Raw genomic sequence first — 72089 nt, 5'->3', positions numbered from 1 at the left:
TCAAGGTCAGGCTGGATTGAGCTTTGAGCAACCTGGTCTAGTGGAAGGTGTACTTGTCCATGGCAGGGGAGCTGGAACTAGGTGATCATTTCCAACTGAACCATCCTATGACTATATGATTCTTTATCCTCCTTGGAGAGAGGCTTGCAGGCTTGCAAATGCACTCCACAGCTATGTCTTGAAGGCTACCAGAGTCCTTTTCTTTAACACTCTTTGGCACTGTCATTGCCAACCAAATTTTAGTAGTTTTTTAAAACTAAAGAGAAATTACTAGAATTGACTTATTACAAACACTGCTTTCTAACCAGTCACTGAGCCCCCTCCTCTTTTACCAGTGTATGGGTAAAGAGTTTCTAGGTGTTGAAAACATGTAAACCCCAGTGACTTAGGCTCTCTCCAGAGAAGACAGTCTAATTGTTCCAAAATTAAAACTTACACTGTAAATTGCCAGGGACAGATCCACAATTTATGGAAGCAGATGTGCTTCCATAGGCATCTAGGGGAATTCATGCCAGAGGAGGAACTGGGTCTAGAATTTGATCCGTTTTAAAGAGACTCATAACAAAACAGATCTCAGTTAATGCTTCTGGGCATGAAAAAGCATATACATTTAATTTTAAAAATTCATTTAATTTATTATCATATCAGGTAACATTTTGTGGGGGTGGCTTTTAGTCACATTCATTCTGTTTATTCCAAAGAAACTGGGAGGTCATCTTTGTAAGAGACCTCTACTGGAAAGCATAAATATGCCACAGCAGAAGTCATGATGCCAAAATAGCCCATCCTCTGATTCTCCCCTATGAAATGACAGCTTAGTCATAGCATTTACAGGACTCCCAGAGTGTCCAGGTATTTTGAAGCAAGACGCATCTCTGTCTCTTACTCGAATTTACTGTACAAAAGTAAGTCACAATAGCAAAATCTGCCCCTTCCCACTCCACGTGGCAGCTGTCCTGTTGGGGAGACCAAAGAACTAGCTGGCTCTAAGAGCCTCCCTCATAGCAACCATGAAGTGTACCTGGAAGACACAGCACTCCCCAGCCACACTCGACTGGTCTTAATCACTGCCACCCCAAAGCCACAGTATGGGGACTGTAAGGGACTTCAGCCTTCTGCTGGGGAAGAGACTGGAACAGAAAAGGGTTTCATGACTTTCTTGCCCTCCCACGGATCTGTTCACCCCCACCATGTCACCACAATACCTTACCAGCACAGGACTGATCCTCTCTGGAACCTCCCCCCTCCTGTGCAGTGATAAGAAGCTTCCCTGCTCTTTACTGTCTTATAAATAGAGGATAATGCTTGGCTTTATGAATGTGACTTTGCCTGATTTTTGAGATACTGACACAATGCATATTTGCAAAGACTGTTCCTTCCTCTGGCCATCTGAGTACAGTGTTAGAGAGAATATTTATGTTTGGATATGTGAGATCAAAGACTTAGGCAAACAAAGGCTTCAACAGAAAAATAACAAATAGAAGACACTTGTAAGACCTGAACACAGTTGAAAGCAGAATGAATATGAGGATAAATACAGGTTCCTGTGCAGCTGTATGCTCGAAGGAAGAGATCAGCCATAGACACAACACTCAGGCACAAAGGCAGAGTGCTACAAAGCATTTACAATATTGTGTTTGCCAGGGAGTGTCTGAAATAGGATCTGAACCGAGTACTGGGAAAATCTATGCATAGCTGATCTCAGCCAGCACCAGAAAAGGCAACGAACATTCCTACTGAGGTCTGGAAGGACCTAGAACAAGCCCCAGAGATTGTGTTTTCCCAACCTGTCAGAGCAGAGTTAGCAGCTGTGTTTTGCCAGTCTGCTGGCCAGCACAGCCTTTCCCCTCTGGTACCAGGGGACTGTTACTTTTCAACCTGGTTTTGACTGACAGGCAAGAGATTTCAAAGGACCACTTTTCTGCAAGACAAAAGGGCACGTGGAGTTACTGAGAGATGATGTCAGTGGATTTGCAGCTAATATTTGCATGCTGTTTTTCTCCCATGGTAGCTTACTTCTGTCCCAGCACAGTCTAGTAGCAAAGCAAAGCTGCATTACAATTAAATCACTTAGGGGAGAAATCTCCCCCAGACCCCTGCACAGGTTACGGTGGCCCTCACCAACCTCTCAACATAGACTCTATTGTTTCATTCTTTCTGAAAAAAATAACCTAGAAGTTTGATTCTTACATTTTGTTTCCTGCCAAACCTTCCCATTCATTTGCCCAGAAAAAAAAAAAAAAACAACCAACTAACCAACCAACAACAACAACAAACCCCCAAAAAACTTCTTTCTTTTAGCTCTAAATAAATATTTTGGAAGTACAAGCACTCTAAATCTGTTCTCTGAAATCTCTACTGACATACCTGGTATGGTCTAGAGGACAGCATAATTTGACAATAAATTAGGAAGACATGTAGATAAATGCCTGACTTCATGCACTTTTAAGCTCATAAAGAACAGAGATAGACAATACTACCAGAACTTATGTTGCAAATGGCAGTAACTGTGTTTACAGAGCAAAATGTGGAAATAAAGGGACAAGGCACACACACATGCTGAGAAATGATTGCCGAAACTAATGTTGAACACAGCAAATTAGTCATCTTGAAGTAAGACACACAGAAAAATTAAGACAAGCAGAAAACAGAGGAACTGACATATTTCAGGAATTGTGTATTTTTCCCATGCAGGTCACATACCTAGGAGCTGTGTGCTTTACAGGAATTTGTCCATTTAGTGCCTCGATGCTGATGGTTCTTACCTACACAGTGCCCAAATGTGTGGTGGTTCTGGTTTGCAGCTCATAAAAGCAGTTATTCTGACAGCAACATTTTATTTCTGACCCATTGTGTTTCCATTTTCCCACTGACAACCCCTAAAAATACATCATGTCATTTTTTGAGGGTGAAACTGTAATAGCTCATTCTTTTTATGCATGTTCACTATCTTTTCTTATTGTTTCTCTCAGGGATCTTCTGTTAAATGAAAAATAATATAATACAATCGAACAGATACTATTATATACTTATTACTAAATACTCAAATTTTAAAAATTACAATGATTATACAGTCAAGTGTTAGCTAGACAGCATAGAAACCCTGTAGAATATGTGAGAGAAGTGAGGCTGGTTTACTGCATACACTTATACAGCATGGCCTCCTCAATATTTCATTTGGAAATTTAGGGACATGGGATATGTACCTCCACAATAAAGATGGGTGATGAACATATTGTTCTTCAAAACAGGGCTCAAAACTTTTCTTCCAGAAGCCTCCTACTTCTCAACTGCAGGTAGGACCTGGATCCTACAGGTGTCTATATGCAGGTATTTATCTGGGAGCATGTTGTGTAAGCTCCTGTTGCAGTCAGCTGAAATCTATTTGCTACTGTCAATGGAGTTCCTAAATATAGGTGTCTAGTTGAGATTCCATAAAGAGGCATCTATACAGGCTGGCAGATGTGACAGAGAGTTCGGATAGGACTCAGAGCAAACCAGAACGCTGCAGCAGCAGCAGCAGGATGCTGCAAAGATACCCTTTACTATCTGACTCTTGACTGTGTTTCACCAACTCAGTGAAGCCCAGTGACTCCTGGTTTTGGCTTTATTGTGATCATAATTGCACTTTTCAACATATCGTGTCTTTATTGAGTGACCTGGGCCTGATCCTGACATGCGGGATAATTCTGAAGAAGCTGTACCTGACACTTTCAAAGGGCAATGATACCCTATGATGCACAGCAATGAAAAAAAAAAAAAAAACCCACAGTTCTTTCAGACTAAGGGCTGCTCTAGTACTGGTGGTAATCCCGCTTCCAGAGGGAGGTTACATTGGATAACCAGGAAATCTCTAGGCATCTCTTCCAACTGACATTTCTATGATGCTATGGGCCTGGCTTACTCAGTCCTACACAACAGAGCATCTTCATAATCTCTTCAAGAGATCTGTTCCATTCTTGATTGGAACCTGAAGTCAGTATTTACATTTTTCATAACTTTTTTTTGAGTCTGAATTGGTTCAACAACTACTACCCTGGCCATGGGCTCTGTCTCTACATTTGTAAAGGGTCCAGCATACCCTCTGTGCCACACAAATAACAATGCTTCTAGAGACTGCAGCTGTCCTTCTTCAACTGCATCTAATTATATGGAGGCCTTACATTGAGAAATATATCACCAGCTTAAGGAAAAGCTAAATATTACCTTAAAGCTGATCATGTATTTAAGTGGTTTTCAGAACACAGGCAATCAAAAAAATAGCAGGTATTGATTTTAACCAGACCAAGGCTATTGTTCCGTGAGCAGGAAATTCTTCCTGATTGTGACAATTCATTGTATTTATATAATCTTCTGACAAATTTAAGCTGTTAGGAAGTGTGAAGGTGTGCTGCTACAAATGGAAGGAGATAAGGCTGAGCTTGAGCACGAGGTGCAGTTGTCCCCACTTCTTCACTGTTAGCTCCTTTTCTGCCTTAGCTCAAAATAGTTCTCCCCAAAGAAAACATGAGGGAGAGAGGAGTTGTAAGCAGGCTAAATGGGGGCACTGATGGTTTCTTTCTTTTATTTTGTAGCAGAAAAAGCACTGGTGAGACAAGCCTAGAGCAGCTTGGGCTAAGAGATTTCACAGATTCACCCAGAAACTGCAGGCAGCAGTGGAAAGGGGGAAGGAAGGGTGGATAACACCGGTGCAGTAGGTGTGTTAGTCAGAAAGCACCTCAAGGCTGTCCAGCTTTGGGGGGCTCTGTTGCACAGTGTTATGGTGAGTACTTGTACAATTGGAACAGCTGCATCAGCAGTAATGCAACAAAAAGGCCCAGAAGAGGACATTTATGTGTCATTTATCCTTTTCACCTAAGAAATTATTTCAGAACAGAATTAAATAACTGGATGTAATTGAACAGATATCCAGCTTAATACTTTTGTTTGTAACATTTGATAACTATATATATTTTTTTTTTGGAGAACATGGTGTTGGATTCTCAGTTGACTCATTCATTGTGCAAGTATCCACTAGATTTCCAAACACTGAGATTTATTTCTTTTCATTAAAAGTTCACATTATTATTTATATGGTCAAGAACATAAGTAATGTTGGAAAAAATAAGTATTAAAGTCTAAGAAAAAATATTCAAATCAATAATAACAGAAGAAAAGAAAAATATGTAGTACATATTAAAAATGAAAACAATTGTTATAAATATAATGGCCTTAAATGTTTGCTTTTATGTGACAGATGTTTTTAACAAAATGTCTATGTTGGCAGTTTCGAGCACACTTATGATTTTAATTTGTGTAATATTCCCTTTTAGTATTGATGTCTATTTACAACATCTGTGAAGGGTCTGTAACCTGAATGTGACAGGGAAAAACTAACAGACTGCTATTGGAATCTTTCCACTGGGTCCATGTAACAGACTATTAACAAAAACCTTAAATAGCTATTCTAATCATCAACAGCAATCTTACACAAATTATATCAGACCCAAAGGACCCGATTAACTTTAAAATGCCTTACAGACCTGAAGCATAAATTTTGCTCCTCCTACCTTCTTCTGTACAGTCAAAATCAGATCATATCACAGGCACTGGTTTTAGCTAGGCACACACAAAATCAGTATGCAAGGCAGGCTGCAGACATGCAGGCAGGGTTCCACTTTCATGACAAGGAAAGCACATTTCTGAGTATTAAAATTAAATGTAACCCTTTTTTTTTTTTTCCTGTTGCTGTTCTATAAATCTCCAACTGGAATTCCCATTCTGTAACAACTCTTTCAAACAGCTGGAACTTGGACAACATCCTGGCATTGGGAGGCGTTAATATGTCACTGAAGTGATACCACTGATAGAGGCAGATACAGGATTTCTGCTGGAGAAAAGCCAAGTCTTACCAAGATGGGTTCACATAATAGGAAAGTGTAAATGAGAGAACATGGGTTGGGGTTTTTTGCTATTAATTTCTTAATATTTGCACCAAAATTTGAAACGCTAACTGTTATTGTTATGTCCCAGAGGTCTTTTCCACAGAGTTCTTGCTTGTTCACGCCTTCTGAGTCAGGAGCCAAGATTCCCCCACCTTTTGCCACTTAGGCCCTCTCTTTCCCTCCCCTCCCACACATACCCTTTGTTTGACCCCATCTATACTACAATAACTATTTAATTAACAACAGTTGTTAAATTTGTTTATGGCCTGACCTTGTAACACAGTTTGGCTGGCCAGTTAAGATGGAGCCAAACTGTTTTATATCTCGGTTACAAAAAAAACCTAGGTAGAGACCTAAGCTAAAGAGCTTTTTTTAAATAAAAACTGAAAACCAAAATGCAACAAAAGAAGGTCATTCCATTTGAATCCCCCGTTGGCCTCATCCACCGTGGCTGTCCAAGCTGCATTATAACCAAGACCTTGACAACAGAGCCCAGCAGCCATTGATTGCTAAAGTTTTCTATTTTTCATGCAGTAGAGGAGAAGGGAGAACTCTGAAAGTTTTTATTTAAGGCAAAGCTTTTCATTTAAGGTAAAAAGCTTTCTTCATCTCTAACCCTGTTTTGCTTGGCATTTGAAAGTTGGGTTTAGTTTCTGTCAAGACAGCCCCAGGGTCTCAGACAAATCTGGGTCTCTGCTGAGTACAGCTGCTTCTGTCTGAGCCACTGACATGGTCCCATGGGTAGGAAATGTCTGGTGTTCCCTGCAGTTACTCCTTCTTTCTCTCTCACTAGACGTATTTCACTTCTCTGTTTCTTTCTCTTTTTATCCTCCTTTGCTAAAATCCTCCTTATTTCTTGTGGGTTTATTTACAATTGCTCTTTCCTTTTTCTGCTTTTTGTCCCTCAGAATTTCCACATTAAACCACTTAGGACTTGAGCATAGAAGTCTTAGTTTACAAAAGAAAAAAAAAAAAAAAAAAAAAAAAGTGTTAGCTTTGGTTTACCACTACTCCTAAGTTAAATGTGGAAGTCCTGTGAGGCAGAACTAAGATATCCTCCCCAAGGACTGATACTGTCCTAGATGTGTTTTATGTAATTCACAAATTATATATTGCACAAATAAAGCAAGTGGATTTTTACATATTTCTTAGGCTTCTTCGTTTTCAGAAATATTCAGATAATAGTTTAATACTTCAGTAGTTTTAATACCTCAGTGGAAATACCTCTCCTTGAGTCCAGGATGGTCCCCCAAGCATTCTGCTGCTTAAGCAAAACTGACTTGTAAAATTTTATTTCAACTCTGTGAAGAAAAATGTGACTGCAGTTGGGTCTAGAGCCAGACTATAGAAGGCTTAGAGAGTACTTGCATGGTGGAGAAGAGAAGAAGCAAAGCCTCGCTGCAAGTGAAGGAACTCACCCGCTTGCCTTCTGAAGACAGGTTGGTTTTTGGTGGCAAGGAGAACTGCTCTTCCTTCTGCCAATGTCACTGCTCACAGAAGAAGACTCAGCACTCCTGTGAGTGCTGTCTGTGAAACAAAGCCAGCCCAGGTGATCAGAGATTTATTAGCACTTTTCATGAATGCATACCTTGGCCAAACCAGCACTTAATTAAAAAAAAAAAAAAGCGAGCATGGGCGGACAAATAGACAGGCATTCCATACTGTGAACGTCAAGGTCTTATAGCAGAGTCTTCAGACATTCACTGAAGAAAATTAGGTATTCTTACTCCTAAACAGCTCACTTCTTCTGTTGTGAAATTGAGCTCAAAACAGGCTTCCTGTGAGACCTCATCCACTTCCCAGTCACATTTGTGGTTGAGCTAGCACAGTGGAATGGCCATCAGAGTATCTCCTTGCTCTGGCTTCATCCTAAGAGGACAAGAAGGCACAAACCTTCATTTTATAGTGTGTTTGTTATCCAAATGTGCCAAAGATTTCAGCTTGAAATCAGTCAGATTTTTTGACTACAGGCTCAGCTGATTTCTTCTTTTATTCAAACTGACTTATTTCCAGCTCTGTTACTATCCCTTTGAACCAGCAGTTCTCCAGTTCTTTTGTGCATGTTCCAAAAGAGCTGAAGAGAATTAAATCATAAAATAGTAGAGCTCTGATCCACCTGAGTGTCAAGGAAAAATTAAAAATGTATTTTGGAGAAAGATTAAGGAATCACATCACCCACTGCTCTGGGTACTTTCAGAAGACACAGGTATATTAGAAAAGCTGAGTTCAACTCGTGAATGGCTTTTCTACAGAAGTTTGTGTTCAAGAAGTTTTAGTCTTCTGTTCAACTCACTAACAATGTATGTAGGAGGATCAGTTCCCTTACCTGAAATGAAATCTTGGACTGAACTCTTCTACATTTTTAAATTCAATTGTTTCAGATAGACACAAGATTTGGACTTGTATTCAACTATTAAAAAAAAAAAAGTTCTAATGAAACTAAATGAAAATTTATTCTATTTTTGCAGTATTTTTCTACATTAGCTAGAGCAATATTCAAGCAGATAAACCATTACAATTAAATACACGTGCTTCCTAATTGTTATTACTTTTAGCATAGTTTCCCATAATTCCCACAATGTGGCAATCTGTCTGTCCGCCTCTCCTGACCTCCAAGGACAGTTTCAATCAACATAGAAAAAATAAGGCTCAAATTGGAGTCTTACCTTAGGTTTTTATCTTGACCAAACATTTCAGGAAACTGAAGAATAAGCTCTCCTAAAGGAAAGTTTCCCTCTACAGTCAGTGTAGACAGTTGAATACCTTTGGATCTCTCTGAAGGCAGACCTTGTCTGCAAAAATTAGATGCCTGGTCTCAGACAAGCAGTGATGATCTATTATTGCTTTTGGTAGGGCAGAAACACTGAAACAAGGCTGGCTTTCTTGAATTTAAGCTCAAGTTAGGTCCCTCAGGCAGGCTTGAACCCCTCTCAAGCATCTACAAAACAATGAAGTTTCTCTGGATGACAGAGGTCCTCAGACAACTTGCCCTCAGTGAGACAGAGACACAGTGAGCTCAGTTATGGCAGGGCCAGGGGGCCAACAGCACACCCCAGCCCTGAGTAAGCTGCAGCATGTGATGAGTCTCAGCTGGCTCAAAAAGTGCAGAGGACCTGGGCAGGGGAGCTGGGGTTATGATGAGGGAGGCTGAAGAACAAAGACAGAATTCCATAAGGAACAATTTGTTCCTTTTAGAATTTGTTTGCATTCATTAGTTCTGCTGCTCACAAAACAACTTATTCAAGTATGTCAATTGCTTTTGTTTACTCTCGTAAATGCCAAATGCATTCCAAACTCAGCTGCTGGAGTAATGGGTAAGCCTGTCCTTACCATACCAATAGCTTTTCCAGGACATCAAATGAAAATCCTCTGTTGTAGGAATATATCTTTTGTGGGCGGATTTGCTGATATTGCAATCCAAATGCCTAACTCTTACAGGAACAACCATTGCACTGACTCTTGCTTACATTTTTAATCTTTCTTTGGCCCCATGCCATATCCTAAATAAATGAAACATGCCTGTATTGTTCCATCCAGCAGACAGATGATAAAAGGTCTGTTTAAGACTATGGGCAAGTCAGTCTTCAGCCAGCCACTTCTAAAGATATGGAACAAGTACAGCAGTCTTTAGGTTTAATACAACCCTTTCACATTTTAAATCAATTTACAATCTTTCTTTGTAATCAGTTTGGTTACTTCCCAAATCCAGTACAGGGGATGTTTTACTGCCAGTTCTTCATTTCTGGTATGATGTTCTTGATAAGGGTTATGTCAAAGACAACAATTCTTGATCTGTGCAGAATCTTTGAAACAGCATCTCACACAGGTCCTTTGTTTCAATAACGCTATGCATGGTACATAAACCTTAACAACTTATTCTTCTAATTATCTGCCTTGAAGGTCACAAAATACTGTTAATGATATTCCAAGTAACAAGGACCCTTTGCCTCCTGGAATTCCCCTTGAGAACATACTTGGCTGAAATCAAATTTTATGTATATTAACAATATAATCTTTTTGCAGAGCTCACAAAATAAGACTTACTTGCAGTAGTGAAGACACAACACTTCATAAGCCAATACATAATTCAACTGAGAATACTGATTTTCAGTCTGAATTAAAAGCAACATTAGAGTATAGCTAGTTTCAATATGATTAACACATGCAGCAAGCTAAGAATTCACCAAATACCTAATTACTAGTAAGATTCATTTTGCACATGAATTCAGGAGACTTTTAAAAGATAAATGAAAAACTGTTCTGAAGTGAAAAGTTTTGTATGGTATAGGAGCTGAAACCATTAATTCAGAAACAACTGAAAATCTTAAATTCTTAGATATATCTTCATATTTCCACAGAAAAGAGCCCTTTTTCTTCCTCAAAATTTCTACAGTCAGAAAAAGAAGAACATGGTCAAGGATTCCTGCATGCCTGGCTGTCCATTTGTAGCCATGGCAATCACTTTGCCTGGGCTGGCAGTTCTGGGCAAATGGACACAGTGCATGCATCAGTACCTGCACTCATCTGCAGCTGTTACACAGTATTTCACACATTACAGATGCAGATGTACAGTAAGTTTTCTTCATATGCAGTAAGTTTTGCACCTCCAGAAATGTCAAGCTGACAGTGCACTAACTGGCCATTTCTATGAAATCTTCACTCACAAGTCCTAGAAATGGGTGAGCCTTGCAAGATCTATTTGACTACTGACCTGTCATGCCTGCTTGCAGTAGAGTCCTATTTGGCAAAAATTCTCACTAGGCACATTATGAGCCATACTGAAGCATGGCTGTGTTTAAACCAGTAAATAAATCAACCCAGAGTGCCTTCCACGGACCCAAGGGAAGAAGCATGATGCTGATGCTGTACTTTTTCCACAAAACAGGGTGGCCTTGTGTGGTGAGTTGACCCTGGCTGGGTGCCAGCTGTCCACCAAAGCCACTTTGTCACTCGCCTCCTCAGCTGGGCAGGGGAAAGAAAATATAAGGAAAGGCTTGTGGATAGAGATGAGGGCAGGGAAAGATCACTCTACAATTACTGTCATGGGCAAAACAGACTCAACTTGGGGAAATTAATTTATTGCAAATCAAAACGGAGCAGGGTAATGAGAAATAAACGAGAAATAAACCCAATTCTTAAAACACCCTTCCCTCACCCTCCCTTCTTCCAGGCAGGGCTCAACTTCTCTCACAATTTCTCTCCCTCTTCCCTGCCAGCAGCGAAGGGGGATGGTGAATGGGGGCTGCGGTCAGTTCATCACACATTGTCATCACACATCCTCAGCAGGATGATTCACTCTTTCCCTGCTCCAGCGTAGTGTCCCTCCAACAGGAAACAGTCCTTCACAAACTTCTCCAACGTGAATCCTTTCCACAGGCTGCAGTTCTTCATGAGTTGCTCCTGTGTGGGTCCTTTTCGTGAGGTGCAGTCCTTCAGGAACAGGCTGCTCCAGTGTGAGTCTCCATGGAGTCACAGGTCCTGCCAGGAGCCTGCCCCAGCACAGGCTTCCCGTGGGGTGACAGCCTCCTTTGGGCACATCCACCTGCTCTGGGTGGGGTCCTTCACAGGCTGCAGGTGGATCTCTGCTCCCCCATGGATCCCCATGGGCTGCAGGGGCACAGCTGCCTCTCCATGGTCTGCACCAGGGGCTGCAGGGGAATCTGCTCTGGCGCCTGGAGCACCTCCTGCCCCTCCTTCTCTACTGGCCTTGGTGTCTGTAGGGCTGTTCTTCTCACATAGTCTCACTCCTCTTTCTGTCTGCAATGGTGCAGGTTTTTCCTCCTTCTTAACTCTGTTATTGCAGAAGCACTACCACTGTCACTGCAGGGCTCAGCCTTGGCCAGCGGAGGGTCTGTCCTGGAGCTGGCTGGCATTGGATCTCTCGGACATGGGGGAAGCTTCTGGCAGATTCTCACAAAAGCCACCCCTGTAGTCCCTCCTGGTACCAAAATCTTACCATGGAAATCCAAATCACACTGCTTATATTACTTACTGGGGCAAAGTCGTCTTGTCCCTGGCATTGTGCTAGTGCAGTGTCTGGGAAGTTTACTAGTTGGCACAGGACTAAGCCTGGAGTTGCTACCAATTAGACAATACAGATGGTTTCTGGATGGTGTTTGAGGCCATGCTCTAACCCTGTTTATTTTACTTCTCCTGATATCACTCACAGTTACAGTAAAGAAGTCACAACCAGGAATAATGGAAGAGGCAGGCAAAGCCATCTGTGTTCTGTGGGACTTGGCCACTCCAACAGTGGAAGAACCAACAATTTGTTTTTAATGTTTCTTCATCTGTGAGGGCAGTGTTTGTATTCTGCATTAAATGAGCTTCTTGGACTTAAAACTCAGGTGTCTCAAACTGCTATAGACCTTCCTGTTCTTTCTAAACTCACTCATGCCTGTGCCTTCTGCTTACAGCTCACCCTGCTTTCACCTGTAGGCAAAGTTCGGTTCTCACACAACCACTAAGCAGCCCACACTTCTGGCCCCATGGAGAGATTTCTATGCATAACCACAGACAGGCATAGGCAGATAACCCCTGCTATTATTTGGGTTTTAGAATAACAACAAAACAGTAGTTCCAAATTCACCAGTGAAGATAATTTTCTAATGAATTTGAGTTCTGTAGGTGATTGAATTTTCCTTTGAACTATGGCACAAGCTCAAGTTCTTGTTAGACATCACATAATCCATGCATATGTTAGCCATTTTACAAATGCTATTATTCAAAGCTGGGAAGCCTTCAGGAATATTCACACCTCCACGTGTTGTGGTTTAACCCCAGCTGGCAGCTGAGCACCATTGCAGCTGCTCACTCACTCCCACCCTCCCTGGTCAGGAGGAGGATCGGAAAATCTTCAGCCTCATGGGCTGAGGTAGGAACAGTTTAACAATTCAAACAAAAGAAAATGTATTAATAATACTAATATTAATTATAATAAAATTATATAATATAATATATACCTTCTATATTTATAAATTACATAAAATTATATAATAAAGTTTTTTAATTATAATAAAAACAATAATCATAATGAAAAAGGAAAGGGAGAGAAATAAACCCCCAAAAAGCAAGCAGTGCTCAATACATTTGCTCACCACATGCTGACTGATGCCCAGTCAGTCCCCAAGCAGTGATCAGCCTCTTCTGGCCAGCTCTCCACAGTTTAAATCCTGGCCATGATGTTCTGCTGTATGGAATTTCCCTTTGGCCAGTTTGAGTCAGCTGTCCCGACCACGTTTCCCCCCAGGTTCTTGTGCACCTGCTGGCTGGCAGAGCATGAGAAACTGAAAAGTCCCTGATTCAAAGTAAGCACTATTTAGCAACAACTAAAACATCAGTGTGTTGTCAACATTAACATATATTCTCATACCAACTTCAAAACACATCACTGTACCAGCTACTCAGAAGAAAATAAATCCTATTGCAGCTGAAGGCATGACAACAAGAAAGAATAATTACACGGGAGAAATCTTTGCTGTGATACTTATATTCCACTGCCTTATGGCATTTGAACATCAAAAAACTCATTACTAAGGCATGTAGAATTTGTATTTCTTTATCTCATAACCCTCTTCTTCCCTAGAAGGGTCGCTAATGTAATCTAAGGTACCCTAAAGTATGTGACACATGCACATGCAACTAGAGATGATGACAAAAGACCTATGAGAGGCAGTGCCCTAGTGGACCAGAATTGGGTGGCCAGGTGTTCCCACTCTGCAACCAAATTGACCCTGCAGTCAACAAATGCCATGAATTTTAGAGAGCTGAAGGGTTGTCCAGAGATGGGTATCTGTTTTAGGGGGAGATCAATGTCACCTGAAGGATGTTTCTTTCCTCAGCCTAGGTGTGTGCTCTGATAAAATATGGAGCTGCATCAAAGGTGTCTGAAGTCAGTGACCACTTACTGATGGAGGACTCAGACATGCATACAAATACACAATATGCTCCCCTAAGCCCTACTTCTTTAGGAGACTGGGCTATAACCTTGTTTACTGCAAAGGACAAAGTGATTTCTGCTCAGAGCTGGTTAGAATATTTTTCACCATTGCTTGAGTGCTTTTAAATGAATACTGTTATTTTCCTTAAAATGGACTATTTTCAATAAGAGAAATACTTGCTTAGACGAATGCTGTCATGAACAACTATTTAAAATAACTATTTTTCAGCTTGACAGATTGAACTGGAATTTCAGTTAGAAATTCAAATGATGTTTTATTGGTTTGCAATGCTGGTATGTGTTCTTTCAGGTCAATGCCATCTCTGTGTTTGGCCTCCATATTTTCAATTTGTTTCAATGCCACACATGCTTTGTTTTGAATAAAACCAAACAAAGCAATAATTTGGCCCGTGATGAACTTAGAGCAGTATTTTATACTAGATAACTTAAAATGAATCATAATTATCTTGGTACATCAGCTAAAGTTATATGTATTACTAGGCCTTTTACTGGGATTAAAGGTAACCCTTGCATCCATATATATATAGGTGACCCTTAAATGTGCAGAGCAATGGATTTAAAGCTATGCATGTAAATGTTTGAACCACTGAAGCATAAAATAGATAAACATGGCCCATATTTGTTGAAACAGTGTACAATGAAACATAATCATGTGGAAATATTTTTGTCTTTTAAATGACAACCTTGACTTAAAAATGAATCACACTTCTTTCTATACATTCTTTTGTTTCTAGCTCCGAGCAAAGTTTAAAAGTGCCTTCACTTAAAACTAGTGTGGGGAGGAGGAAGAGGTAAATTCTGCAGCTGAAGGTGGACAGAAGTAGCATTTCTTTGGCAGCAAAAGTAAGTAATTTTTGTTTGGCAAAAAGGGATGCTTGTATTTGCACAGATATTTGGATTATAAGAAGGAGCCCTAGGAGAAATGAATGAACAGACAGCATGCAGGTGAAGTCTGAATGCAAATCAAATGGCTCTGAAATGTGGAAAACAATTGTCCTCAGATTGGATGCAGTCCCATATTGGATGCATTTAACTTTCTGGACTTAATGAGTCATATGGACCCAAATGAGAATACCCATGTGCATGAAATTAAGATGTGAGTATTTAAAATGATATCACCACAGCAGTTCAGATCAGTCTAGTGTTTTAAACTTCAGCATTTTCTTTCAGGGAGACACCACTACAGTTTAAAAGTGTTGGCAAGCCTGAAGATAAGGTATTTAATTCTTAAGCAAATAAGATTTTAGTATCATTAGCTCCTGACAGAAATCCCTAATTAGTTTATCTTTTGCTTATAATGATATAGTATATCCTCTGTTTATAAAGGGGAACAGCTTATATCAAGTGTGCAGGAGTAACAACAGAAAGTTTTAAATATTTTACATGTATAAATTACTGCATTATTTTTATTCCAAAACTGATGTCATTCTAGAGCCTTGTCCAGGCCTATTTGAGAATTTCTGTTTAGGCCATTTCAAAGTATCTGAGAAAAACATTTCTATCTGAAAGTTCCTGGAAAAAGACATTATAGATCCCAAGGCCAATATACATCTAGAGATTGTGGGAGATGCTCATAAATCAAAAGAAATGAACAGCTGAAATGTTCATTCAGCTCAATTAATGGTAGGAGTACTCAGCACCTCTGAAAATTAGCTTACTTACCAGGTGCCTAAATAAGGATGGATTGGTACTTTGAAAAATGTGAGCTTAATAAGTCACTTTTGTAAACATTCAGCAATGTTTGCTACAGTATTTCCATCACCCACTACATTCAGGGAGGAAACAGGAGCTCTGGAACAACTGCAGCTTATGCTTCTAGACTTGATCCTGACACACACTGCATCTGGAGGCTTGCAGACTTGGATTCCTGTCTTTTCCAGAGCTTTGTTAAGCTCAGTGGTATACAACATGCTAAAACCGCTGTTGTTTTCAGGACTAGAAGCCAAATTTTATGGAGAACCCTTTTTCCGCATGGAAGTCTTTCCTTCTAGGAAGGTTTCAAACACAGCAATCAGCTCTGTTCTGCTCATCCTGTGGTATTGTGCAGATTACAGTGGAACTGGCAAGCATCTTTCTCTCTTTGCTAACACAAGTAGTGAGGAGAGTTTTACAAGACCCATCAGTGAGTGTTGCAATCCAGGCATACGCCACAGCAAATTGCAATCACTCTAAGAGCAAGTGATTTCTCTGGGGACTTCAAAACACATGGTGCAATGCGGTCTTTGGCACTTAAACCTTGCCTTACTTCAATCAGTGGAAAAAAAATCAGAAAAATTAAAATAAAACAAATTTAGATTAATGTAATCTCAGTGATGAAGGTATATGCTCAAACTTCAGGAAATTATTTTTTTCAGCCTTACATCAGCTCAGCTGTTTTGCATATGCTGGCCTTGGTTAATTCTGCTCTGTTTTGGGGAATAGATGTTAGTATGTTTTTAATATTTGTTTCATATCTCTGAGATTTACAATTGATATGTATACTTTAATACTTTTGATAACATAATATTTATTCCTAAATCTCTGGGAAGGTGGCCATCCCTCCAGTCTTATGTGGGTAAAGCCAAGTTTATGTACATATATATACACATGCATGAAATATGCATTTTGTGTTGTGGCTATGGCTCCTCAGTGCGATCTGGAGGTAAAGAACCTATTTAGCAGGATCATGTTGTACACTGGGTAGGATGACTGCTGTGAGAGAACTGTGGCTCTGCCCACAACCAGCCTTGTAGGACTGAGGTTCCATTGAATGGCTAAGGCTGGCAGGCACCTCTAGAGAGGGTCTAGTCCAGCCCCCTGCTCAGGGCTGGGCCAGCTACAGCAGCTGCTCAGAGGAACACCCAGCCTGGATTTTAATACCGCCACTGACAGAGATGGCATGGCTGTTCAGGACAACCTGCTCCACTAAAGACACTTCTTACATTTAAATGGAATTTATTTCAGTTTGTGCCCTTTGTGTCAAGCCCTGTCACACTGTGAGAAAGAACTACTACAGTACTGACAAGTCGCGAGAAAGAACAAGGTGTGGCTGGAGATGGGGGCCATGCGGAGGTAGGGCAGCACTTTTCCTGGACAAACACCCTTGTTCTAGTTCCTAAAGATGAGCATAACAGAGTACAGTGCAAGCACGGGAGTGATGGAGCCAGGGAGTGGGCATGGACTGCAGAGAGACGTCAAGACCACCCAAAGCCCCCAAAGCCCTCCAACCCATTTCCAGAAAGGTCTGAAAGATCGGACTGCGTTTGGTAACTAATTTACATGGGAAGTGAGAAACCTGTCTTCAGGGTGGAGAAAACCTATCCATAAAAAGGTACCCTTCCCAAGCCTGGGCAGCAGCCCACAGGACCATGAGCGGGATCAATGCAGGAATCAGGTCTGGCCATCTCTTCTCCCCTCTCTTTTCCTCTTTCTTTCTCTCTCTCTTTCTCTCTGCCCCTCTTTAACTCATCTTTTCCTTTCTCTCTTCCCTTTCACCCTACCCCTATATCCAAAACCCACTGAGCCGTGTGCTTACATAACAGGTCAGGGACTAACAAAACAATTTCCACGCCAAGCGAGCAATTCACTAATGAAACCTTCTGACTGTTCGCGGACCCAGTGACTTCTATCGCTCCTTTGGACCACGAGCGTTTACGAGCCCCGGGTGCTCCCTTCGCCTTTCGGGCGGGACACCACACGCACCCGAATCCCGCGGGCCGGCAGGAGAGCAGAAGCTTTGCCGCCGGCGGCCCCGCCCTCCACGGCCGTACCACCCACTCCCTGCGTGTGTCGGGAAGGGGAAGAGGCGGAGCGGTGGCGCAGCCGGAGCCGTCCCCTCGGCCCGCTGCCGCCCGGCCCCTTCCCGGCGCGGCCCGCCCCGCCCGCCATGTTGCGGCGGCGGCGGGAAGGGGAGCGGCGGGCTGGCGGGCGCACGGAGCATGCGGGGCGCACGGAGCGGGCAGGGCGCGGAGCGGCGTCCCGCGGGCGCGCACCCCGCGCAGTGGGTGCTCATTGCCCCAGGTAACCCGGCGGGTCCGCTCCGCGGAGGGGCGGCTCTGCCGCAGCGCCGAGCTCTCCCGCCCCGCTGGCCGGCTCGGGCAGGAGGCGGGCGCTCTTCCCCGGGGGCTGGGGCAGGTGCCGGGGCTGCTGCGTGCGGCCGGTCCCCGCCCGGGTTTGGTAAGGCCGATTTGAGACACGGCCTCTACACCAGGCCCCGCAGGGTACCCGCCTTTCCCCTCCAGGGACCCGGTTTCCCTCGCTGGATCAGTGCGTTTGGTTTGTACGTGTCGTTAGGGTTTTGCCACGTGCTCTTGCCACCGATGTCCCTGATGGGTCTCGCTGTCCCCTCCCTGGAGCTGGCGGCCTGTCTTGCCTCCATCCCCTCAGTCCATTCCTGCATTTTTTGAAGGAAACGGTTTAGTGCCCTAAGCCACAGCTGTCAAACTGGCTTCAGCCCTAAGCCAGAGTGAGATCTCCTCTTTATTCTGAAGCAGCAGAGCTCCACATGGCAGCTCTGCAGGTATCCACCTGCCATATTCAGGTGCAATAACCACCAAGGCCTTAAGCTCTGTGTAGTGGAGGCTTGGTCTCTCCCACTCAGCCCTGAATCAATGGGAGGATGCCTTTGCTCCCTTACATGTATTTCTGCCATATATCAGGTTTAAACAAGGAGATCACAAAATGCTTTTCTGTTAAAGAGGATGAGTGAAACAGGATGTGCTCAAATGCCAAGACACTAAGAGGAAGGAGACATAATTGCCTTTTCTAGTTTGCTTTTTAAGGAAATGCGACTTCCATGATTATCTGTGGGCTGGCTTTGTACTGTGGCTATTTCTTAGCCCCACCCATAACTTAAAAGTGTTAATAACCAAACGTGATAAAAAGGAGGAGTTCTTTGGAGTAATTTTATGAGCTTTGCCTGTGATGATGTGAGAAATGCTGTAAATGGCATCACTGAAGGAAAGGTATAGCAAGAGCTTCGTTCAGCAAAGGTTGAAGGCAGGAGCTCAGTCTTGAGACATACACCCATAAGAAGCCAGGCTTCTCTAGTTATATGAGAAACAGAACCAGTTGTTACGATTTCACTGATTCCTCTCTTCCTCTTGTTTTAACTTTTTGGTTCCACCCTTTGGTATGTGACATGCTTGGTGCCTAAGAAAGGAATTAATAAAGTGAGGAATTCCTTTTTTAATACTGACTCTACGCAGACTAGGATTTAAAGTTGAATCTTGTATCAGATGACTGGTTATGCCAACAGATGTCCATACTGTGCAAATATTTACAAATATGCTTAGCTTATGCATGAGTAGTCAGTTCTGTGCAGTAAGTTAAATTCTTCAGTAAGTGTTTGCAGGATTGGAGCCAGAGCTTGTAACTTTCATGAAGCCAGACAGTTTGTATTACCAATTATGCCAGCGCAGCTCTGACAAAATTTATATAGTACTCCAGACCTGTAAGAAAGTTTATTAAGCCTTAGTTGAACTTCAAAGCACATGGTGATTTTAAAAAAAAGTCTGTGGCTGATAAATTCAGAACTCCACAGCTGATGAGACTTGCCAGCCGTATGAATGAGACTGCTGAAATGAAACATTTAATGATTTTAGTTTGGTTTTAGCATTTTCAGGAAAGAGTTTAGGTTAATGTTATCACTTTTCAGACTTTTGTATTTCTTAACTGCTTTGTTGAATGAATCTCAGAAATTTTTCATTCACTGTTTAGCAGAATGTGTAGTAGGAAGACCTGATTACTTTCAGGAGTAAAGATGGCTGCAGTTGGATTTAGAACAAAAATGCCCTTTGATGGTAAAATTCTATTCATATGACAATCTGTATCTTCATCATACCTGTATGGCATTGTGCTACATACATACATAAAAACAACTGGTGCAAATAAGTACAGGATCTGTTTCTGGATGTGAGTTGAATGCCATTTGTTACTGAGTCTAGCAGCACCTTCTGGTTGTATGCAGCCTGTTTATGTTCTTGTATCTGTGACCATTATCCTGTGCATAGCAGGAAGAAGAGGCAAGGTGTGGTTTCATTCTAAGCAAGAAGCTCCAAAACTTTTCTTGAAGTAAAGGCGTTTTCTAAGGTCTTGGTTTCAAGTGCTTAAGTTAGTTTGAACTAGTCACCTGGGTAGCCTGTCTCCCAGAACACCTTGAAAGGTTCATAACATACACCATCCTGCCCAACCTAATAGCATCTCCACTTGGATGTATGTCATTTATCTTGCTTTGATTGTGACTAGTTCTGCAAGGAGACTAGATATCTTAGTCTAAAAAAGAATGAGGTCTGTAAGGAGTATAGAAGTAAAACAATGGGAACTGAAACTTGCCATCTTAAGTGTCAGGATTTGTCAGTCATTCAGACTTAGAAGTTCTACTGTAGCTTCCTAGAACAAGGCAAAGATACAGCTGGAGGTCTGAGTGATGGTGCATGTGTTGCTCTGATTCCTTAGTTACTGTGTGCTGAGAATCCGTTTGACTGTGGTTTTACTGCTGACGTGACATGTAGAAACACTTAGCTGTGAAAAATACTTGTAAAGCAAAGGTGAGACCCTTTCTTACTTGGCTTTCAGTGACTGACAACATCACAGTGATACCAAACATGGCAGCTAGAAAGCATGCAGATTTTATTTCCTAATTGCCATAGGAAGTGAGCAGAGTATGCTGTCTGCTTTAGTATTGAAGGTTATGAAATTACTACTTTTTTTTTTTTTTTTCAGTACACACCTATTTGCTGTTATATTGCATGGACAATAAATTGCTGCTTTGCCATTCAGAGCATGTGTGATGACTGAGGAGATAAATTTCAGTTCTATTTTTGATTTCGTAGTTTTTGTATTGGTTTCAGTGTTCTGGAAACAGCTCAGAAACAAGGAATCTCTTCTGTCAGGTAGAGCTGCCCATGTTCTCTGCTGAAGTCATGATTCTGGCTAGAGGAATAATGCAGTCAGAGTGGGTTTTTTTTACCAATGCTGTGAACTGTTTTTAGAGGGACAGACTGTCACTTTCTGTAGCAAGTGATTAATTCTGTCATGTTCCAGTACTGTAAAAGTTGGATAATTAGTGACCCTCTCATGCCTACAAATCACAGACATAGGTACAAACCATATGCTCAGCAGTTAATTTGCATGGTCTGTAGAGGTGGGTGAAGGTGGGGAGGGGAAGCAGAGTTGACTGAGCTGAGAGACAGAGCTGATATTCCATCAGCAGGCCAGTCTTCCTGTGCTCCATTTCAGTCAGTATTTGCCTGCCTTCAATCTTTCCTATGGCATTCTTTCCTTGTCCACTGTTGTTATCAGCAGGCTGGTGACAGTGCTTGCCTTCGCCAACCCTTCTGCCACACCGAGAGACTTGGGCTGTTTGGCATGGGAGAATCGCACAAAGGGAAGTCCAAGTAGGAAGGGAAAAGGAGAGTCTCAGACAGTCATATCTGAGCTGACTGCTAAGCAACTTCTAGGTGAGATAGCAAATTTTACCATTAGAAGTGGTAGCTTGCCCTTGGCCTGCTGAGATGTCTTGTGATAGCGTTTCTGCTGATACTTGCTTTTTTTCCCATGAAGGCAGGACAATTTGACATGCAAATACAATCATATTTTTGTTTTGTTTTTATACAAAGCATAATGGTTCTTTGGTTAGGGATTGAACCACCAAGGGCAGAACAAAGAGGAAAGCCAGAAGTGGTGTGAGAGGAGTTAGGAAGTGCTGGTTTGGTTGAGAAGGTTGGGTGAGAAGAGAGTGGTTAACCATGTTAATCACTCCAGAGAGGCTGGAAGCTGCTGATCTACGTTGTGCGGCCTTATTGGGAATGTGTAGTGAAAGACTGAGAAATGGATGTGAATGGCCAGGAGAGAAAACAATGAAGAAACAGGAAGAGGGTAGATGGAGGGATTGGTCTTGTGGAGGAAGGTGAAAGGAAAGAAAACTTGGGCATGTTGGTAGCGGTAGAGCTGTGCATGCTGGGCTTGGAATAGAGTCAACTCTTCAGGCTGTTTCTGCAGTTGCAGATTAACTGTGCAGTGGATATACAGGCACCACATTTAGCCTGGGGCAGGCTCGGCTCAGAACTAGCAGTTTATTAGTTCAAGTGCTGTGCCATGTTAACACATCTCTGCTGTTTCCAGAACCAGCTTTGCTGTGCAGCTGCTTTCAGGCAGTGTCTGAACTAATAAGTCCTGATGGACCAAGCTGGCTCTGCGTAGACCCACTTGGGTGTTTCTGTGCTGTGCTCCATGTTCCAGGAGATTTTATTAGCTTGGCTGGAAATCTGGATCCGAGCTTGCTTTGTGCAGAGTAGTTGACGTCGATGGTTAAGAAGACCTCCCGAATCTGGAGTTCTGGAGGAATCATGGTACAGAGACACCAAAGTGCTAACGAGTCCTGAAGGACCCACACGGGCTTCATCGGTGGACGGCTGAGTTTCCAGATAGTGCTTTTCTGCATTTCTAGTGGTACTTGGGTAATCAAGGCTGTTACATTACCCCTGTATCCAAATTCTGCTTTACGCTTGAGAATGTAGAAATTCCTGTACAGGCTTTCTGTTGTTGGTCTAGCTACTGAACAGGTACAAGAGAAAAGTAATAGCTCCTGGTGATTAAACCGTGGCTCTCTCATGGCTACAAAGTTCCTAATGATGTACTTTAGTAGAGCAGATTCTGTCTGTATTTACTGAGTATCCATGTACTTTAAAAAAAAAAAAATCCTGCTACTTTTTTGTGTGAATATAGGAAATTTCTACTTGCCTTTTGAGCTGGGCCTATGGAGCTACCATTTTTTATGTGTCGTCTGAAAATCATAAGAGCTAGAAGTTATTTTCTAGACTGAGAAATACGGCTGAGACCCCATCTAATTTTAGGGCTATTTAAATCTAAGGTCAGGGCTTTGGAAAACTCTCGAATACTGTGGTAAAGTCACTGTGTGTGACATAGATCTGATCTGGGCTCTGTATAACAAATAAACATTCTTACATAATGGCTTCGAACCAGTCTTAACCAGAATCACACTAGCTGCTTAACAGGACTGGTGTGAAGGACAGTCTCTTTTTCAGTATTCCTCAGGGATAGGTGTTATGTCAGAACTGGAACTATTTATATCCTTCACTGGTTTTAGCAAAGAGGTCAGGAACTGAAGGCAGTTTTCTAAGTGTGGTGTTCCACTCTACACCTAGAGTTAAGACTGATATATTTAATATATTCTGTCTTTGTCTGTATTAGGAAAATAAGTAGGGGTTAGCTGCATGCTGAAAATTATTTTCAACATTTATTTTTCTGAGCTAGACAAGTTTAACTGAGCACATTTTTTCAGTCTGCTGTTTTCTTCAACAGTAAATTGATTAGCTCTTTTATTGTTTTATGGGAACTGCCATATGAATAGAACTGAAAGGGTTGCAACAGGGGAGGGAAATTTAACAATCCTATTATTTTTAGGAATTACTTATTCAAAAATAAAAGGAGCAGTTTCACATTAGACTTGGCAAATTGTTTGAACAAATCTCATATATGCCGAAAGTCAAATGGAGACAGAAATAAATGGACTGTGATGCCAAACCATGGGGCATCAGCACATATTAAATTAATCCTCCATCCTTTCAATTGAGACTAAGAAACTTTTGTCTCCATGCAGTAACCGAGGAAGTATTTGACTTGAAAATTTTGGGTCATAGTGAGAGAAAGCGTCATAGCAAAAGAAGCTGTGGAATACTTAATTCATGAAAGTAGTTTGCTTTAAAAACAGAAGTAGGTAGGTTTTGCATTAATTTTTTTTTTTCCATCCTTGCACTTTGATACATGCTTTCATTTAGTGTTTAAAAAACAATTCAGTTTATCTGCTACAAAGTAGATCACACTGGTGGGATGTTAGGGTACTTGGATCAAAAATTGTAATGATTGTCAAAATTGGGCAGAATACTTGAACATTAATACTTTCCAGAATAATTTAGGTAAAGAACTTGGAAATAATGTTTATGGTAAACAAATATGAATTGGTTTTAACAGCTGAGTCAAAACATCAGAAAGCCTATATAAAATATGTGCACATATTGATATACCTTTTTAATAAGCTGAATGTGGATATGCTTAGTTTAGAAGTTAGCATTCTGTGGGCATATTTTACTAAACCTCCCCCTAAACTGGCATTTGCATCTCCTGAACAAAGCCTTTTGCCTGCAGGTAATTTGCACTATTTCTTACATGTCATCTCCTAAAAGGCATACTGAGCTCTGCTGTGAATAAAGCAGATAAAACTGGCAAGCTAAGGAGCCAGAAGGAAGCATAGCAAATAAAATAACTGAAAAGAGATGTTTTAATGTGTAACACCATCTCCCACTTCTGCTTTCTGCCATCTGGCTTGGAAGAGACCAGCTTATGCCAACTTAGGCCTCTCTGCACATGGGAATAGGGCTGATTCAGCCAGTAATACAGCTGCACCAGTGGTGACCCTATAAATATTGAGAAGGGAAGTCTGTAGTTTTTATCCTTTCGAGTGATAACCACTTCTTGAACTTCTCAAGACTGACCTCCCCTTTATTCAGCTGAAACTGTACACATTCTGCCAAGCATCTAGACTTCAGTAATGGATAAATTAGTACTGTCCATTGCTGGTGAGTCCATGAACATGTTTTTGTTTCTTTTTTTGACATAAGAAGTGAACTGTGCCAGCGTAAGGGGAAGCCAAAAGATGCTTTCAGGCATAAGTCTTAAAATTTAGCTGTATTGCATAGCTGTGTCCTGGAGCAAAAGACCATTCAAACTGTCTAGTAGCATTTCTTTGTGAAGCAGTGGTCAAGATAGAAAACAGTGCCATTTTTAGATACTATCTTTTACTGTAGAATGTTCTATATTATGTCACATTGAACATTATTTCCTTACAGCCCCAAATAATAAATGCCATGATAACCAAACTGATAATCATTCTATGTTTTACAATAGGCATGCAAAAAGTCCCCTTACTGAAGCGAGTGCTATGTACAGTCAAAGAAAGAGTAAGGTGGTGAGGTAACATCAGGTTTACATAACTGAATAACAATTAAGATATTTCCAAAAATCAAGTGTGGGCAAGTACAAGCCCCTACCCTCTGTGTAAGCACCTGCAAAATACCGGCTATTTGCAGAGGTACTATTCAATGCTTCCCTGAGTATTGTGAGCCAGGGAAGCAGCAATGTAGTCCTGTGGCTCATCTCCTGCTTTCTCAACTCTGTAAATTCACGTATGATTTGGTTCTCTACTTAGTTTACACTGGCCAAAGACACCTGTGTCACATATGGAGTAGGATATATTCTATACCATCTGCTCCTGCCGTGGGTTCTGTCTCTTGTTCCATTGAGCTTACTGATAGGATTGAAAATTACTTCTTCATTGTGGCTGGTTATTTCTCAGCTGGATCAGTGAACTGAGCTGATTTGCTGTGGGGCCGTGAGCTTGCTAGTTTTGGTGGAAAAAAGCAGCAGAGATGCAAAACAAAAAGGGAGCAGAGTTGGGGACCCCAGGACTGCACTTTTCTATGGCCTGTTGTAGGAACCCAGATCTGTATCAGCCTGTGGTCTTTGATCCTTTGAAGCCATTTATGAAACTGTATCCTCAGTCTGTGCATACCTGAATTCATGTATTATGCTTACAGTTAATTACCTTGTAACATAGAAAAATTATAAAAAATTTGGGTGATACAAAGTACTGGATTTATTAATTAATTTTCACTGGGCTTTTTTCAGGGCATACTGCACGACAAAGGACATGGGCACTGAATTGAAGCCATTTTCTTCAGGGTTGAGATTCTAAAAAGAACACAAACAAAATGTTTATTAGATCTAACCTATCTATATCCTTAGGCTACATAGTTTAAAGTCTTCCATAAAATGTCTATTTAATGGGCTCCATCATAATGTCTCCATCTGACACACCTTTCGTGCACAGTTAGAAGTTAAGAAGGGAATGGAAAAGACTTGTGTAGGTGACGTATGGTTTAATATCTGTTTTTAAATGAAATCTTAACTTTATATTTCCAGACTTAAATAGTCCTTTTTCTTTGCAGGGTGGTGGTGGTTGGGAAATTTGTGCTCTCAGAGGGTTTTTTCCTCTTACGCAATTGACAGATATTTACAGCCTTTTTGCTTGCTTGGCTGGCAGCTTTTTGCATGGGAATTCCATATAACCTGATATTAGTCTGTTATATATAGTATTCTATAAGCATTTTTTTTAAAAAAAGAAGGTGAACAGACTTTGCATCATCCATAACAGTTTCACAGATCTTAGTGGGAGTTTTATGTTGTTTTTCAATGTATTTATGTTCCTGTATCAGGTAACACTTTTTTTTCAGTGACCAAATTCATTAGTGCCTCATATCTATCCATTGTGGAAGAAATTATTGCCAGAAATCCTTTCACAGCTGGTTCATTTTCAATTTGTTCTGTTTATGTATCTTAGAGAGTTTGCCTGGTTGTATGTCTGACCTCCATGAAATACAATAATCTTTTCTCCTTTTCTGTAGTGGAAAGCTTCATTTAAGCTTCCATAGTCTCTTTTGCTCAGCTTCAGGATTCTGAGGATGTGTCTGTAGACTCCAAACTGATGGATACATCGTGCATATTTTTAGGTGGACTTTGTGTGATCTGGTTAACAGTGCACAACCAGTAGACAGTAACTTGAGCAAAGGGGACATAGTTACTGGCCCAGTGTTGGAATTGTCCTGGACTGTGTTTAACTCGGGACTCCCTCCGCTGGTGTAGCTGTGGTGGTGCTGCATCCGGATAGCACTGCAGTGCCAGAGGTGTCTGTAAGCAAGGAGACAGAGCCATACACTTGCAGGGGATGATAATAGGTGGAATTAAGCTTTAGGTGGGTTCAGCTGCCTCCTGGAAGTGTCTGCCTTCTGTCTTCCCAGGCAGTTTAAAGAGTGGCTTGCTTGCTGGCCTCCTTGAGACAGGATTAATTTAGCCCCTCTGTACCCTTCTATCAGTTTTTTATATCGTTGTGGTCTGTTGTCCTAGGAGAAAATCATGCTGTAATGACATGTTAGTAAGGTGACCTGACTGTGGGTCACTGTTGGTAGAGAGTGTACTCTTCAGAAAGGTCTTGCCTCTCTCCCTAAGTATTCTTGTAGATGAGCAAGTTTCTCAGGGCTGAGCTATGGGAACTGTTACAATAACCATAGTAGCAGTCATCTGATGTTTTCCTTTAGAATTTAACAAAACAGCTCTTCCTGTAATGTTACTTTTTTGTTTGTTTTCTGTAAGGTGATTTCTTTTCTGGATGTGAACTTCAAAATTGAAAAAAAATTCCCAACCTAGTTTAACTCTCAGTTTTGCTAGAAAATGGCTACAGTACTGCTTTTAAAGAAGTCTGTGTTTACTTAGCTGTGAGAGATCCTTGCTGAAATACAAGGACTGATAAATGTAATGGCATTAAAGAAATCCAGTTACCTTTCCTGGATAAAGTCCAGAGCACAAATAAGTTAGGTTTGGACACCTAACATCAAAAATCCCTTGCTCAGCATTTTCCTAGCCATGAAGTATTTAAATTCAGATAAATAGGGCCTTCTTTGCCCTTAAGGCCATGTTAATATTGCATCCAGTTTTCCAAGCAGGCATTCTCCCAACTGCCTCTTTTTTTTGTCTGCCAACTTGACATATAGTAAAGCCAATCTATAACAAAAATATTCTTCAGATGCCCCTGGAAATGGAGTGGAATATTGCCTACATTTTGAGGAAATTGAATGTTAAAGAAACTCAAAGCAACCATTTTTGCCTTTGCCGAGTCCTTCCCTTCTTCTTGTGTGTGTGCATGTCCCTTCAGGCAAACTGTTTTCCATGGCAGCTGTGTGGAGAGTGTGACATAAACTCTGATCCCATCGGCTTGAGATACTGGGACAGAAGCCTGCAACTCAGACTGTTTGTTAGGGTTTGATCCCTGCTGTCCTCATGCAGTGGTGAACCCCTTGGAGCCTGAGAAGCACCAAAGAACTCCATGGGCAGTGCTCTTCACATGGGGAAGAGCTCCTGGCAGGGCCAGAGGGGCAGAGCAGAGGGTGCTGAGCCTGGGGGATAGCATGGGGCAGACCTGGCTGATGGAGGGCGGTTATCTGGGTTGGGAAGGTAGAGGATTGATGAGGAATAGAAGGGACAATGTATCCTTGGGTTTGTTACACTGTGTGCTCCCTATCTGTAGGAGTCTCCCAGGCTTAGCAGAGATGGATGAACTCAGTGTTCAGGAAGAGAACATCTCAACCTAGTAAAGATGCGAATGTCATTAAAAACAGCAAATTAGGAAGGATTGTCGACTTAATTGTTCACAAGATGCAACTTCAGGCTCAGCTGGACTCATTCCCAGTGTTCATCAATCTATGCATGAAGAAAGCAGAGCAAGTGAGCGCTGAAAGTTCCTTTGGGTTTTTTTTTGTTTTGCTTTTTGTTTTAAATTTTGAAACTCACATTTACTGTGTATATTTTAACATGTTCATGTGAAACACATCAAAGTAAACACATGCAGCATGTTTCTTTCACTATCATTAATCACTTCAGTGTTTTAAAAAGTAACAAAAAATACACTAATGTTAAACTGTGGTCAAGAATTGAAATATACACAGCTCTAGAAATTGGAAGGTCGCCTTTGCCAGGGCAAATGTAGCTTGACAACCATGTGTTTATGTATCAGCATATGAAGCAAGTCTGGTTAGCAAATACGGACTTTTTCCATTAAAAGCCCTCAACTTTTACTGAAACTTTTTGAAGCAGTTTTTCAAGCCACCTGAAGACTCATTTAAATTTTGAAGGGAAGAAAATTACTCTAAATTCTCTGAACCACTCTGAGAACTATTACTCTCCAGCACTTTTATCACTAAATACATTTGGTTTTTGTGTCCTGCATATGTCTTTATCTGGGCAACTTCTGTTGGTGACACAACTGAATAACAAGGAGTGAATATGAAGGTTGAGAGTTATTTGGGGTTGTTTTTTTTTTTGCCCCTGAGGTGTCAATGAGCAGCCAAGTGTGAGAAGTCCACTTGTCCTTTTCAGGTATGTTGGGGCTTTCAGCCAGGGTGGAGGACAGCTATTTTTGGTTGTTCCTACTTCCCTGTTTGCCAAAGAGCTCTGCCAGCTCCCTCTTCACAAACCTGCTGGATGCTACTGAAAGGGGAAGGACAGTGTGGCACTTCTATTCCTTTGAATAGTCATGCGGTCTGTTGCTATTGCTCCTGTCTGCTTTCCTCGGCAGCACTATAACGCAAACATCAGCCTGATCCCTGTCAGTCCATTCTCTGGGGTCTGGATACTGGTTATATATGTGAAATGTTTTGGTAATTTTCCTTGCTCTGATGAATGCCTGTATGAAAGGAATTGGGACTGAACTGGCAGTGTGCAGGCTAAGAAGGATGATGCTGTCATGGTGCTCTTTACTGAGATGTGGGAAGTTGTTTTCATAAATATAAGTTAGACTTTTCCTACAAAGAGGACTTGGATAGAATATAATTAACTACTTATAGATGTGTTTTTTTTGTACTTGAGTCAGCGTCCTTGTGGTAGCTGTTTCCTTCTTTTTTCAGTTTCACAGAAAAAATCATACTTTTGTAGCTCTGCTTTTTGTCTTCTGTTTGTTCAAAGATACAGAAAAGAGAATAACTGTAAGGGGCTTAAGCCAGAGGTGCTGTATTCTCTCAGCATCTTTTACTTGTGGGGGGAATTAAATGCAGTCTTTATTTTTCAAGTTTGTACATAACAGATAAATAAGTGTGCATGTTTTTCACAGATGTAACAACTAGAATAAGCTAATTCCTGCATAATCTGACTTCCTGAAAGCTTTAAAGGATCACAGTTTCTTCCCAAGTTTATTTTACCTATTGCACTTTTTTAATGTCCAGATTGTGCTTGGCCTAACTAACCAAAGCATTCTCATTGTCTTTGTGACTAATCAGGGCAGCATATCAGTTCATCTTACTTAACTGGGATGTCAAATTTAGGAGCTCTCTTGCCTGAAGGCTCTCTAGGGGGAAGTGGTTTTCAAAATCTAAATCATCCCCAGGTGCATATCTTTCCTGTGACAGATAGAGAGTGCCAGGAAGTCTGGAATCATAATTTAAGTGCCTTGATCAGGTAGGATGAATTTGGGTTGAGGCATATAACTTTTAGGCAGATGTGTGTGTGTGTTTTCAAAAAGTGTCAATCCAATTAATTCTGAATGTCTTGGAGAAGCAGATATGAAATACTTCACAACTTAATAGTTCATAACTTTTTCCTCTCCCCTTACAGAGGCTGCTATTGACCCCCCTAAGACACCTGACAGCGAACCCTTGTTTACAAAACTGCGCAATCCAAGCACAGGCAAGTTCTGGAATTGTGACATGAGCCTGTTAAAATTCTGGTTGATGCTCTCCACCACCAAAAGATTCATATTTCGCAAAGCTGAAATAATGATGATAGATACAAGTTTTAAGTGCCAAAGATACTGCTCTTTATGCCAGATAGTTAATGCTGTGCAAACATTTAGGATTTCTTTTATAATTTTAATTGGTCGAACTGTTTATTCATCAGGAATATTGGCAGCACAAAAAAGGGGTGTAATTTAAGTTCTGTTTTTAAGTGCATTAGTTTTGGGGAGCTTACAGTGTTGGGTGTTGAGTCCAGGCTTTTTTTTTTTAATCCAAATTTAGTCTTCTTAGCATTCATTTTATGCTTTAAAATAAATAGAGTTAGAAGAAGTGATTCAGTTGTACTTACCAAGCTTTTTGGGTCTTCTCATTTTTAAGTCTTCATTTTCTTTTCCTGGCCCAGATCATGGTGTCTCTTTTCTCCTTAATAGAGGACGAGGCACTTTGAATTCAAAATATATTGGAAAGACCAGCAAATGCAGGCAATAAAATGACACCACCATCCTGTGGTTACTTTCTTCTAGTCAGATCGTTCTTTTTGCCAAGGATTTTTATTCTATGATCAATTAATAATTGGAGTATAAGATACTGCAACAGAAACTTGCAGTAAGCCTTTCTTAGGGTTAACATTCTGTTTGAAAAATGTTTGTGCTTGCAAGATGTTTCATGCTGGTTTTTTATCTTTGCTTAAGCTCGTTTATTTTCTGTAGATTTAAGTTTTATGGTGTTGGTCTGAAATTGACTGCTTGTATTTCTATGTATTTACATATATATATGTAACTGAAGTCTTCAGATACATTTTAGTGTGACAATATAGGAACCGTACTTGTTCTTGAAAGAGGAAAATTGTCCAAAATAATAATACAGAAGGTAAAATCACTTCTTCATCCTGTTACCTATTTCTTGATTGCTCAGATTTACAGTGGGAATATAAAGCCACATCTATTTTCCACCTGTGTTATTATTTCTTGCTGTAGCATATTGACTTTGTAGTTTGTTATGTTTTTAAAAGCATAGATGTTAATTTGTTTTTCCTCTGTGTAAAAAGAGATCTGTTTACCTTGTAGAATCAGAGATCTTGGGAAAGTTTTCTGGGGAAAACCTAAAGTGCAATGATTGCCTGGGTGTGTTCCTTTAGAATTTACAGGACCTTATTTATAGGCCTGCATAAACTTTCAGTTATGTTGCCTGTTACAAATACGAAGTCTGAAAATGGAAGAACTGAGACCACACTATTAATGTATTTTCCTTACCTTTGGGTCTAACAGATGAATTGTTGATGCCAGATATTGTATAGATAGGCACTGAAGGGCTCAGAGCACTATAGAATTCATGCTAACCACGTTATTAAATAAAAGCATGCTTCGTCCTTTATATAGACAGGTAAAAAGGACAAATTTCTATCCCTTACAAAGACTATAAAGTAGAATCAGACTGCAATTTGGAAGTACCACAAGAAACATTGGAGAAGTTGTGAGCAAAGCTGCCCAAGTTCTCTCTCCGTCCCCTGGAATTTTTGTCTAACAGTACTATGGTGACTGTCCTTTTAGCATAATGACATAAATTGAGGAGCTGTACTTAGGTAATAAGAAGGGTCCCTTTCCTAAGATTTTGTAGCTCACCAGTGGATTTGGCTAGCACACTCACTTGTAGGAGTCTTAAGTTGTTCAGTCAGCACTTCTGTGAGTAGTTTGATGTGGTGCTGATCAAACTGTGGTGTAGACCCTTGTTGAGGGTGCACATGGTAATGATTGAAACCTCTGTTCCCCCTTACGACTACTCGTTGCTCCTTTCCTCCCCTACCCAAAAGAAAAATTATCAGAGAACTGAAATTATATCCTTAAGTGAGGTTAAACATCTGGCCAGCCTTTTGGATAAAGGGGGAAAAAATGCATTATCAGTCATTTTTGGGAATTCATGTGTCTGCCCATTTTAGCTGACCTCCCTCCACACCTGGGGGTGTCTGCAGACTGAGAAGAGCAGTGCTGATGTCAGCTTTCAGGGCTTACACTGAGACTTCTCTGAGCCAGCCCATGATCTGCAAGCCAGTGCAGCTTTGCAATTTATGTGTTTTGAGCAGGACAGCCGTGCTGTAGTTGCTCTTGTTTCTTGAAGATAGATTGATAACCAAGACAGAAGCAGACCAGCCAACAGACTCAGCAGACCACATTTCAGTGGCCCCTTCTGTAGGTGTGGCAACTTCCCATTTTAGATATGGAAAATGCCAGTCCTGTTTGCAATGTGTTTGTCACCCTTTCATTGTAACCCAAAACTAATGTGAAATGGTAGAGCTGTGCTATGGGATGACCTAAAATAAACCTTGTCTTTTCCTTTCCAAACTTTTAAGGTTCAGATGGGCACTTCAAACCAACTTCTTCTAGCTTCCTTGTTTACTTTATGCATCTACCCATACTGAGTCATCACAGTCCATTTTGGTGCACAAAGAAAAAGTATTTCAAATTGTCCATGAAAGGTTTGAAACTTTTGTTCCCCTAACCCAGAGTCTGATCTTCAAGACAAATGTGATGGAAGGAGAGGGAATTCTCTTGTTTTCCACCTTCCCCCTTCACTACAGAAAAAAAGCTGATTTCTTGAGTGATTTTGATTTGGGTTTGGATCAAAGGCTTTGTGTTGTAAGATGAACTATTCACACATCTTATTTATTGATTCAAATTCAGTTTCGTTTATAGAGCTGGTAAATGAACATCTGTATATAATAGTGTTTTTTGTCTGAGCTCTCTTTGTAGTGAGTTTATGTAGAAAGTGTGTATGTTTGTGTGTCTGTATGTATATAAGGCACATTCTTCAAACATATTGGGTATTCTTTTGATTTTTGTGAAAGCTTACAAACACAAACCAGATTTCTTTTCAACAGGGGAAGCAACCCTTTACTTATTCAGCAGTGGTGCACAGCAGCTGTTTGAAGTAAAAGCTTTTCACGAGGAACATCGGTCCTGGTTTATAGGTCAGACTGTTCAACAAGGTGAGTTGGATAATGAATCTTTCCCCCATCTTTAACTAATGTTTGTACACAGACCTTCCCTCTTTCTTCTAGTAAATTTACAGGTGTTTTTCCTTGTTGTTTGAGGCATGCTGCATCATATCCCCACCTTCTGATAGACTCATTTGCCATATGGATTTAACCAGGGCTTGGGGCTTTGTCAATTCTCTTTAAAAGGTTGCCTTTGGCAGCCTCAATTAGGCAGATGTTCATTTGTCATTTTTTGAAGGGGAAAGGAGGGGTAAGTAATTCAATTGTATTTAAACTGAAGTGCCATAAAATACTTAGCTTTCCTTGTCAATCACACCAGCAAGTCCTCTGTGTAAGTTAATAAGTATTATCCTATGGGAAAGAAAAAAAAGGGCTAGAACGCCTTAGCTAGCTGAGCAAAGTGGTGTGTTAGAGCTCCAAGCACTGGAATGTATGGTCTTGCATTCTTTTAATTAAGTCTTTAGTCCCCAGCCTGAGTGCTGGGCTCTCAGGAGAGGCCTGCTGTCTGAAGCTGCCATTTCAGTGTTCTCTATGAAGTGAGCTGGTCTGTACCATCTTGGACATTCTGTGATCCTGCTCGCTGTTCTGAAAATGAGGAGGAAACTTGTGTATGCTTGTGACGGCTTTCACAATGCCTTTTCAGTAAGGATGTTATTGTAGCAGTGTTTCTCTGCCACCATGTCCACAGACCAGCATGTCCATAAGTATTAATTCGGGAGATTAAGGTATATTTATTTTATTCCTTTTCATTAGAGAAAAGTCCATTTATAGTAATAAATAAAAGCAGCCCTTCCAGACATATGCCTTCTTTAATGGTAATGTCCCAAAGTGTGTACTAACTTTTAAACATCCTCTGCAGGCACATAAAGCAATGCAAGCAGTATGTCTCTGAGCTTTTCCTTGTTCCGTCTTGGGGATGAGCCAACAGACTGGGTCTGCTCCCTTCTCCCAATCATGTCCACATTGTATTCTCTCTCTCCCTTTCTAACCTTTATTTTGGCCCTTGGAAAACAGGAACTTGGATTGCCTTAAGGAATCATGCCCTCAGTTTTTTTTTTTAAATACAGTGGAAAAATGTTTCCTCAATGTTATGGCTGCTGTATCTCTGAAATGGTCAGAAGAACAGCACAAAATGCTGTGTGTTTGCAATTAAAACAAATTACCTGGTTATCTGCAGAGAAGGGCAGAGGTCTTTATACACCTCTAGTGAGTCTAAATCTTTAGAACAAAGAAAAATAACTCTTCCTGGAGGTTCAGTGGAAAGCAGTTGAGTAGAAGCTTTGAGAAAGTGGCAGTGGGTGTTTTTTCCTTCCAGTTTCAATATCAAAGCTTTCATGTTTGTAAGTAGTTTTGATGCTTGCTTTGCCTCACATGGAGCATCATGTTAGTAATACACGTTAGGTTGGATATCAGCTTTGCCCAAACCACATTCTTCCAACATGATCTTTTGTTAGTTTTAGGGCCATCATAATAGCATTTCCTTTTCTCTAATGATCTTAGTCATGTGACTTGAAACAAAAAGATTACATTTATTTGCTTTTGGTTAGCTAATTACTGTCAAATTGTCATCAATTATTTGGTCTCATTAGTGAATTTCCTTGATGTTACATTGTTTCCAATTATCTGCAATTATACAAAAAGCCTGACTAAGCCATTGTCCTGCAATGAACTCCAGATGGGCAGAGGTGTCTGTTTCAATGGGAGACCACGTTCATTCTTTGTGTGTGACCTTGAATGCAACACACTGAGCCATATTTTCTCATCTGGGTGTGCCATTAGGAGTCTGCATCAGATGCTGCCTTTACTGATGAGAGGCAGCTCTAAGGTAACTAGCTCTTGAAATTCTTTCTTGTCCTGCCTGTCTCTTCCACCAGCACAGCGTTGCCTTGCCCAGTGTTGGAGGTGGAGTATTGCTGAATCTCTCTGGTATCCCAAACCAAATCTCTGTTGCCCCCAAATCTGCCAATAGAGGGCAGCTCCAATTTTGCTGGTTTTAATACAGTCCAGAAAAAAGGGAAAAACTCAGAGTACATGAAGCCAGAAGTCCTGAAGTGGAGCTTTTGCTTTGGTTTGGCAGGGTAGAGAATTGAGTTATCTCTGTATTTTTAATGTAAAATTACAGATACAGTTTTCCTGTTTGTTTTATTAAAATATGGGATACTTCCTAAAAAAAAAAAAAATGCTCTTCACACTCCTAAAAAGCATCCGAAGCCCTCAAAAAAGTCAGTATATTGTGTAAGCTTATTTTTGTATTTCTATCACCTAGATGGGCGCCTGCTGTTTGTTACACCAATGGACCCCTTATTTCTGATACTTTACTACCTCATAAAGGCAGACAAGGAGGTAAGCCTGCTTTACTTTTTTTCTCTCTAATTCTCAGGAGAAAACATTATTTCTGACTTCAGTTCTGGGGAAGTTATGTTAATTTTACAAAGAGTGGCTTCCATAATAATGGAAATTTGATTTGCATTTAAAGCAGAGTTATCTTAATACCTGGAAGTATTTTTATTTGCATCAAGTCTTTTCGTCACTAAATTATGTTACAAGAGTCAGCTTTCAATCTCAACAAGCACTAATCACCTCCTTTTTCAAGAGAATAAGAGAATCTCTTTTGTCTTTTTGTGAGAGCCTGTCCCAGAACTATTGAATTTAAAATGCTGACATGTCATCAGATCAAAACAAACTAGTGCCCTTTCTGAGACATCAGTAGACTGGTTATTTTGGGAAAAAGGGAAAAAGAAAGAAAAATTTGGATGCTATGGAGCGGGAAAGAGGAACATTTCTGTGGCAGTTTGAACTTAAAAGGAAACATTGCCTTTTTAGAAACAGTATTTGTAGAGGTGCTGTATCATAGAAGAGCAATGGGATGATCAAGTATCCAAAAGTTGGGTAATTAATAAATGGCTTCATTGCTTTATGGTGGGTGTAACAAAACCTCACTTAAATTTCTGAAATATGTCAAAAGTCATAGGCAAATTTACTGATTTATTTTTATAAACAGCATGTGAAAAAAAGGGCACAAAATGAAATGGAGATGTTGATTTTTTTTTTATTTGTTTTGTCTTGTGGAGACAATAGTTTCACTTTATGCAGCCTAAGGGTTTTTGCTCTAAAAGAATTTCTACAAGGTTGCTTGCTATTTTTTGCTTTAGATTTTAAGTGGAGAATGCAGGAGAACAATTTTTATGGTGAAGATATAAAGTCTTCCTACACCTTTGTAATAGTAACTTATTGTTCTGTAATCATTTTTAATTGTTTAAGATATAGGGTGTGATATAGATGTATTCTATGTTTCTGTGGTCAAGATGGTCCACCAGAAGAGGTCATTCCACAAGGAGTAGTTCAGCTTGTTCCCTGGGCGCTGTTTGAATTCATCATACCTTTGAAAGCTTTATATCAAACTTAAATTAGGGAAGCAGTAAATCTCCTCTCTTTATGTGGAGGGGTGCCTGAGTAAAGGACAACTCCTGCTGCTGTTTCTGTGCATAGGAAGAGTCCTGTGCTGCCCTTCACTTTTTCAGTACATTGTTTTCCGGTTTCTAGGTGAGGCATGATGCCAGAAAAATGCACAGTGGTGTTCTGGGTCCTGAAAAAGGGCAAATGCGTTCCTGCAGCACCTTGCTTAAGTTAGTGTATTCTAAGTAAAGGGAAGTCTTGTTGTAAGGTTCGCTTGAATGCAGCACAATCACTTCTAGCTTGAACTAATGGATATCACTGGATATCTTAGGATCATCCTTTGCACTGTCCTTTGATTTTGATAGTGTGATGCAGGGTTGCTTAGTATGTCTCTGAGCAGAGCCATCTCCTATACAGCACCTTGCTTGGCTTAGGCTCTGTGCCCATGCATGATGTAAATGCAGCTGCCTTGCTTTGGGACACAAGCAGGATAAGTTATCTATAAGAAAGAGCTTATTGCAGTTTTATTTTTGTGTCTCCTAACTTCTTTTTGCCACTGTTATTGTGCCTTTTCCTTTTTAAGGAGAAGAAACACTCTAAATACTTTATGGTTTTGCTTTTTGTGTATTTGGGATTTTTTTTCTTGGTTTTATTGTGATTTTTAACAATAGATGGTTGCTTTTATTAAGCCTCTGACTGTCTAGCAAGAGAATTAATTAATAATGAAAGCAGTATACCCCAAGTGGGTTTTTTCATGCAGACCAATATAATGAGTTCAGCCTTGGCTCCAGAGACCACGCACTCTCTAAGCATGAGAAGCTCACAGAGTCTTTGTACTGATGCGCTAAGGGACCTTTCCAAAGGGATGGTTGCCAGTTGTGCCAAACCATGCTGAATGATTATGCATTGTTTGGCAATGGCAAAATTTGTTTGATGGTTCTGTCATGTGTGGAGCTATTTAAGTTGTGCCAAAATCACTTTATATCCCTACTCTGGCGAAACTGGAATTGACTTTGCAGAGGTGAAAGGTTAACACTATGTTCCAGAAGCTGCCCTGCTCCTTTGAGATTTATCTTTGTGGAAGGAAAAGCAAAATTTGAATGGAAGCTATGACACTGGGTTTAATCCAACAGGTTTTGGTCTAAAACACTCTTGGCACACACTGACTACTGTGTCTTATGTCATCTTCCAAAAAATCCTGCTGTACTTCACATTAGTTTCTCCCCATGTTGTTCTAAATTTGGCCTTTTAAGTGCAGTGTTTGAAGAGTTCAGCATTTTGCAGGTATTTACTGGTCTGAAATAAATATTTATAGCTTGCTTTGTAATCAGTTTCGCAATGTGTCATGTGTTACCATTCAAAATACGATGTTCTTTAAATCCTTTATTTTAAAATCATGGCCATTGCATGCATATATATTTATATATATATGTGTAGTGTGTATATATGTGTCTTAACATTTTAGTAATGCTTTTGTAATCCCTTTGATGTATTTTCAGCAGCAAGGAAAGTTCCAGCCACTTGATCAAGTTGTGCTAGACTCGGAATACCCTAGCTGCCCATTGCTGCTGAAGTGTGCAGATGTTAAACAGTACATACAGCACGTAACAGAAGAAAAAGGTGAAAAAAAGGGGCGGGGGGGAGGGCAGAAAAAAAAATACTCAATTTGTTAGTGTCACCTCATTACAAGAAAGATTTAAATATTGTTTTTTGTTTTACTAAACAACCAAAGTGCTGGACACAGCTGTACTTTAAAAACAGAAGCTTAGGTTTAAAGCTTGTCATTGCAGTCTTGTGAATAGAAATGTGTGGATCTCAGATTATCTGCTGCAACTCTGCAAAACTCATGCAGTCTTGTTGCTAGGTGTCATACAAATGATAAACTGATCAGAGCTGGCTTCTTGACATTACTGTATATGTTGTGAACTCTCTTGACTTGGATCAGAATTTTACCTCTCTACATTCTTTATTTTGTGTAGGATAGTCTGGCATGGAAGAAGTGGTCCATTTTACTTTTTTTCACCCTTTTCTTCCAAAGCATTGAAACAATAAGTAGAAAAAAGCTGGAGAAGAGTGCATATGCTGCTGAGAAAGGAGAACACAAGTTTTCTGGTTTTGCATAATTTAGTGTTGTGGGTTTAAGCTTAAAGACTTAATTGTTTTAAAATACAAAAGTTGATTGGGATGCATAAGGATATGAGAGAGAAAACTCAAATGGAAAAAGTTAGCAAGCTATCAATTCTATACAGAGTTTCCTCAACCTTTGCTCAGAATTCCCTTTGGTGTGGGGGCTTGCATTTTATATGAGGACAGTATGTGTTTTCTAGGGAAGGGAAAAGGAACATGACATAATTTTTGCAGGTTTGAAAGGGTGCGAGACCTCAGTTTTTATTTTTGGTCCTTTAAATAGCATTCTGCTTAGGCTTGCTAACTCCTTGATAGGGAATGGAGATTTCCCTGCATGCACATGGAGATCTGCAGGAGAAGGTATAGGAATCTTTTGCACCATCAAGTGCAAAACCAGTAAGCTGTCTGATTCTTATGCACTAGAGCTCCTCCAAGGAGTTGAGATTAAAGTTAAAGGATAGATTGAAAGCTACATACATTAAGAATTTTCTTTCATGAAGCAAGCTAGCCCTTGTCATTTATATATATATATATATGAAGAAATATTTGAATGATCTACAGATAATTGGGAAGTGGCTAAGGAAAGGTGATGGAAGAATAAAAAGTCTGCTAAGTAAAAGACCAGACCTCCTCCTAGCTGTATAGAACATTAAGGTATTTGTGTGGGATGGAAGCTGTAAGTTGATTTAGGTGCACAAGTTTTTAACTATTTTGGGCTTGATATGGTGCATATGCAATAAGGTAGGGAAGCTGCATTTGAACTTCAGAGTAGGACATGTTTCCATTGAAAATGCTCACTAACAAGAGAGAAGAAAATTTAGGTAGCAAGGCTGTTGTCAAATTCTGTTTGGGAGTGGGGTAGTTGGAATTATGTGCTTCCATAAGCACGTAATTGTGGAGTAATACTACTGTTCCTGCTGGATTTCTGAAAGAACCTATAGAAAACATTTTGTGACGTTTGGTATCGTTTGGACCAAACAACCTTTTTCTTTGTGTGAGTTCTGACCTTGGAGAAGGCTTCTTTAAAGACAGGTGCATCTGAAATGCAAAACCCCTTTTTCCTTCTCATGAAGTGATAAGTATTTCCATTAAAAAGTATTTTTAAGCTTTCAGGCAATTGCTGTGCCCTGCAACTTGTCTAACACTGGATAAGTAGCCAGGGTGAGAGAAGATCTATTACACTTCTGTGTACAGAATCACAGAATCATCAAGGTTGGAAGAAACCTTCAAGATGATCTAGTCCAAGTGTCAACCTAGCACTGCCATAATCACTCCTAAACCATATTTCCAAGTGCCACATCCAGACTCCTCTTGAACGCTTCCAGAGACTGTGATTCCACCACTGACCTGGTCACTTTATTCCAAGGCCTGACCACCCTTTCAGTGGAACAAATTTTTCTAATATTTAATGCGAACAGCCCCTGGTGTAACTTCAGGCCGTTGCCTTTTGTCCTTTCACTTGAGACTTGGCAGAAGAGACCGACCCCCACTTCATTGCAACCTCCTTTCTGGTAGGTGTGGAGAGTAATATGGTCCCCCCCTGAGCCTCACTGAGAGTAAACACCCCCAGCTCCTTCACCTGCTCCTCATCAGACTTGTGCTCTAGACCCTTCACCAGCTCCACTGCCCTTCTCTGGACTTGCTCCAGCACCTCAATGTCCTTCTTGTGGTGAGGGGTCCAGAACTGGACACAGGATTTGAGGTGTGGCCTCACCAGTGCCAAGTACAGGGGCACAATCACTGCCCTGGTCCTGCTGGCCGCACTATTGCTGGTACAGGCCAGGATGCCATTGGCCTTCTCGGCCATCTGGGCACACTCTGCCTCATCAACCAGCACCCCCAGGTCCTTTTCTACTGAGCGGCTTTCCAGCCATTCTGTCCCCAGCCTATAGTTCTGCAGAGGTTTGTTGTTTGTTGACCCAAGTGCAGGACCTGGAATTTGGCCTTGTTGAACCTCATGCCGTTGATCTCAGCCCATCAATCCAAGCTGTCCAGATCCCTCTGCAGGGCCTTCCTACCCTGCAGCAGATCAACACTCCTGCCCAACTTGCTGTCATCTGTGAACTGACAGATCCCCCCCATACAGATCATTGGTAAAGATACTAGATAAAGAATTGGCCCTGGGGTCACCACTAGTGACCAGCTGCCAACTGAATGTAACTGCTTTCATCCCCCCTCTCTGGGCCTGGCCATTCAGACAGGTTTTTACCCAGTGAGGAGTGCACCTGTCCAAGCCATGAGCAGCCAGTTTCTGTAGGACACTGCTGTGGGAGACAGTGTCAGATGCTTTTCAGAAGTCCAGATAGACAACATCCACAGCCTTTCCCTCATACACTAAGTGGATCACATTGTCATAATGGAGGCCAGGTTGGTCACCCTTCTGAGAAGGTGAAAAATGGTGCCACATCCTTTTGGCTGTCAAACCTAAGTCTGCACAGGAACTTAGGTTTATTTTTTTGAAGGGGCACTTCCTCCAAACAACAGTTCAGCCTTTGGGCAGTATCTATGTTCCCGAAACAAAACTTCAGAAAAAAGTATTTGCTATGGACAATATCTTGTGTCTTTGTCTAACTTCTGTATCCATTCTGATACTGTGTTTGCAGTTGTTACCTGTTGGAGCATCCTCCCATAAACTGTATTCTGTTAGACAGTAGTGAAGATGCTTTACTGCTTGTTTTTTTTTCACTTTCAGTAATGTATTAAGTACACCTCTAAGTTTGTGTCATTTTGCCAACAGATTATATTAGCTGTTAAGGAAGTTGTGTTCACTTGCTGGGTTTTGTTTTGAAATGTGAGGTGAACAATGCTTTTGTCATAAAAGCTGTACACACACATGCACATCAGCTTTATGTGATATTCTTGGATTTTCCCAGGCATGTACCTGCATGTACATGCTACTTTTTTCTTGTTCAGCTTTGGATTGGGTTCAAAGTAACAGTGAGGGTTGTTCTTAGGATTTCTTTCTTTTTTTAGAACACCAAGAGTACTGTTATGCAACAAAACCATTGGCACTTGCTTGCCTGTCATGCACACATCACCTTTCTGTTTAATCCACTTCTATGTGTTTCATATTCTCATGTCTTTTATTGCCTGTAAAAAATACCAGCATTATGACTTAAGGTACTCACTCTTTTCTCGCTCTTAAGACCTGTTGTCCACTTTGTAGCCTTTTTCGTTTAAGGAGTAGAGCATTAGGGCAAGAAGTATCAGTTGTGTTAAAGCTTGTGCAGCTCTGTTCTGCTTGACAGAACCTAACAACATAATTATTTCACTCTTCATTCAGTCTTAAGACATTTAACATCTGTCCAACAAATTCTTACCCCAGAGCACTCACAGTTTACACTTACTGAATTAGCAGAAAATCCACCTTCCCTGGCCTCATTCTTGAAGGGCACTGAAAATTCATTTAGCTGAATTAAATTCTGAATTACTTGCTTTAGTACTTGTGGAAAGGGTGCATTGCAGCTCACTAAGTCTGGGTGAGGCAGGTTGTTTGCTAATAAATTTCGACATTGGATTGAAAGTACAGTAGAGATGGTTTAAGAAAGGGTTATGAATTCCAGTTCTAGAGTGTTACTCTTTGTTTCATTTTGCAAGGCAAAAGCTGCACTGTGATCTTGTCTGATGTGATTAACATGAAGAGCCAAGAAAACTTACCTGATTAGAATAACTAAATAATATTGCCAAGCTTGTATTCCCAGAAGGAAGGAAAAAAAGGGGCCATATAAGTTTCAGAGTTATGGAAAACACTGAGAAAATAGATTTTAAAATGTGCTTTAGGCAGTTTGCTCAACAATACATCAGGGAAACTTCCAAGTCTACATAGCGATTACCCGATCACTGAACATATTATTTAATTGTAGAACCACTTATATTCCATCTGTATTTCTCAAACCCAATCTTTCCAGATGTCTCAGACCAGTTTTATAGGCACCAGACACATTAGGGAACAAAAAGCTTTCCAATATATACTCATATTATCAAACGTAGTCACTAACTCTCACCAATATCAAATGTGCATCACATGTTAAATCCACGTTCCAATATTGAATCCTTTTGTCAGCAGTTTGTGACTTTCTTAACTCAGTTTAATTCTTCAGAGGTCTCAAATATTGTCAGTTTCTAGAGTTTAATAGTCAAAACTGTCAAGCACACAAAATATTTTCAAACAAAGTGATCTCTGAAGAGTTCAGTGTAATTATTTTTCACATGTTTTAATGAAAATGGCTTCACAGTTCTACGTTTCCTTTCCCTAACTGAGTCACTCTGAATCATGCTGTTGTGGGGGAGTCTGCCTGGGAATCCAGGCCAGAATTACTTTTCAGCATGGGTTGGGGAATGGTGCCCGGAGGATGTCCCTTCCTCGAACTTTCTTAGATAAGAGAGGAATCCATGAATTGTACTCACTGTACTTGAACCCAAACTGCATTAGCCCGTTGAGAAGCAGGTTCAAGTATCCAGACCGTTTCTCCATTTTCTGCTTCTTTTCTTTCATTTTCAGAGCCATTTAAAGACTTCTAAGTCCTGAGGGCTGCAGCCAACAAAGCCACAGCTAATTACTTTACCTGCAACTCATCATAAAGCAAAATGTGTATTAGTGTATTTTTCATTTTTGCTCTGATGAATTTTTGTATTTTGCTGTTGTCCAACTGTTGAGACAGATTTAAACTTTTATCTTGCAGATAGCTTTCCTCAACCTCTCCATACCCCCTGCCATGCATACAAAAAGAGCACATAATAGTTCACTGTTTGTGTGCAATTTGAAAGAGCCAAGATAAACTCCAAAGAAGGAAATGCTGAAGGAATCATAAATAATATGTTGTTGTTTGCCAGGGAGAAGGAAAATCCATGAAATGACTGTTGGAATATGACACTGTTATCAGTAAATGACATGTAACAGATGTGGGTATTCATGGTAATGGTATAGAGGAGATTAAAACTTATTGAAATACCTGTTAAAGAAAAAGACTGAAGCAGCACGCTCCAAAATCTCCTGTGAAATCTTATTAGGCATCTCATTCCATCTCCCAAATGTAGCTTTCTGCGAGTTAATACTGAATTTTTATACTGAAATTTCCCTGAGCCTTTGTAATTTTCTCTCTTTTTTGCCTGAGTGTTTTGAACCCACGTATCTCCAGATAGCTGATCACCTGTGAATAGCAAGTGTTCCTGATACCCTCGTTATCGCAGGGGAAGCACTCTCTGAAATTCTTACATCATTGAGTTAATTTGTGTTGCTCCATAAATCATGAGTGAATCATGTACTTCCTCCCACAAGGAGTGTGTTTCGCTATTTTGAATTCCGTATTTTCTTTTAACATTACATTGAATTATGTAAAAGGTGGATAGAAGTGAAAATTCTGCTTTAGTCACTCTGACATGAGAGAGAAGAACTGATAGGGAAAGAGTTTATTGAAGAGGTGGATGGTTTAGCTTCAGTAACCAACTCCCTGTCTTGGCCCCTTACTAGGTGCTGGGATTCAGCACATAGAGATTTAAGATAATATGTTGTTAAAAGAAAAAAAAAAAAAGAAAATTGTGGAACCAACATTTTGTGTTGTGAACTATGTAGTTAAAATCACCAGTCACCAGGTGAAGTGAAACTACAAGGGTTTCAGAAGAGTCTTAGTGAATTCAGGCAGCCCAAGATTACACATAAATAAAATACGTGCTTTGCTGGATTAGGTCCTCATTAAAGAACTGTCTAATTGTTCAGACCTGTTCATATCAGCTCAATCTGTTTATTTTTTTGTTTCCAGTATTTTTGAGACTTCCTGCCCTGATATCAAACATGTACAAAATGCAAATTAACTTTTATATTGTATCTACAAGTTAAAAGATTTTAAATATATTGAAAATGGAATCCAAACTAGACACGACTTTTTCCCCTTGCTTGTTTTTTCTCAGAGATTGGCAGTCTGAAATTCCACAAATACAGCCAAGAGAAGACACTGAAGTGGTTAAAGAAAAAGGTATTGTGTTTCTCTTTTGCTTTAAAAATTGCTATATGTTTAAAATGGAAATGCTTATTAGCTTGTCCATATTTGCATTTCAGCCATGTGCGAAGGTTCAAGGTACATGTCCTGTCCAAGAAGGACAGACATCACAGTAAAGTTGCTGCGCTTGGGAATGTGATAAGGTGTTAGAGATATTAAAAGCTTGTTGCATTTCTCTTTTTGATGGGACTGGCCATGAAAGGGATGTGGGTAGGAAGAGGAAGCTGTCAGCTTATTGCTGTAGGCTTTGCATAAGGTGAGGGGCTTGCCTTTTGCTTTGTCCCTTTCCTAGATGGGCTAGAGGAGAGTTTTGATTGTTAGAGCTTTTAAATTCTGCCATGCTTTGAAGCTGGACGGAACTGCCTTGGTTTTGTGCTACAAATGTGTTTCCTGAAGGTTTGGCAGAGTTCACTCAGAATGGTCCTAGTTTGGTTGCTATTATCCTGATCCAATCATGCTGTTCAAGAGGTCTGTACAGTATGCCAGAAGTAAACTAGTGTTAAAGCTAAGCTTGATGGGGTCTTTGTTTTGGTATAAAGAAGGTGAATTTCATTTTACTCATGCACATGTGCCCTTAATATGATGGCACTCTGTAGAAAAAGATGGTATGCATCACATGATGAGAAGGCCTTGTCATTTAAATTAATCAATACAAGCACAAAATCTGGTCCACTTTCCACAGTGATGAGGGATGGGAAATACCTATTTTGCAATGATTACCTGAATATATACATGTGAACAGGTACCTGTTTGTGTTGTTGAAAATACCTGCTTCTGACAGTTCTCTCTCTGTTGGATCCAGCACAGCAGTGCCCTTTAACGTCCTTAATCCTTGATTTCCACCAGGACTGCCTTTGCTGTCTTCCTGAGCTCAGGCGTTCTCTGAGCAGGTGTATTTCTCACCTGTATAATCATGATTGTTGGATCTGAGTAGCTCAGCTCATCTTAGGGTGCTGCAAAAGTGGTTCTGTGTTTCCAAGGCAACATGTTCAAAGACATGCTAGTTTCTTTGAGTGTTTTGAGCTCATATGCTAGTCATTACAAATGTATATTAAATTTCACCACAGTCCATAACTTGAGTGTTTTATATGCTTGAAACAAAATTACAAGAGCTTTGTCACTGCATTAGCATGTGCATAACAATACTGATACAGACATTTCATTCTTTGGTTTTCTGTAGGTTAATCAAACAGTGAAAGCACTTAAAAGCAACAGTATATCAGTAGGTGAAAGGGTGCTTGCAAGTACATTTATCAACAGTAAACAGATCACAGACACTCAGGAAGGTAAGAAAACTAAACATGGTAATGAATTCCATTTTTGTGAAGTCACATAAGTTGAGATAAAACACATGATTAGAAACTAAACTATATTGAAATTGGCCTTTGCAGTAAATTTATTCCTTGTACAGAAAATTCCATGTAAGTTGTGACTGTGTGCTTTGGCTTTTCCATATTCTTTGGTATCTTCATCAGATGACATTGTAATTAACAGTAGGTCTCAGCTGGGGTTCTCTTAACTTCTCCACAGTTCAAGGAGAAAATGTTTTTCTCAGTGAAATATATGCTGAAGTGCTTTGCTGAACTGAGACTGTCTTAAATAATAGGACACATATTTATGAGTTCCCACCTAGTAAGTCTCTCTGTATTAGAATGTGCATCTTGTTATTATTATTTTTATTGGGATGCATGGAATATTAGCATATTAGCATTCATAGAATTCTTCAAAATGGTGAAGGGATCTTAGGAAGTCATAATCACAGAGAAAAAGCTCCTGGTCCAAACATTACTTTAGGCAACAAATGCATAGAATACACAAATCTGTAATTATTAAGGGCAAAATTTTAGTAATATGTGTACTAAATTGTAACAATGCTGTTACCAAAAAGTCTGGTGTGATCCTGTTTGCTTCTGTTCACCATTTTGCTGAGGAGGGCAATGTCCTGAATGTTACTGGTATGAAATTTTGTAGAGAAACCTGAAAATGGACTCGGAATAAAATCTTCAAATGTTAATGAAAATTAAGAAAAGTTTAGAGCAAGATGAACCAAAGCAAATTGTTTCTTGTTGCAAAGACATTCAGAAGTCTTCATGCTGTTGAAAATTAAGGAGAAACAAAGCAGCTTGCTGACAAAGTGGAAAATGAGCTACCAAGTACTGATATCAAAGGAAACAACATAAACGAGATTTAAGAGGCAAATAGTTTTATAGAAAGAGATGTAATAATACGGTTTTTAAAAAGAGAAAAAGTTGCAAAACTTGTGACTTTAACTTCTCAGTAGCTTTTAATGTTTTTCCCAACCCCTGTTTTTTTAAAAAAGGGGAAAGTGTCCTGGCAACAACCATCCTGACTGTGTTTAAATACTTTTTCTCTGAAATTTGTAATTTAATGTTTCATCTGTAGCGGTTTTTCTCCATCTTTCTCTTTATTTATAGTGACATGGTAATAATAGTCTTTTTAAAAACCTTGGGTTTTCATATATGAGAGAGCAACATTGAAATTGGAAATACTGTGGTTGAAAGCAGGTGAGTTTTGGAGGTAGTCCCACTGTATGTGGCAGGGTGAATGACAGGAAGTCATATGGACATTACTCAACACTTACTTCTAATAAGGCTCATTTTCTTGTCTGATCCTTTCATTGCTGTGACAGTGTAATTTATTTCTGTAGAGAATTGCTTTCATAGGGGTTATTATGAAATTTCAGTACCTTAAAAATAGGTGGGTATATGTAGTTAGCATCTACAAATGTTGTAGGGCAAAATTAGGGGAGGATATAATGAGAGCAAATACGGAAGTTGGGGAGGTTTATCATATGAGACTTGAATATTTCATTCAGAAGACAAAGAAGGGAGGTGTGCAAGTATGCCTGATGTTTGACAAAAGGTTAATAACAAAGCTAGGCTAGGCTGAGAACACAGACTCCCTAGGAGGCAAATAGTGGTATTTTCAAATTCGTAAATGAAGTCAGTGAAGATTGTTTCGAGTCAGAAATGCAAAAGGAATGGATTTTGTATTTAGTATGAAATAATAGCAGTTGACTTAGACTCACCATTCAGTGTCATAATGAAAAGAGTGAAATTATGGGAATATTTTTCTTAAGCAATAAATTGGACATACTAAGTACTGAGGTGAAATTGTCTTGGGTTGGAATTATTTCTTGTTCTCTCCTGAGCCTAAAGTGGGCTTAGAGGGTGCAAATCCATGATGAATTTAGGCCATGAAAGAAGAAGTGCAGATAGGTGATAGCAAGAATTTATTATCAATATAGTTGAAATGCATATGCTGCTGTCAGGTTTTTAATGCTTTCTTCTTCAATGCCAGTTCGCATTGGGCTTTTTAGGTTAAAAAAAGAAAATGGAGAAAAAAAGGGAGAAATTTATCTCTGGCACTAAAGAAATAGTTCTTTGCCACCTTAAGTTTGGTATACCATTTGCTTCTGAACTCTCTTAAGTGTTTGTAGGTATATGAGCAGATAAACTGGCCTATTGGAGTTGGAATTCAGAGGTGAGATTTTAACTTAATGTCTGTCTAGCAAATGCTTCCTGTGCATGGGTGCAGTTACTCCCTGGCAGCCTCAACAAGAGCAAGTTTAAAAAGTCCAGCCCACGATCAGTAAGTGCTTGTGTAGAACGTGACCAGAAAAGATCTGGTTTAGGACTTCATGTTATAAAAGGGTCACTTTTTTTCCTCAGTCTCTCAGAAAAACATTTATAGCAGGAGTGCCCTGTACTGAAAACAGCTTCTAGTAGTTCATATTTCCACAGATAATTATCCTGTCTTGCCAGTGATGTTTAGATAGGCCTTGGCATTTTCTATAAAGTACTGAAAATTAAGTACAAGACTTTGAAATAGACTCATTGTCTCATCTAATTGTTTTCAGTTGAAGCCAGAAAATGTTCTTTAGTACTGAATCCCTTGCCAAATAATTGTAAGATCCAGATGCTTTAAAATTAATGATTGCATGTTCTGTTGAGTCAGCTTTTTACTTTTGCAGGTTTTTAAAATTTAATTTCTTTGGAAAAATACATGATATCTAGTACTCTCAGAAAGTGAACAGCTTTTGTAAAGTACATGCAGCAGATATTAATAACATGTGCTGACAAAGTGAGTGTAGTAAGTCTTCACTTTTTAAATAAACCTACAAGTGTCATATAACATAAACTACTCAACACAGAGAAGCATCACAGTGTATCCATTAGAAGTCTGTTACTATTGATTCAACCTTATGCTTCATGGTAGCACATGCAACATGGCTAAAGCAACATGACTATGTAACATGAATGTTCTTTTTCTTCTTCCCGCTCCCTGACCTCTTCCTGAAGACTATGTACGGTATGCCCATGGGTTAATATCAGAGTATATTCCTGAAGATCTGAGTAAGGAGTTGTTAAAATACTTGGGGTAAGTATTGTTCCAGCTAGCTTATAGCTATACATGTCATGCATTAATGTCCATTCAGTCATTTCTGTTGAATACTGAGATTTGTTCATCAAGGTTTCAGTGAATGACGCAATGATATTATATTTGCGACACTTCAAATGTGATTTTTTCAAATGTAGATTATGTCTTTCTGGTTTTCCTATGGTATTAAGGACTGTGAGCTGGGGGAGATGTAATATTAAAGTCAGATATGTCTGTTATCACTGTTGCATGATGAAACCCTGAGTGATATATCCTCTTTTAAAGCAAGTGGGAAGAAAATCCAAAAAACTAGTTTGTCCAGAATTGTCAAGCACAAACAGCAGAGCCAGGAGTAGAGTCCTCATCCCCAGTCCTCTTTCTTTTCCCCTACTCACTCAGTGCTGCTTGGGTTTGACTTTACTTATCTAACCTATGTTAGTTTATATTTAAATCTGGAAGGTAAGCCAACATCCTCATCCTGGTGTTCCCTGCCAGCAGCAGACTTGGCTTGGAGCATCACTGGGACTCTGCACCTACTTATCAGTTCAGTTCTGTTCAAAGGCTTCTGTTATAGTGGCCTTTGGAAAAGTTGAAGCCCCATAGCTGAACAGTTTCATAAGTCAGAAATACAGAGTCCATGAGCTGCTTTTTTTTGCGAGTGCTTGCCACATGTGAACAGCTGATAACCATGCAATTAATCTGTCTTAATTTATAATTTAAAATCTTTTGTTCTGCAGGCTCACAGAACTTAGAAGCCCAGCACCAGAGCCACCACTGAAGGTAGGAGAACATTAAGATATTGATAGATACATTGTGTTGTAAGTTAATTTTTCTGAATTATTATTGAAATTGGACCAGACCAAGCACTGGGTACAATACAATAAGTAAGGTGGCCTTGTGAAAAGCCAGTCTAAAACAACACAAGAAATTTAGCAGGTAACTCATATTTTTTAATAAGGAATATTTTGGTTGGTTTTCCTTTTCAAAAAAGGGGAGGGCAAGAGAGAGGCATATTTTATGGGTTTGGTCAACAGTCTTTTCATACATGTTTTGCTTTTATTGAGGTTGATGGGACAATATGACCTCATAGGTTTTCTTTCATATATAATTTATGAGGACCCTGAAAGGGACCTCCTGGGTCATGGATTCCCAGACAACCATGTTGGATAATCTCTCATACACTGACCATTCTTCACTGTAAGTCTCATTAGGATTTTTTTATTTCCATTACTTCTCCTGGAAGAGTGTTTTATAACCTCATTCCTCTGATGCTCAGAAACCTTTCTGTAAATTCTACCTTGAATTTATTCATGGCCAATTTATTCCCCTGCCCTTTTGTGCTAACTTTATCATTGTTTTTTCAAATTGAAATGGCTCTTTTCTCTTTTCTCCCTAACATTAGTTCTTTCAATGTGTAAAGGGAAAACATATATGCTTTGCGTTTTCATTTTGAGAAGCCAACTTGGTTGTGTAAGATGGGTTCTCCATTCCCTCATTCTAGAAACATTTCTTTACACCTATTCCAAGTTGAATTCAATTGTTTCAAAGCAGGTGACCAGAAAAGTGTGTAATTATTTCTGATAAAACCTTTACTCATACAATATGATGGCATTCTTCCCTTCTTAACTGGAAATACTTTGTCCCATTACAGACTAGAATCCCAATTGCCTCTCTTGATGTGTGATGTACCAGATAGCTCTCTGTCATGCTGTGAATAGTTAAGACACACAGTTGGGTTTTTTTTTTTTCCCACTGCAGTTTTTAGTTGATCAGCTCTCAGATTTACAAGAAATTCATGCAGTCAGTTGCTGTGTACATGACCTTTTACTTTTTCTTTACATTTAATCTGGTTTTAATATTTCCAGTCTTGAAGGTTCCCTGGCTTTTTTTCACAGTGTTAAAAGCTCTTTAGGTATTCATAATGCTACTCAGTGGTGTACATTCAGCAAATGTTAGCATTCTATTATTATCTTCAATTAGCAATTAACTAGTAAACTCCATCTGATCCAATCCCTTTCTGCATTATTTGCCTTTGTTTCCCTTTTTCCCAGTTTCTCACCTACCTTAAAATACTTATGCAGTATTTGTTTTCTGTAATTTCAGCTGCTTAAGTGGCACCATGTCAAGTCCTCTGGCAGTCCTTCACATTCTGTCACCAGAAAATGTGTTATATTTGAGAAAATAAAGAGAAGTTAGAGGGCATTACCTGTGTTTAGTTTTCAGGCTGAGACAGGCTGAGAGAGTTGGGATTGTTCAGCCTGGAGAAGGCTCCAGGAAGACTGGTATCTAAAGGGGGCTACAGGAGAGCTGGCGAGAAACTTTTTACGAGGGCACGTAGTGACAGGACAAGGGACAATGGCCTTAAGCTGAAAGAGAGGGTAGGTTTAAATTAGATGTGAGGGTGGTGAGGCACTGAACGGGTTGACCAGAGATGTTGTGAACTCCCCATTGCTGGGAGCATTCAAGGCCGGGTGAATGGATGGGGCTCTGAGCCACCTGGTCTAGTAGAAGGTATTCCTGCCCATGGCAGGAGGGTTGGAACTACATGATCTTTAAGGTCCCTTTGAACCTGAATCACGCTATGATTCTGTGTTTCATTTACTCTTTAATTATTCTTCCTTCTTTCACTTTTTTTCCCACCCTGTTCTCCTGAGTCCTACTATGACTTTTTCTTCCTTCTTACATTAGAGATGGGTCCTTGGCTATTCTGCACTAATATGGTCCCTGCCTGATAGAACATATGCCAGGTTCTGCCTCTCATCTTGTGATTTCTGATGAGGTCTTCCAGCTGGGTCAGCATATTGAGTTTTACTTCTATCTTGAATAGAGTGATTTTTGTCCTCTCTTCTGCCCCTGTGCTTAACTTCTTCATTTTTATTGAAAATGATTTACGGAGGCAAAGGAGTTCATCCATTTTGGGTCCACACATTGGTTAACTTTAATATCTATCCAATCCTTACAGTATAGCAGCTTCACTTTCTCTTTTTTAAATTCCCTTTTTGCCTCTGTGGCTAAACAACCTTGTACTGTTTGTTTTAATTTCCTTTCCAAGGTCTTAACTCAGCTCGACTTTTTGGCAGCTCTTACTTAATCCCAGTATTACCTGACTCCTAAACTGATCTTTTTTTTTAATATCTATTTTTCCCCCAGTCTTTTTTTTTCCCCCATCCATTGCAGAATTCTGCTTACACATAGTGTCAGTTGGATTTTTTGGGGGATGGGGGTGGGTGGTGGAATATGCGTGCATCTGTGTGAGCCAGGAGCTGCATTTATAGTGCTTAGTCTGAGAAGCTTTTCCTCCAAGATTTTTCACCCTGTTTGAAGTAAAGGATCCAAAATCACTTCTTCTGTCTTTTACCTTCCAAGTGTCTTCCTCACACATCAAGTCCCTTTGCTTTGCCTTAGACAAGGAAGGCATGTGGTTTGCAAAGTTTGCCCCCCCTAGAACCAATAACCCCTCTTTCGATTATCCTTTCCATTTAATTTAAACTGAGGCACCATATGTCTGCTGAAAGGAGATTACGTACCACACTGGCCTTTCCTGCAATGTCCCTGCTACTTACCGAAACAAAGTCTAAAATAACCTCCTTTCTGGCTGATTCACTGACTGTTCTGTTTAGCAGCATGTCAGCTAGCACATAGAGGAATAATTGAACCCTACTGTTATTAATAGCATTTGTTCTCCAATGGATATCCACAGATATGTTATTTCCATGTGGCTGGACAGTTGTTCTGGCTGCAGAGTTACTTGGCCCTTTGATTCAGTTAAGAATTATCTTTATGCATTGTAAGAAATATTAAGCACACATCAGGAGCCAACTGATAGTCATTAGCTATATAACCATGTTAAAACAACTGTATTAAACTGCATGTGATGTACATTCCATATTGTGTACGAATAGCTTTTATACAGTTGGGATAGTTCTGAGAATCTATTTTTAAAAACAGTTTTATTTCAGCAGTTTGGTTACAGAGGAAATGAGGCCTAGAACTGTTCAGTTGTTGGGCAGTGAGATCTTGCTGAGGATCTGATTAATTTCTAGAGCACTGACCAGGGTGTGTATGATGTTTCTGTACTTAAGTCTTTGCAACTTCAGAGATTAAAACATTCCTTTATTTCACAATCTCAGAGGAGCAAGGTAGGCTTATACACGGAAACTTCTAGTCTCCTTCAGGCCATTTTTAATCACTTATGTTGACATTTCTCTTCATGAGGGCAAGGTGTATTAACAGACATAATATATGGTTATTGCAAATAAGAAGGTTCTGACATGTATTTCCTATTTCGGAAAAGTAATTGCATGTTTGGAAATTATGTTAAACTCTGAAGGGAGGAGAGATGTAGAAACTTCAGTGATTAGCAGAAAAACAACTACACATTCTTTTCTTGAACAAGAGCAAACTGGGTATGGCCTGGACTTTGTGATTTGATGATTAAATCAAAATTGCATGTTCTTTGTATTAATTGTAAGCCGTTGATCTTGTGTTGTAATCATCGCACTGTCCGGTTTGTCAGCACAGGGAGTCCGGCCATTGGCAGATGATGAGAGACATTTACAAAGAGTATGTAGGCTTTGCTACAACTAAACAGCAAATGTTTTGCTGAAATGCAAACATTTTTGTTGTAAGTTTTAAAAACTTGTTTATCAGACTCCAAAAAGAGAAAAAAAGTAATTTTTCATTAGATTGTCATTTGAAAATGTAATCACAGCACAGTAAACAGCCTCCTAAAGAGGCTGATCCAGATTCCATTGAAATCAAAAGAAAAGGCTGCAGTTGGATCTGGTTCCAAGAGCTGAGAAATCTAAGCTGCAGACCTGGCTTGTGTGCCAAAGAGAGAGAGGGAGCAGGAGAGAGAGAGATATCACAAGCACCATAAACAAAATGAATAAAACAGGATCTTAAAATGTATGGTACCATCCAAGTTGCTTGCAAAATCACTCTCCTTGGCACAAAAGCTGGGAAGGCCACGGTCTAGATTTCACAGGATATTAAGGACAGGGTAGTAATATCAGATATATAATAATAATAAAAATACAGTGTTGTAAAATACTACATACTTTTTTTTTCACTTTTGGAAACATACCAGAAAGTTTTCACCTTTAAACTAAACACATGCTCACAGTTTATGGAAAGAAATATTCATTTTTACGGCCTGATCATATGAAGTGCCGAGAACTGTTCACTTGTATTATTTCTGAAGTTAGAAGGCACACAGCACATGCAGAATCAAACTTCTTAATATACTGTTGGATTCAAGTGATGAATCAAGTCAGTGGAGCTATGGCAGTGTTTCACTGTTGCCAGCTTGTAGAAGCTAATTAATTCTAAAGGCTGTGAACAAACAGACAACAGAGTAGATGATGATCCACTTGTGTTGGCAGATAGCTACAACACTGGAGTTGCTGCGCAGGTCCATGAGATCATGAGCACCACAGCTCCTTGACTGTTAGGCACTAACTTCCAACAGCTGCTCCAGAAAGTTCTCTAAATAGACTGATACCAAAGTCCCAGTTATGGCTGATTTCTAACAGTCATTCTTCAGAAGGCTAGGAAGAAAATGCTTCCCGTGACACTGAATGGTCTCTTCTGAATGCTGTAAAGATGGTAAATATTCACATGTAAAGAAGACGATTGCAGACAGAAATCTTCCACTCTTGCTGCTGATTCTTCAGTTGACTGCCAGTCCTGTTCTGGTGCTATGGTTACGTTTTAAAGCCAAAGCTTTGAACTTCCATGTGTGTACATCATAAAAGTGGTTGACAGAGCAACTTCCTCACTCTAACATTTCAGAAAAGGAAATGGTCAGATGTCCCTGTGGAACCAGAAGAAGACTATACTAAATTTAACAGTGACAATCTGAAAACCAAAAAGGTAAGCAAGTCTTACATTCATACACGTTTTGCGAAAGCGTAGATTAATAGCAACTATTAGCACAGAGTGCTTAACTTTCCCCTTCAAAACACATCACAAAACTAAATACAAAATTGTCTGACGTCTGTAGTTATGTCTCTTTGAACTTTTCATTCAGATTTAATATGACTTTGACAATTTTAATTTCCTATTCTTAACTGTTTTGTGCTATTTCTGCTGGGCTATATTTGACCAGTGAACATTCCAGTGAGCCTCTCAGACTCAGACACACGTGTTAAGGTGCTCAGCTAATGTTTGTAAAGCTCTTGGAGATCTTTAAATGAGAAATCCTATGGCTTAGTGATAGCAACTGTTAAATTTCAGTTACTCGAAAAAGAAACGAGGATGGCAGCATTTACTTAAATTCCAAGGGATGCTAGGACATGCTTTATTTTTACCTAGAAATATTGCTTGTGCACTTACTTATGTCAACTTAATGAAGTTAAATCAACACAGAACTTACTGATTGCCAGCTCCAACGCATGTTTGGAGGCCAGTCCAAATCTGAGTCCAGCAGTGCCTGCCACTGTACTATTCCTAGGAGAGCAACAGAGATGTGAAAAGAAATAGATCGTCTCTGTGTGTGCCAAAGCTGTGAGGCTTGTACTGGCTTATTTCTCTGAACATTGAAAGAAAATGAATCTTCCTCCAATCCGTGGGGAACCGAAAAGGCCCGCTGTGCTGGTCTTGTGACCTTCAGTCTAATGCTGACTACTCGTTATCCCTTTGCAAAGAGAAGCAGCTGGTGACAGATGCATTCCTTCCTCCCCCCAAAACCCCAGATTTTTTTGTACTCAGTGCACATTCTAGTTTTGAAGTAAGAGGATTGCCCCCTAAGTGAAGGTGATAAATAGTTTAAAATATGCATGTTTCCCCCCTCCACATTATATACTATAGCTTTTGAACTTAGCATAAGGATAGAAATAAACTGAAGAGAGATAATTCATTTTAACATTAAATATGATTTACTTCTGAAATAATGAAGCACATTGATGAGAGAATATGGGAAAGAAAAGATAGCCCTTGGACTCTGTACAGTATACTGCTCTTTTTAAAATCTTTTGGCAGTGGTTTTGTTTGTAGAGTAACACAGAATCATACTGTTGTTGTCTATCTCCATCCTATCCATAACCATCTAGCTGATCCCAAGTACTGTTATTGTGAAGTCCTTCAGACTGAGGATTATCATAAAGAAAGGTCAATGCAAAGTTTTCTTAATAGGGAAACCAGCTAGAGATTTAAAATGTAACGCTTTAAAATACAAGAAAGAAAAGAGGTCGGCTCTATAAAATGTGGTTCATATGTGTTTTAGGTGTAGGAGTCTGGGAAGTTGTCCCAGTGGCCTCAAAAGTGCTTTGCAAATGTTAGTTACCTTCTTCATTCCTTGTTCTTCCATCTCTTTTCCCTTGATTTCACTGTGCATAGAGTCTTTGATAGTAAATCAGTGTGAATTATTCATCATCTGTAATGCAAGTCTGTAATTCAGCCTGCTGACAGCATAATCATGAGATTGAGTCGGAGGGTACAGAATGCATCTGCTCTGTTGTATGCATTATTCCTCTTAATGTACACTCAGGGATTATCCCAAAGTAAACGTCTGATTTGGGATACCTCATTGTGCAGAAAGGAAAGATGTTTCACGTTCACGTCCTTGTAGTTGGTTTTCTGTCTTTGTCTAAGGTGAAGTAATTCACAACAAGTATTCTTCAGTTTGAATAATCTCAAATTCGTTTTTTAACTACTTTGTCCTACAATTCAAAGCCTGCATAGCATTATCTTTATGGCTGTATACTAAAAACTCAATTCAACTTAGTGCTTGACTTCTGTATTTAGGAGGTTGTAACATCTGTTTCCCCCCTATGGAGATGCTGTTTAACTGTTTCTGTTTATCATTTCACTCACAGGCAAACACCAAGATGTCTGCAGCACAGAAGGCTCTGGCCAAAGTTGATAAGAGTGGAATGAAATCCATTTCTGCTTTCTTCAGCTCCAAACCTAAAACATCAAAATAAAAACTTGTTCTTGGAAGAATTTTATACAGTGGTTATTTTTATGTTAAGCTAAAGATGCCTCCTGGAGTTTTTTGTTAGTATAGTGTATGCAGGGCACGTCTGGGTACATGGTGGAGTGTGATGGAGAAGTCTGTGAGCTGGCAGGGCTCTGTAGCTGTTGAGCCTTAGTGGGACAAGGCAGCACCGTGATATCAGATATTCCATCCTGGACTGGGAAGATGGCCCAGCTGCAATAATATGGTGTGGTGAGCTGAGAAGTAAGGCTTAGCGGGGTACCATACTGTGCTGCTGCTCCTTCTAGAGCAAGCCTAGTCAAGCTGACCAGAGTTTTCTCCATTACACTTTATTCTGGGCTGAAAATGTGCCCGCCTTTGGTGATTTTTTTTTTTTTTTTAATTGATAAGGAACATTATTTTTTAGACTTTCTGAAGTTTTTTACCCAGTATTACACCAGAGTAGGATGGCACCATTGCATTTTTATTTTGACCCAAGTATTAAGTGCTGATGTAAGCGTTGTCATTGGCGGCATTTTATCAAGGCAAAGATACAGTCTGTATTGGGATTTGTGTTGTTTTCAATATACTGGAAACCAGTGGCAGTGAATGTCAATGTACATGTAATGCAATAAAGTGCTTTGTGTAACAAACTTGTGCTTGCTGTGTTTACTGTATGCTTCAAGAGTTAGGTTGGGTTTCAGCACATTTTTAAGTGGTTTTGGTATTTTCCTATTAATAAATTTTAATCCTTAAAGAGTTATGGCATCTCCTTGGCTTTTGTGATAAATCTCTTAGCACACAGTAATATAGGGGCATTTTTATGTTTAGTTCCAAGGTCAAGAGGTCCTTATGAAAATAATCGGGAAAATTTGATTTAAAGGCAAGAATGGGCGGGGTTTTTTTTTAAGAAGTCTGTTTGGAGTTGGCTTCAAAAGCTTAAGTATGAGTGTCTTATCAGATAAGGTTTAGTTTTATAAAGTTTTGCACAAGGTAGGACTGTTACTTAAAATGCACTACCCACTCTTTCCTGTGTTCTTTCATCATTAGAGTATTCCTGTATATTTAGAGGGATTGCTGATGTTGCAGCTTCCCTGAATCACAGAACTGAAAAAGAGATGGAGTCACTGGGATCATTTGTACATATATAGCCAGTTCTGCACAATACTCAGTGTCATCCACCAGTTGTACTGAGTCATTACTATGGATCAACTACAATGTGTGTTTTTGGAAGACTTAAAACACGTCATTCTTTGCTACTTCAGCTCAGTAGAGAATCTGCTTGTATCCCTTGATAATGTGAGTTTCAGAGAAATTAGGAAATCCCCCTGTTTGAGTTGTTACTATGTCATTTTTGCACTTCAGACTTACTTGCTGCCATTTACAACCCTTGGATTACAATGATGTCTGTTAGGTTAAAAAGCTCTGTGGCACACTCTTCCAACCAGAAATGAAAGAGAAGCCTTGCCATGTGTTCTGTGCATTTTTGTAGTTGTTGTTGGGCTTTGTATGCCTTTCAAACTGGTAGTTTTTACAAAGTGTCAGATGTAGTTTGTAAATCCAGAGAGTCAGCATGGTTGGTATTCCAGATAGAGTAAATACTTGGAAATTGATAGAATTATTATCTCTGATAATAAGTAGTGTTTGGTGAGCCCAGAATGAGCAATTCTGGTTATGAACTGGAAGGGTTAAATTTTGGAAAACATTCAACCTCCCAAACTCGTGTGAATAGAAGGGATGTAGAAGTAATGGCAACTTTTGAAAAACACCTGTCAAAAATGCAGGTTAATGCTACGGGAAAAAAAAGGAAAAAGAACAGGCACATTCTGTCATGTTAATGGAGAAGCTCTGTGCAGTAAGCAACAAGTTAGGGAGTGTTTTGATAGAAAAAAGGAGTTCTGTATCTGTTATTGAAAAGCCAGCTCTGAGCACTAGAAGATGCTGAGAAAACAGACAAGCATGGGATGGGTGTTTGTTGGAAAACCAAGAATGGGAGAGAATTATGTTAGAAATAGGAACTATGAAGCAGAACAGATACATGGTAGAAGCTCTTCTGGATATTTAAATATGCTAGTTTTAGGGGTTTGGGTTTGAACAGTTCAAAAGTTTAGTGAAATACATTTTGCAAATGCACCTTTCCATTGACTGAACTGTTCAAGAACCTACAAAAAAGTCCCAGTTACTCTGTTCAGAATTTGGGACAGACAGAACAAATCTGGTAGAGATGAGAGTCCTTTGTGCTGACTTCTGAGCTGGGGTACCAGGTTTTATTTTTTCTTGCTCTATACATGACTTTCACATCTGCTGCTGTGCTCAACGACTAAGTCTAGAGTTCTTCCTCTGTGCAAGGATGCATTGTGCTTTAGTGCCACATCTCTACTTCAGCTGTCAGCTATGTCGTAACTTACCACAACAGTAATTTTATTAGCAACTGTGTTTTTGGTTGAGCAGGAATTTGTGCGTGACAAAAAAAAATAAGCCATTTCCAAAAACCATTAGAGCTTTCACGTGAAAACAAAAACTCTTCTCCCTTTAGGAAAGCATGAAATACATTTAGTAACTTTGAAACTTCTTCGACATGTAGCTGTGAGAAGTTATGAAGAGCATATGGTGCCAAGTGCATAAAACAATATTTCCTACCACAATAAGGATTTAAATATAGTTACTCTGCCTGGCCAGCAGTAGCAGTAGGTCGTTACGAAGTGCTGCTTTGCTGTTTCTTCCTTGGTTAGCATAATATGGAGCAATATGCCAGCAGTATTATAGAAATGTGGTCTTACTTTATTTCTTTTTCTGGGTTCGCATGACTTCTCTACATGTTCATGTAAATATCTGATGAGATGTGACGCTTTCATAGTTGTTTATTTGGGATTAAACAACTCTTACATTTTCACTTTTTTAGATTTGCATAGCAAATGGATTGACATCAGTGTTCATGGAAAACATGAAAATACAAGCACTGACTTGGGGACATGTAAGGGTCAAACTGGAGCATAATTTTCAGTCTTAAGTAATAAAACCTAGTTCTAAAAACCTAGTTCTATTTGTAGAAGTGACAGTTGGTGATTTGAATTTTTTCAGTGGAAAAGGTGGCATAGCTGGCAGAACTTGCATTCAGATCTGAAATCTGGAAGGATTCAGTGTGCTTGTTTTCAGGTGTTCAGTTGCATCTGACGTGATGTTTATTGGAGCAAAATTAAATGCATGGATGGTTATTTGAATAAAGAAATGTTTTTGACTAGGGTTTTCTCTTTCCTTTGTAGATGCCTGAGAAAAGACATGCAAAGAAGAAATGAAAGGAGCATAAGGAGACTCACTAATATTATTTTAACTTGCCATAATCACAAAGCTGCTTTTGAAGGCTTTTTTTTACGCACTTTCTGAAAAATAAATGTTTGACATTGGACATGCCTTGTTCCAAGAAAAAGCAAATCTCAGCAGATTAGCATTGTTAAATACGCGGTGTGTTAAACATACACTGCTTCAAATTTTATAGCTTACACTCGATTGGTCTATCGGGCCCTTCCAGGAAAGCACTTACGAGCATGCCTAATGTTAAGCACATGAGCAGGGATCCTAAAGTCAGCCGTGTTGTTCGTGTGGGTAAGTGCTTTGCTGGACCGGCGCCTGAAGTCCTGTTAGGTGCTGAGCATCCTGATCCATATCCAGCAAAGCACTTACGTCCATGCTTATCTTGAAGTGGAAGAGCCAGTCTAATATTTGTGCATTAGTGTTCACCATAAAATCTCTCTTGGCACTATGACTCACATGCTTAAAATTAAGCACCTGCCTAAGTATTTTGCAAGGTCAGACCAACTACGTCCTTGAGCAAGTCTTATATACTTGATTTTCTAGGAATTTTTTTTTGGTACTCATTTTTTTTAATAGAATATACGCTTTTAGTGACCATAATTACATGTTTTAGAATCTGTATAGCAAAATATGTTTGTATAGAAAATATGTTGTATGTAATTTTCTTCTTTCTTTTTCAAAATCTATCCAAATTCAGAAAAGTGGCCTTTTTGGACTAGGAGTCCAATGTTAAGACATAAAATCAGCCAAAATGAAAAAACTCCTATGTTAACTCTTTTTAGGACATTTGCATTTTTTTAAATAATTTCACTGAGTTTCATTTACATGATTTTGTCCAATGCTGACCTGTTATACAGAAGGTGTCACCTAGCCTGGGTTGTGTGGACAGTCTGACTCTTAAGTACTAAAGCATTGGGTAGGTTGTGTGTTCAGAAGGGCAGATGGAGAAGCTGTATTTTTTATTTTACTTCTTTTATTCTAGGGAATTGAAACCTTACAAACATGTATAAAATAACATGTACATTTTGTGTTAAGAACTAAACCAAAACCTATGTAATCCTTCAGGTTAAAAAAAAAAAGATTTAATTATCCTTTTTTTATTAATGTAAGTGACACTTTCTGTGGAGTGAACTTCAACCAAAATGTCAGCCTGAGTCTACATAAAACATGCAGTAAGTGGATGTTAATGAGATCCTGAAGTGATTTCTGTCAGATGCAGTCTGATGTTCTTAACTTAAATACCTGTATATCAAACTACTATTAATATCTAACTCTTTGCTAGAAAACTTTTTAAAATTAATAATTGACAGGATTTTGAACAGAATGAATGTTTACTTCTGTGAATTCCAACTGTCACCCCTGTTCACAGACGCCTACAGCAAATGACCAAAATGTTCGGTAAAGCTTGAATGTATTTGAAGCATCCTAGGTAAAAAGTAAACAAATATTTTACATCAACTCTGGCAATTTTGCCTAACTTTGAGTAAAGAAAAGCTCGAAGAAGACTTTATCATGACCTTTCTGAAAACTAAATTCTAAGGCAAGAGGCAATAGCCTATTCAACTTTCTTTTCAACTGATTCTGTTCAACTGTTTCCAAATATGAAAAACCTGAACTGTTAACTATTTAGAAATCATATGTGAAAGAAAATGTAATCTGAATGCCTATTTTAGGAATTTGCACTGAATTATTTTTGTTAGTCTGGTTAGCAATGTGTACTTTCCCTTTTTAAGGAAAAAAGTATTTATTTTAACATAATTGTTAGGAATACTGCAAGAATATTATATGGGTCCAAAATGAAATTTCTATTTTTCTAGCTTATATTAAAAAATGCTTGATGTATGAATTAAGATGATATATTTCAGTATGTGGTTCCACATTTTTGTAAGATTTTATTTTTAATTTGTGTACAAGAAAGAAATAAATTCCTTTGGAGTAATTTGTTGATTATTTATTCACTAGCATCACAGAGAAATGCAAAGAAAAATGTGGTGCAGTCCAGCTACTGATGCTGTTACCCTCCACAGGGTAGTCAATAATTCTTGGACTGAGCTGAAGGAAATAATGAATCATGATATAAATATGAATCTAAAAGTTCAATGAGACAGATTCAGTGATGCAATTAGGCTAATCCCTGAGGACCTTACTGTACAGATGTTCTAAAGAGAACCCATCTCTGTGTACATTCAGTTGTTGGCCTACGTACTCTGGATATTTTCATTTTCGTGAATGTGGTGATGAATCCCTGAGCAATGGTGGGATGAGGAGAGTGAGGGTGAAGAAAATGATGTGATACTTGTGTAACTTTTTACATATTTCACACTCCGCCATCACATATATGATACATAGGTGCTCTGTAACAGACTTACAGAGAACTGATAAACAATTATTTTCCATGTTTTTTATGGCAGACAGTTAATCAAACACAGCGGGAAAGGTGTTCCTCTGCCAAAACATTATCCTGGTATCACCCTGATACTCTAAGTGCTGACACGAGGCTTCAAGGCTGTTAGGAGAGTTACAGCCATTTCATTTATAAAATCAAGACAACAAGGGGCAGAGCAAAGGTGGTGGGTATTTTATTTGGCTGTCAAGTTGGTTTACTGGTATTAATGAAAACCAAACAAGAAAAGAAGTAAGGTTTGTACCATTTCATATACCCATCACTCACCAGCGCTTACCCAAAGAAAGAGAAGTACCAGTGCAAACAACAAAGCAATAGGGCAGTGTCTATTTAAATATGAAGTAGCATTTACACTTCTTAGTTCAATGAAGTCATCTCGCGTGGCATTGCAAAGACTAAGGAAAAGAGCACATTGCTTTACTTTCTTAAAGTTCTTCTATAGCCCAGGTGTCTCCAGCTGAGCTCTCTAGTACCCCCTCTCTGCACAACTGTTGTCTTTTAGGGTCTGTCTTTTTAGGCACTGCAAATTGCGCCCATTTTTCCAAAGCTCCCTTTTAAAATGCATTGCATACCCTGAGATAGTTGCAAAGCAAGCAATACTGTGTCAGGTAAAACACTGCCCCAGTGAGGCTCATCAGTTTTTAAAAAGGGAAAGTAATAGAAAGGTGAAAAGTTCTGCTTTAAAATTTGGGTTCTGATTTAGGGTTATGGTCATTGTTTTGTTCACCCTGTCTCTCTTCAATCTGAGAGCCTGATTCTTTTTCAGAAGGTGCTAATTTGTTATAACCCCATATCCCCTTGACTTCAGGCTAACCGAGCAAACTGTATGAGAACAGGAATCCACTTTCATGAAGACAACCAAAATCAAACCTCTCTGCAGCCCTGGTTGTGAATAGAATCATTACCACTTCCTCTTGAATTCCTGGTGCAAGCTGGCATTGCTACAGGTTCATCCAAAACTTGACTTGACTCAGCAGGGGTGAAAGTGAAAAAAAAAACCCAGCCTGACATACTTTATTATCTTGTAGTCAATCCTACACTGGAGAAGTGCAGCAGAACGGTTAGAGACACAACAGTGAGGATGGGAATGAAGAAGAAGGCAGCAATGCTGGCTCACATAAAAAAGTTGATGTTAAAAATGAAGGAAAAGTAGGCAGTGAGGAGGAAAATAGTGGAAAAGGAACTGATGAAGTGAATGTGGAAGAAGACCACAATGGAGCTGGACACAAAGAAGGGGCAGCAATGCTGGTGCAAATGAAAAAGACTATGTGTAATTTCTGCTGAATTTCTCTACTGCATCAGTCACGCTACGGCCTGGCCAGGCATTGGCAGGCATCTGGTGCCAACTGAGTGGGCACGCTGGATACAGAGATCGGGCAGCTGTTATCCGCAGTGGGATTTGCTGCTGCACCTTTGCTCCAGATGCAGATGCAGCAGCACTGAGCTCAATCCTGCTGTTTCTTCCATATGAGGTAGATCCCCAAGTGCCGTGCCCTGTGCAGAGCTTACATCATCTCCAGGCAGCGGCAGATGACGCCGGGCGGCTTGCGTGGTGTCCGCAACTCCTTACATGTGTTTCACCCTTCTCCTGGCTTCAATTCCCTCCCCCCAGCATCCTGTCCCATCACATTGTCTCTTGGTGGTGCAACCACTGGACCACGCCCTTTGTCCTATTTCAAAATATCTGGGTGCCACCAGTGCCTTTAGGGCTCCTAATTAGTGAGTACCACTTGCATCAAGTTAGTGGTGCTGCAGAGACACATTCCCAAAAGAGGCGGCAGAGATGTCTCTTTGCCTTTGTCTGTGTCCTCCCTGAGACTTGTATCAAACTTGGAGCCTTGTAGCAAAGGCCCCAAGAACAACCCCACAAGCACAGGGCTCAGCACCAAGGGAACCAATCCCATCTCCTCGCAGGGGACATCCAGGAGCAAAGTAGCCCTGGATCTCATCATGCAGTTGTATATTTGACAAGGGTTTGCAGGGGCTTTGTCCTGTTTGGTAAAGGAAAGCCCTGGGGGCCCATTCCAGAGCCGTGGGTCTGCATTTTGTGGGTGTCAGGGCTTTGGCTGCCCGGGACCATTCCGAGGGGCTGAGCTGGGGTGGGAACAAAGGGCGGGGCTGGCCTGGCTGTGGTGTCTCTGGTGTCTGTGTCATCACAAGGCATGTCACAATGGGGGATGCATAGAAACAACACCAGCAGGCAGCACTGCCCCAGTCCAGCCTGGGCGAGCGTCGAGTGCTCACGCAAGCCAGAATCTGTGCTGGACGAGAGCCGGAGCACAAACTCGGGCATCCAAGAGAGTGCTTCCCGTCCTGCATTCAGGGCCCAGCCCCTTGCAGGAGCTCCTTGGACACAGCACAGCGCGGCTGCTGCTGCTGGTGTGGCTGTTGCTGCAGCTGGGCCTTGGTGCCTTAGTGCCTTAGTGCCTGCCAGCTGCCTGGCTCTCTCTCTTCCCGTCCCCACATCCCTGAGGCTCCCATCCCCACCTCCACGCCAGTAGCTCCCCTCCTCCTCTCTCTCTGCTCCCCCTGGAAGCCATGGCAGCCTTCATGTTCCTGGTGTTGCTTGTGCACAGCCTTCTCCAGTACCCGCAGATGGTCGGGGATGGACTGGATGAGGACACACGCCTGCTCATGGAGTTGCGTGCCAAGTACGAGGAGCTGCAGAGGATTCGGCTGCTGCAGGAGCTGCAGGAGCTGGAGCAGGCGACCCTGGAGCAGAGTGGTGGCCCCTGGGGCGCCATGCTCTGGGCTGCCTTGCAGCAATGGCCGTTCTGGGCCATTGCTGCAGTCCTGGCCCTGCTCTTGGTGCTGTGCTTTGTCCCCCGGAAAAGGTGCTGTGAGCCAGAGAGCAGTGGCCAGGAGTCGAAGTCCAGCAGCAATGTGGACAAGAGGGCAAATGATAAAGAAAACAATGCTCTGGCAAAGAAAGAAGGAGAAATCACCTTGGCAAATGTGGAGAAAGACAACAATGCTGATGACAGCGGAGAAGGTGGCAGCAATGCTGGCACAACTGGAAAAGACAATGTTGGAAGCGAAGGAATAGAAGGTAGCGAGGATGCAAAAGCTGGAAAAGGAAACTATGTGAATGTGGAGGAAGACAAGAAGCGTGATGGAAATGAGGAAGAAGACAGCAATGCTGTCACAAATGAGAGAGACAATGTTGAAAATGAAGCAGAAGAAGGCACTGAGGAGGCAAAAGCTGGAGAAGGAGGTGATGATGTCAACATGGAGGAAGACACCAAGGAGGCTGGAAAGGAGGCAGAAAGCAGCAATGCTGTCTCAAATGAAAAAGACAATGCTGGAAATGAGGAAAAAGAAGGCAATGAGGATGGAGATACTGGAAAAGTAAAGGATGATGAGAATGTCGTCAAAGACAACACTGAGGCCGGAAATGAGGAAGAAGGCGGCAATGTTGACACAAATGAAGAAGACAAGGAGGCCAGACATGGTGGAAAAAAATGCAGTAAGGGCACAAATGAGGAAGAAGTGAATGCCAACACAGATGTGCAGAAGAACAGTGCTGCTGGCAACGAAGGAGAGAAATCTGACACAAATGAAGACAAAGAGTGGGATTTTGCAGGCAAGCTTGAAAGGCTTGTGCAGGAGCACATGCAATGGCCTCTCGTGGACCTGGACAGAGGTTGTGCCACGGTAACTCTCCTGATGGACAACTTTACACGTGCCTTTGGATATGGCTCGTCCAATCACTTCTACCCAGTTCTGCAACAAGCCATCGGGGTGGGCAATGCCTTTGAAGGCTGGAGGCCCCGCGCAGAAGGTGCATTGTACCACGTGCTTGTACCCCTGAGTGCGCCCGCGGGGCACGCCTTCCACCTGGAACCGGACACTGGAGTAAAAATGCCAGGGAGGAACTTCCGTGTCCGCGTGGACCTGGAGTGCACCTGTGTGAGGGAGCAGCTGGGCGACAACGCCATGCTGTGCTTCCTCCACCACTCCAAGGAGGAGCTGAGCAGGAAGCAGGAGCCCAGCCTCCTAGACACCCTCTGCACTGGACCCTACCTGGATGTGGAGAAAACTGCCCGCTGGCTTTACCGATTGGTGAGAGCAGACTGGTTGCTTTTGCCTCAGTCCTCCCACAGGCTTAATTTAATGTTGCTGCCCTCCAGCCGCTCCTGCAAGATGCAGCTGAGCAAGGGCAAGGAAAGCTTGGTGGTAGAGGTACTGTTTGGGGTGCGGCAAGGCGACTCGGACGTCTATGTCAGCAGTCAGCCCACGGAAGTCCACTTCATGCCGAGCACAACCTGGCACGAGACCTACGCTGTGGCTGAGGCCAACTTCTTCAGGCACGTGGCCAGGCGGGCGCCGCAGGACAGCTGGCACTGCAAATGCCTGCAGTTCCTCACCGGCGTGGCAATGGGCAAAGGCTTTTCTGCCTACGCCTTGAAGACAGTCGTCATGCACCTCCTGAACACCAGACCCCTGTCACAGTGGAGCAGGAGGGATTTCATGAAGCGCTTGGTGGACATTGTGGACTCCCTGCGCTGCTCCCTGGACAAGAAACGCCTCGACCACTTTGTCATAGGCAACCAGAGGCTTCCCGGGGAGATCAGTTTGCCGCCAGAGCTGCAAAGGGTTGAACCGCCCAACCTGTTCCAGCACCTGGAGTCTGATCCAGACGCCTACAGAGAGGTGGTGCAGGAGTATATTAGGCTGCGACATCAGCTCAAACAACTGCTTCTTGCAGCCGTGAAGGCCAGTGCTAAGAGACAGAGATGAGCTGCTGGGGGCTCACGCCTGAAGACAGGCTCTGTATATAAAAGGAGTAGTCCATGTTTAAGTATTTAATAGGTAGATAGTGCACTTAACGCCCCCCAATAGATAGGTAGTTAACGTGTAGTTAGTGGACTTATCCCCAGTACGGATAGTTAGTGCATGTATTGCAGCCTTCCCGTTTCTTCAATAAAACGTATTATTCCAAAATCTGGGTTCTGCAGGTGGTTATGTAGTCCGCCAGACCTACAGTGCTGAATTGGTTCTAATCAGAAATTCAGCCTATTTGCACCCAGCCCATCTTATTGCACATGATGAGCTGGAACTCGGTGGGTGGGTTAGTTTCTGCTGAATTTCTCTATTGCATCAGTCACGCTACAGCCTCGCCAGGCATCTGGTGCAACCTGAGTGGGCACGCTGGATACAGAGATCGGTCTGCTGTTAATTTGCTGCTGCACCTTTGCTCCAGATGCAGATGCAGCAGCACTGAGCTCAGTCCTGCTGTTTCTTCCATATGAGGTAGATCCCCAAGTGCCGTGCCCTGTGCAGAGCTTACATCATCTCCAGGCAGCGGCAGATGACGCCGGGTGGCTTGCGTGGTGTCCGCAACTCCTTACATGTGTTTCACCCATCTCCTGGCTTCAATTCCCTCCCCCCAGCATCCTGTCCCATCACATTGTCTCTTGGTGGTGCAACCACTGGACCACGCCCTTTGTCCTATTTCAAAATATCTGGGTGCCACCAGTGCCTTTAGGGCTCCTAATTAGTGAGTACCACTTGCATCAAGTTAGTGGTGCTGCAGAGACACATTCCACCAAGAGAATCGTGGCTTTCTTCCTGAGGTGTTGCATGGATAAAGCAAGGGGAAAAAAGTGTTAAGTTCCACTGGGCGTGCTTGTCTTGACATAGAAATTGTTTATATTGGAACAATCATTTACCGGCACAACCTTTCATGGGTTGTGGTAGGGACTCCATCACTGGAGGTTTTCAAGATGGCAGTTTGACAGGGTGCTAGACAATCCCGCTTAGGCTCTTTTTCCATAGAAGTTTAGACTTGACAGTGTTTTGAAGTCCCTTCCATCATGGGCTGTTCTATAATTCAGTTAAATCTGTAATGGCTGTGCCACCAAAGAATTGCAGCAAGAGTGGTATGTACCTTTTTCCCAGCCCATTGGTTAGAGAGTGCAGCTTTGGCAGAAAGGAGACCTTCAGGGAGGATTGTTATAAAAAACAACAACTCTTGGCGTGTGGTAGTCCAAGAACAAGTAGTTTATTATGGAGAAGAAAAGGTTAAAATAAAAGGTAAAAAGTCCAGGCGCAGGTATTGAAAAGCCTTTAAGCTGAACAGGCTATATGCCTCAATTCAGTGAGCCAGCAACGCTGGGTCGGCCTCAGCTAGTCTGAGGCCAGAATTCTTTAATAAAGTCTCTAGATAGAGATTCAGGACTGAATGTTGGAGCGTCACCTTTCTCCAGCGGCTAGTCTGTGTCGGGGTTTTTAAATCCTCTGTGCCCTCCCAGATATGCCCACAGTCCGCCCACAGTCCCGCCTCCAAGGCTTCAGATGATTGGTGAGGGATTTCTGATGTACTGTCTTTCCTCCAATGGCTCGCTGCTGCTAGGGGACAGCTGGAAGGGGCGGTGTCATCTTCTGTGGCGGGGAAGGTTTCCCCTTTCTATGCATGGCTGTCATGGAGTCGAGTTGCAGTCCCTCAGGGGTAGCTCTGGGGGTGCTGCCTGTGGGGATGGTTTGAAGTCTCTGGGGGGGGGGGGGGGGGAGACACTTACAAAGGACTATTAATTTTACTGTTAAACACTGTAATCAATGAATGATTTAATACAAGGAGTGACCCAACCAACACAACTTTATTACTAATTTTCAACATAACCGCTAAACTTGGTAATCAAAAAGGATGTGAGCAGTGATCACCATCAAACATGTAACTAGGGGACATAAACAATTTTAACAGGAAATAACAAGGATCAACAACAATTATCAACCCTGTTTAACCACTTAAATGATTATTTTTAATTATCTTAATTAAACCTACAAAATCTAAACATTCAACCATGCAAAAACCAACTCCATACTTTCATGAATAACAGGATTATTTGCTGTGGTTGTTATTTCCACGTGTGTGCATATGTCTGACTTGAACGTTTCCGTTCCAGAATTATTTGTTAGTGACAAGCAGCATGGGCCAAATGATCTACAGAGATCAGAGGTTTTTGTTGTTGGGGTTTTTTTTGCAGGAAGATATGCTTGAAAAAAAAAGGCTCAAAGGCTGCCCAGGAAAGTCGTGGAGTCTCCCTCTCTGGAGATATTCAAAACCCACCTGGATGCATGCTGTGTAACCTTCTCCAGGTGACCCTGCCTGGGCACGGAAGTTGGACTAGATGATCTCCAGAGGGCACTTCCAACCCCAACAATTCTGTCACTCTGGTAAGATTAGAAATAAAGGAGTAGAGGTAGGAAGGGCAGGGAGAAGAGAGAGCTTAGATAGCACAGGGAAGCAAAGAGGGCCAGCGCTTTTCCGTGCTCTCATTTTGTCTGGAAGTTGTACTTTAAGTGTTCTTCTTTACTTGTGCCAGTGGTATGTGCAAACCACTAGGTAGCAGACAACTACTAAAAAGCAGTAACTCATTAGAATGGACATGCTACTCCATGACAAGCAGAAAATGTTACTGGACCTTTTTAAGAGAAAACCACCATAGAAATGAGTTTGCCAGTAGCACTTACAAGGATCAGAAAGATTCTTGGTGCAGTTTGCCAAGGCTTTTTTCAGCAGTTCTTCATAGAAGAGTATTTATTTTTAAAGTGTACAAATGAGTCCTACTTGGCTTTGAAGCCACTGAGAGATGAGGTATCTGTCCCAGTGGACTTACAGAATAACTACAAACTGTGACATTCTCAGATGTCCTCATACTTGTGTCCATGTGTTCTGTTCTATGTGTGTGTGAGTATTTTCAACTCTGCCAAAGTGTAACCACACAAATCCTATTGGGCAGAAAGGGAGTTGTGTATCTGACTTCTGCCCTGGGGTTTGGAAACATTGAGCTTAAACTAACAGTGTGTATAAACAGTTTGTTTTTAGATTGGCAGAACCTAAGCCATTATGCTCACAATATCTGGTCTCCATGAGTGAAGGGAAGGGCTTGGGAAGGAACAGAGCTTCAATGGATAAACACCTGGCTGCACATCTGGTGCCAACAGGAATCAACCTGCCAACATTGACAGTTATGGAACCCACTCTGCAGACTGAGACCCAATAGGAATAGGTGGGACCCATCTGACAAAGGGGAGAGTTTGCCCAAGTGGAGAATTGTGATGGATTGATACAAGCTCAGGAACAAAGCAGGGAAGATGAAGAGAGTGATTGTTGTCTATGTGTAGCAGCCTTTTGGATGTATGGAGCTCTTCTGAGGAAGAGATAGGCTTGCTTTCTTCCTTGTTCGTGAGGTGGAGAACATAACCACCCTCTGTATCCCAAGTTGTTACTTTTCAGCTTTTTGGGGCAAAGTTGAATAGATTGGAGATTTTTATTCAAAATCTGGATCCTACTCAGGATTTTGCAATTTGATATCCAAGAATCACATTCTCCCTGCTGGCCACAGTATTGTGGATGGTGAGGGTGGTCCATCAGTAGTATGCTGGGCCCACACCACACCTTTTTCTCACATTCATTGCTTCCTGGCATGGCCTGTGCGCTTTACACCTGGATTTGGCAGCGCTTCATGGATAGCTTGTGGCCCACTGTCCTGACACTGTCACTAACTTGTTTACCACCTTTAGCACTCTATCAGATGCAAGTATTCCTAGGAAACATTTTGGACATTTTGCCAAGTTGTTGTAAAATACATATTTGCAGAGGGCCAAAAAAGGTCCTGTGTCCCTCCATCCCAGCCTTGCTTGACAGAAGCGCAGCTGATGCTGATACTGATTCTCAATCTGCACCTACAGGGAACACTATCGTTTGTGTCTGTTGGTTCATTTTTCCCACCTGATCTGTGGGACACTGGTTTTCCCTCTTGTTGATGAAGCTATGTAGTATTAATCTACTGGTGTTAGAGCAGCACTTGTTTGTCCAGTGATCTTCAATCTCTTCAAGGAGCACTTTCAGGTCTCATATGGTTTATCTTCTGCAGGCAACAGAGAAAGAAATAAATGAGACAGGAAGAAGAATGAGGAATGGTGTGTCTTAATGAACAAGAGCAGGAAAAGAATTAAAACTAAAGCCTGTGACTGGGGTTGGTGAGTAGGCAGGAGGAGGCAGAAGACAGGAAAAGAGAGGTTCACATCTGAAAGCAGATGATATCAACACTGCTTCCCAGCTCGAGAGCTATGGGTGGCAGTAGGCACAGTTGCCCACTGAGCCTCCTTGGGCTGCGGAGATGGGGCAGGGTCTCATGTTCAGCAGAAGTGTCCAGGTGCCCACAAGTGTTTCTGCCCTGCATCTCTAGGAGCAGCAGACCCAGGATATCTGCAGCCAGCTGGACCCAAACAAACAGCTGTGGGCTTTATTCCCCTCTTGCATAGGTAAAGATGACCTGAATGGTCAGAGGAGGAGCCCAGACTGGCATCTGAAAACTGG

The 72089-nt window shown here is 40.8% G+C and overlaps 1 protein-coding gene across 4 annotated transcripts; it reads left to right on the top strand.

Moving 5' to 3' along the window:
- The first annotated feature begins 17746 nt into the window (after positions 1-17746).
- On the top strand, positions 17747-60482 carry RNASEH2B (ribonuclease H2 subunit B). Of its 4 annotated transcripts, none has more exons than XM_082278658.1 (11): positions 17747-17883; positions 30100-30171; positions 33094-33201; positions 35477-35553; positions 38109-38226; positions 44641-44705; positions 45910-46015; positions 49052-49130; positions 49868-49910; positions 54924-55004; positions 56948-57727. In XM_082278658.1, the coding sequence occupies exons 1-11, from the start codon at positions 17802-17804 to the stop codon at positions 57053-57055; spliced, it is 939 nt and encodes a 312-aa protein (XP_082134784.1). In that variant the 5' UTR covers positions 17747-17801; the 3' UTR covers positions 57056-57727. The 4 variants fall into 4 exon arrangements, with proteins under 4 accessions (XP_082134784.1, XP_082134783.1, XP_082134785.1 ...); XM_082278657.1 differs by having other exon boundaries at positions 38106-38226; XM_082278659.1 differs by lacking the exons at positions 54924-55004; positions 56948-57727 and adding an exon at positions 60312-60482 and having other exon boundaries at positions 38106-38226.
- Positions 60483-72089: the final 11607 nt, after the last annotated feature.

Source organism: Coloeus monedula (genome assembly GCF_965178545.1).
Source record: "Coloeus monedula genome assembly, chromosome: 3".
NCBI classification, from domain to species: Eukaryota; Metazoa; Chordata; class Aves; order Passeriformes; family Corvidae; genus Coloeus; species Coloeus monedula.
Note: the sequence above shows the minus strand (reverse complement) of the source record. Positions and strands in the feature narration are given on the sequence as shown.

Bases quoted from the DNA above. Each gene is read 5' to 3' on its own strand.
- RNASEH2B (XM_082278657.1), top strand. From the start codon at position 17,802: ATGCGGGGCGCACGGAGCGGGCAGGGCGCGGAGCGGCGTCCCGCGGGC. The intron at 44,706-45,909 runs GTATTGTGTTTC...GGTTTTCTGTAG, and splicing joins TGAAGTGGTTAAAGAAAAAG to GTTAATCAAACAGTGAAAGC. The intron at 46,016-49,051 runs GTAAGAAAACTA...CTCTTCCTGAAG, and splicing joins GATCACAGACACTCAGGAAG to ACTATGTACGGTATGCCCAT.